The sequence below is a fragment of the Miscanthus floridulus genome, chromosome 6, assembly GCF_019320115.1.
Source record: "Miscanthus floridulus cultivar M001 chromosome 6, ASM1932011v1, whole genome shotgun sequence".
NCBI classification, from domain to species: domain Eukaryota; kingdom Viridiplantae; phylum Streptophyta; class Magnoliopsida; order Poales; family Poaceae; genus Miscanthus; species Miscanthus floridulus.
In genome coordinates, this window is record NC_089585.1 from 84,986,103 (window position 1) to 85,042,668 (window position 56,566).

The window sequence follows — 56,566 nt, forward strand, 5'->3', positions numbered from 1 at the left end:
GGGGAAGCCCCTATGTGAACAGTCTTTTGTACTTATGATTACATCAGTCCTTTTTGTGATGAAATCACATTGTAAGCGATGAATTTGTGCAAAGAATGAACAAGTTCTTAAACTTCATTACGACAAATAGCTTTGTAAGGAAAATGGACTCTAGACCCATTTACTTTGGATTTTGGAGTTTGATGACCAACACTACCAAATTGGACTAATGAATTTGCATGTGATTGTTTTGTAGTTCAATAGGGTGCAAGACATGACTTGGACAAAGGTGACATGATGATCCGATGATCAACATCATAAACAAGACCTTAGAAGCACAAGAGAAGACCCAAGATATCAAGCAAAGTCCAAGCATGAAGATAGGAACCAAGCCATACGCAAGATCATGAAGAAACGAGCTCACAAAAGTGATCGGACGCTGGACCGGACGCTGGTAGCATAGTGACTGGATGCCCTGATCAAGAGGCTCGGCAGTAGCAGTGACCGGATGCTAGACCAGACGCTGGCGGCAGATCGATCGGACGTAGGATAGTAGAGTCTGATCGAGTACAGAGAGGTTCTAGAGTAGCAAAAATGCGACCGAACGCGTCCAGTGGCATGTGACCGGATGCTGGCAGCGTCCAATCAGTTGATCGCGGCTCTAACGGTCGGGATGACTGGACGCGTTCGGTCAGGACGTGATCAGCGTTTAGTTAGTAGCAGAAAAGCGGGATTTCATCCCCAACGGCTACTTTCTTAGTGGAGCTTATAAATAGACCCCCCAACTGGTCATTTGAAAGTGTGGAGCTGAGGAAACATATCAAGGGTGTTGATACATCATTTTAGTGATCTCCACTTGCATAGTTCTTAGTGATTCATTAGGTGATTAGCGTAGGTGCTTTGCGAACTGCTTAGGTTGATTAGACCATCGCTTATGCGCTTGCTCTAGGTTTAGGCCTAGTGTTTAGTGAGGTTTGCATACCTCGTACCACTCGGTGCTTGCGCGCACCATTGTTTTACATCGGAGGGGCTTGTAGTCTTGTGAGATCACACCAACCGCGGTTATGGTGTGGCTGCCACCGTGTACCAGAGGGAACAAGGCCCATGGCGTTTCGACCGAAAGCTTGATAGTGAAGATGGCGGAGAGCATCTAGGAGAGGCTTGCCGAAAGGCACGTCGGAGACCCACTTGCGCGTGGGGAAGTCCCGAGGCTATCCATGGAGTTACCCGATCGGGAGCTTAGCCCTTGCGAGGGATTCCTTGTGAGGGGCTCCAATGAGGACTAGAGGGAAGCTTGCGCGCTTCTCGATACCTCGGTAAAAATACCAAAGTCGTCGATAGGAGTTTGCATATCTCTACCTTGCTCTTTAGCTTCTGCATTTGCATTGATTGTATTACTTCTTTTGTGGTAGAGATAGCAACACATTAGCAAAACTATAGTTGCACATTTAGATAGGTTATCTTTTGCATAGGTTTTGCTAAGGTTAGAAAAAGAGGCCATAGTTTAGAGTTAGATTTTTAAGTTACCTAATTCACCCTCCCCTCTTAGGCATCACGGTCCCCTACAAGCTTTTCAGCTCTTCTCCCTCTTTTTGTAAAAGAGGTTTTAGTGCCTTTCGACCCTTCCCATAGTTGAGGTCGCAAAAACTTGGAGTGTGGGTGAATTACTTCTGATCATGCTGGTGAGCAAGGAGGCCATAGCCGCCGGGGCGTGGGTTTTCCATAGTCCTACCAGTTATACTCAGATTTTGTTCTCAAAATTCTAGCTTTTAGGACTTACCATGAGAAAAGAGGGAAAACATGGAAGAATGTTTGCAAGATAACACCAAGAGTGTTCATAAGATAAACGTACTTATATCAGCCCCCAGGTGAGGTCTGACCCCTCGCACTTCGTAGGGGTCAAATGTCACTAAAGATCGGGGATTTTTTAGGACAAAAACTGATAAGAAAAAGTATGTGTTTATTTAAGGGTAAAAATGACATAGCTGCTCAATGTTCTAGGCGTTGGTGAAGACCTTGCCATCGATGGTTTTCAACTTATAGGCGCCTAGCTAGAGTACTTCTACGACTGACGCATGGTCCCTCCTAGGGACGGGGAGAGCTTGTGGCAGCTCCTTGTTGCTCTACACTGAGGTGGAGAACCAGGTCCCCGACATTGAAGGCTCGGTCCTGCACCTATCGACTATGGTACCGATGCAGCACCTGCTGGTACTTGGCAGAATGGAGGAGGGTGATGTCACAAGCTTTGTCTAGCTAGTCCATGGCATCTTCGAGGGATGCCTTGGCTCCCTGTTTGTCATATGCTCTGATTCTTGGCGCTCCATAGTCAAGGTCGGTTGGGAGGACAGCCTCAGAACCGTAGACCATGAAGAAAGACGTGTAGCCAGGTGGCCTGGCTAGGAGTTATCCTTAGGCTCTAGAGCACCAGTAGGGAGCTCGGTGACCCAACTGTGCACCAAACTTTTTCAATAGGTTGAAGATCCTAGGCTTGCGGCCCTAGTAGGAGCATGCCATTTGCACGCTCGACCTGCTCGTTCGTTCGGGGGTGCGCGACGATGGCCTAATCGACCCGGATGTGTTGTTCATCATAGAATCAAAGGAATTTCTTACCGATGAACCGTGTGCCATTGTCCATGATGATGGAGTTTGGTACTACAAAACGATGGATGATGTCAAGGAAGAACAGCACGGCTTGCTCGAATTTGATCACGGAGATCGACTGAGCTTCGATCCATTTTGTGAACTTGTCTATGGTGACAAGCAAGTGGGTGTAACCCCCAGGCGCCTTCTTGAGAGGCCCAACCAGATCGAGCCCCTAGACCACGAAGGGCCACATGATGGGGATCATCTAGAGTGCCTAGCTAGGAGGTGAGTTTGCTGAGCATAGTACTAGCACCCTTCGCAGGAGCGTACAATCTGCTTAGCGTCGGCTACTACAGTGGGCCAGTAGAAGCCCTATCGGAATGTGTTTCCAACCAAGGTTCTAGGCGTGGCATGGTGACCGTAGACCCCACTATGGATATCGCTCAGCAGAAGCTTCCCCTGTTTGACGAGGATATAGAGCTGTAGGATCCTAGTTTGGCTTCATTTGTAGAGTTCACCCTCTATAAGAACGAAGGACTTGGCGCGACGTGTGAGCCATCAGGCTTCTGTCTTGTCCATCAATAGCATGTCATGGAGGAGGTAGTCAAGGTAGAGTGTTCTCCAGTCGTCCAGAGGGTTAGGCTCTGTCATTGGATCCTCTTCAAGCTCCATGACCTCGAGGCCAGATAGAGCCGTCAGTTGGTTAGCCCCTAGGGCTAGATCGAACAGATCATTGTCGGCCCATTCTGACCCTTGGTAGCATACCAAGGGCTTATGTTGGTCATTGGCAAAGACACCTGTTGGCACCAGGTCTTGACCGGACATTGCTTTTGCAAGCGCATCAGCCACTTTATTGAGGAGGCCTTGGGATGTGATTGAGTTTGAGGCCATCAAATTTGTCCTCCAGCCATCGGACTTCTTGACAGTACATAGCCATCTTGGCATCATGGTAGCTCGACTCCTTCATGACTTGGTTGATGACCAGCTGGGAGTCGCCTTGGATGTTGAGGCGTCGGATGCCCAACTTGATGGTGATTCGTAGGCCATTGATGAGCGCTTCATACTTAGCCACATTATTAGATGAGGGGAAATGGAGATGAACCACGTACCTCATGCGAACCCTAAGGGGTGATACGAAGACCAGCCCCTGTGTCGGTGCCCTTTTCATTAGTGATCCATTGAAGTACATCATCCAATACTCTTGATCGACGACCGCCGGTGGTGTTTGGACCTCGGTCCATTCTGTGATGAAGTTAGCCAACACCTAGGACTTGATCGCCATTTGGGAGGCATACATGATGCCTTGATCCATCAACTTGAGCACCCACTTCGTGGTTCTTCCCATGGCATCCTAACTCTAGATGACCTCACTGAGGGGGAACGACATCACAACCGTCATGGTGTGTGATTTGAAGTAGTGGCGTAGCTTCCTCTTGGTGATGAGGATGGCATACATGAGCTTCTGGATTTGGGAGTAGCGGGTCTTGGAGTCGGATAGTACCTCACTGATGAAGTACATAGGGTGCTAGACCTTGAGGGAGTGCCCCTATTCCTCCTGCTCTACTATCAGGGTGGCACCGACCACTTACGTGGAGGTCGCTATGTATAGCAGGAGGCATTCTCCGTCGCTTGGAGGAACTAGGATCGGGGGCCTTGTTAGAAGTAGTTTGACCATGTCAAGTGCCTCCTGGGCCTTAGACATCCACTCAAAGCAGGACAACTTTCTTTAAGAGTCGATAAAGGGGGAGACCTCGTTCACTGAGGCACAAGATAAATCAGCTGAGGGCGGCGAGGCACCCTATGATTCACTGAACCCCCTTTATGTTCGAAATCAGGCCCATCCTTGTGATGGCTGAAATCTTCTTTGGGTTGGCTTCGATGCCATGCTCGGAGACAATGAAGCCGAGCAGCATGCCCCTCGAGACCCCAAAAACATACTTCTTGGGATTGAGTTTGATGCCATTCGCCTAGAGTTTCACAAAGGTTTGCTCAAGATCATCAACGAGATGGTCAGCCTATTTGGACTTAACTACGATATCGTCAACATAGGCCTCAACGGTCCACCCAATGAGATCCCCGAAGCATCTGAGCATACAACGCTGGTACTTAGCCCCAGCGTTCTTTAGTCCAAATGGCATTGAAACATAGTAGACCGATCTAAAGGGGTGATGAAAGATGTCGCGAGCTGGTCGGACTCTTTCATCACAATTTGATGATAGCCGAAGTACGCATCAAGGAAGCAGAGGGTTTCGCACCCTAAGGATAGAGTCGATTATTTGGTCTATGTGCAGGCAAAGGAAATGGATCCTTTGGGCATGCTTTGTTGAGACCTATATAGTCAACACACATCCTCCATTTCCCACTCTTCTTTTGTACAAGAACGAGATTAGCTAACCACTCTAGGTGGTATACTTCCTTGATGACTCTGGTAGCCAATAGTTTTGCTATCTCTTCACTAATGGCCCTGCGCTTCTCCTCATCAAAGCGACACAGGCATTGCTTCACCAGCTTGGAGCCTAGATGGATTTTCAAGGTATGCTCGGTGACCTCCCTCGAAATGCCTGGCATGTCTTTATTGTCGTGGAGGAAGTCGATGAGCGTGCTTTCCTATTTAGAGGAAAGTGTGGTATCAATGCGTACTGTTTTACCCTCAAAGTTGTTGGGATCTATGAGTACTTCCTTGGAGCCCTCTATCGATTTGAACGACCTGGTCAACTTCTTTGCATCGGGCGCTTCTTCGGTGACCTCCTCCTTGAGGGCGGTGAGTTCCCCAGAGGCGATGATTGCTGTGGCGTGGCCACAGCACTCGACCTCACACTCGTAGGTGTGCTAGAAGGAGGTTCCAACGATGATGACCCCATGGGGGCCTGGCATCTTCAGCTTGAGGTATGTATAGTTGGGGACGACCATGAACTTTGCATAGCATGGACGTCATAGGAAGGCATGAAAGGTTCCGGGGAACCCAACCACCTTGAAGGTGAGGGTCTCAGTCCTGTAATTGAACTAATCCCCAAAGGTAACAAGCAAATCGATCTACCCGAGTGGCATGGCCTGCTTCCTAGGCACGATGCCATGGAAAGGTGCTCGAGTTGGGTAGAGGCGTGTCCAGTCGACGCCCATCTCATCGAGTGTCTTGGCGTACATGATGTTGAGGCCGCTGCCTCCGTCGATCAGTACTTTGGTGAGTCTCTTTGGGCTGGCAATTGGGTTAACCACAAGTGGATATCTTCTTGGGTGTGGGACAATATCCGAATGGTCGGTCCAATCGAAGGTTATGGTGGACTCCGACCACCGGAGGAAGGGAGGTGTGGCTGGTTGGGCCATGTAGACCACTGATCCTCCAAAGATCATAAGGCAGCCATTCGGCGTTGGAAAGCCATCATCCTTCTCCTCGGCGGTGTCCACAGCAGGGGAAGGGTCTTTCCCCTGCTCCCCTTTGTTGGAGCCTCCGGACATGAACCATGGCATGAGGCCATAGTCCTTGAGCAGATGTTTAACAGGAAAGGCATGGTTCGAGCATGGCCCCTCGAGTAATTTTTTGAAGTGGTTTGGAGTGCCCTCCATGGGCTTCCGACCACCCTTGCGGTCAGTAGCGGCCACGAGCGAGTCCTCATGCCATTGCTTCTTATTCTTCCTTTTGGTGGAATGATTAGAGGTGCCTTCACCGGCACCCTCGTCCCGCCTTGCCTTGCCCTCGAGGCGATCGAAGATCGCTCCGACCGCCTCTTCTCCTGAGGCGTGGTTAGTGGCGATGTCCAGAAGGTCCTTGGTGGTTCGTGGGCCCTTGCGTCCTAGCTTATGAACCAAGGACTCGCATGTCATCCTAGACAGGAATGCTCCTATCACGTCGGTGTCAGCGACATTAAAGAGCTCATTGCACTGTGGGGAGAAGCACCAGATGTACCCGCGAAGGGTCTCACTGGCCTTCTAACGGTAGTTCTTGAGGTCCCATGGGTTCCCAGGGCGCTTGTATGTGCCCTGGAACTTTCCCACAAAGATCTCCTTCAAATCTGCCCAACTCTGGATTACATTGGATGGTATGTGTTCCAACCACGCTCGTGCCGAATCAGCCAAGAACAGTGGAAGGTTGCAGATAATAAAGTCATCATTATCTGCACCACCAGCTTGATAGGCAAGCCGATAGTCTTTGAGCCAAACTCCAAGGTTTGTCTCCCCAGAGTACTTAGGGATATTGGTAGGTGGTCGGTACCTTGGCGAGAAAGCAGCGTTGAGGATGTGTTGGCCAAAGCTTGGGCTTCGATCCTTGCTGGTCGTTGTAGGTGCGTCTGTGGGCATCGAGGGTGCTACGTGCGTCGTAGTTATGGCTGAGACGCTGATGTATCTGGGCCGCAGCACACTACCTGCCACCTTGTGGTGCTTGGTGGACTGATGCATCCCTGGCGGGGCACATCGAGGGCGTATGCTGGCTGGTGTCGAGCTCGCATCGTCGAGACAACGAGCTTTCTACCTGCTGCGTCGTCGCATGCTCGAGCAGTGTGTGAATTTCATGGTGGGCCCAACGATCCTCGGGCGTTGCGGCCTCTGGAAGGCCATGGAGCAAGGCCATTGCGACAGTGATGTTCTAGCTTGCCCAAGTGAAGTGAGGAAGGGTTTCATCATCGACGATGATCCTTTGGTTTACGTCGCGGGCCACGGCACGTGCACGCCCACCGTCCCCGTGGCATTCGATCTCGCAATCAACCTCCACGTATTCCCACACAAGCTGTTGTCTGGCTTCATCGATCTCCCGCTTTCAGGCTCTCAGTTGCTACACCCCTATGCGAGGTGGGGCCACTGTCTCCCCTTCAGTTTTGCCATCGAGGTTACCTACCATGGTAGCCTCCTCCACGGAGATGCTTTCGACGTGTCCCTCGAGGGTACCTGCCATGAAACATTCCTAGGAGGGGTCATGGCTCCCCTTGCTAGAGTCAGAGCTAGATTTTGACCCTAGCCCCTCTGCGAGGAGGCCGTGGAGGGATTCCATGATGCTTTTGATCATCCCCACAAACTCATTGTTCATGGGGAACGGGATCGTGTGGTGTGCCACAAGGTGGCTAATGGTCATCGTGGCGTTGCAGAGACCAAACAGAAGCACCATTGGGGCACTCTGTGCGGAGTGTTCTAGAGAGAGGGTGAGGCGGCGTAGGTCCTCCCTGGACAGCTAGGGTCCAAGGGAGACATCGGGCTGGCGCTCAAGCCTCCCATAATTGAAGCCGATGGAGGGGAGAGATTGGATGGCGGCGTGGGCCAACGCCAACTCTCCTCCCACAGTGATGATTAAGTCTAGGTCACCAAAACATAGGCGTGCGTTCGAGACCCAGCTGATTATGTGGTTAGCCATCCGAGGCCTAATTTGGAACACGCAAAGGCCCCTACCTGGCACGTCAAATGTCGGTGTTTTGAACAAACACCAACTAGTAAATTTATAATTGTTGCGCGTTAGGCTCGGATGGTGTACTAAAGGACACAAGGTTTATACTAGTTCAGGCAAAATGTCCCTACATCTAGTTTGGTGCTGCTCATGTTATCAGTACCGAAAAAGGTTCGTAGTAGGGGGTACAAACAGTCAAGAGAGGGATAGGTCCCAAGTCTCTGATGGAAAGGTCGAAAGGACGTCAAGAGCTTGGTGGCTGCTTGGCTATGTGTTATGTGTGGAATCGATCCATCCCCTCAGTGGGGCATCCTGCCCTCCCTTTTATAGACCAAGGGGGGAGCAGGGGTTACAGATGGGAGAAAGAGGAAAAAACCAAAGGTAGAAAAGGTCCTTCGAGGGTGCCGAGTCTTCCTTTTCCCTTAAGCCTGCCCTGCTGACATGGCAGACCACGCCAGGGATAGCATGTTTTGTTGATCCTGATAGGGCCAGGCTCTGGCTTCATCTCAATGAGTGGTCATGTCCCATCCTCCCCCAGTGGATGGTGTGGTGTGTCAGGGCGCCAAGCCATGACTCTGCAGGGAGTAGACAAGGAAATGACTATACGCCTATTACTGTAGATGATGTGAGTTATTCCTTGTATTGTAGTGGTTGTCATATGCCTGTGTTAGTATCCGTGCCCGAGGGCTAATGGCGGCGCCTACAACACTGTAGGACAAAAGTCAGCGCCTACAACACTATTTGAGCTCTGTTAGGTCAGAAAGGGCTTAAAGCGCCCGTCCCATTGTATCCTAGTGGTACCTTCCTACAGGCATGCAGGGCATGGTCCTTGGTACTACAGTTGACTCGAATGTCCTATCGTACCCTATGCTCATCATCATGAAGGAGCAGGGTGCAGTCGTCGGGCGAGGCGGAGCCTACCCTCAGCCGTCGGGCGAGGCAGAGCTAGCCCTCAGACGTCAGGCGAGGCAGAGCCTACCCTCAGATGTCAGGCGAGGCAGAGCCATCCCTTAGATATTGGGTGAGGCGGAGCCATCCCTCAGACGTTGGGTGAGGTGGAGCCTACCCTCAGCCATCGGGCAAGGCAGAGCCCGCCCTCGAATGTTGGACGGGGCGAAGCTAGCTGTTAGACGTCGAGCGAGGTGGAGCCAGCCCTTAGCCATCGGGCGAGGCAGAGTCTAGCCCTTGGGGGTCGGTCGAGGCAGAACCAAGCTTCCGTTGTTCGGGCAAGAAGCATATTAGCGTTCTTGTCTGACCGAAAGCGTCAACGTTCGATGGTTATTAGTTCCACCTCATTGGATACCCTGGCATTAGGTCCCCGACAGTAACCTTACCAAACCCCTTTTTTGTTTTCTAGTGCATAATCATTCATTCATCCATTCTCATGCATGCATTCATACATTCATCCCATACATCCAAGCATTGCATATGCAGTTGTTGCATCACAACGCTTTGTGTTGCGTCACAAAGCTGGTAGTCGCCTCATTCGATATGAGCGACAACCGACCGAGGTTCGAAGGCCGACCCGCAAAGGGACTCGAGGCCACCTCGTGTCAAATAGAGCTAGGGGAGAAAACTGCAGATGAGCCCCATCGACCGTCGCCCGATCCACTCAGAAGAAGACAAGGTCATCTCGACCTTCTCATTTGATCCTAACCTCGAGCCATGCCCATAGAATCTCCATCAAGGGAGGCCAATGGGCCACCTAAGTCAGTCTCTGGAATGGCTCAGGCATCTACCGGGAGGCGGGTTAAGGAGTAGTGGAATGCCACCTGAGGGCTATGCCGACCCCGTTAGGAACGATGGACCCAAATTCCACTCGGACATACCCGTTATTAAGCTCATTGAGCACATCACTCGAGACATCAAGGCAAGCGACGTTAGCTCAATCCCTCTAGTTGCAGAAACCGTGGATAGGGTAACGCACGAAACTCGCCCGACCCCTCGACTGCACCCGACACTTGGGTTGGCACTCCATCTCGCCTGACCCCTCGACCGTGCCCGACACTTGGGTTGACGCTCCGTCTCGCTCGACCCCTTGGCCACGCCTGACACTTGGGTTGGTGCTTCGTCTCACCCGAGCCCTCGGCCGCGCCCAACACTTCAGGTTGGCGCTCTGTTTCATTCGATGGCGACCCACGATCTTACACCCACCGGGTGCACTCGTGAAATGAGTGTAAACAACCCCTTCACGGACTTCATAGAAGTCCCAAAAGGGCTCGGGGGCTCCTATCAGGGTTCATAAACCCGGTGTCCCCAATGGACCTGCTTCCTAGCAAAAAGTCAGCCTAGCAGACGATGTAGCGACAACGCGTGCCTCCTAGGCCAGCCTAGATACCTAATGATAGGTTGGTAGAATGATCTGATCCATGACCGAAAGGCCTGCCCTAAGGTGGGGACATAGTTCGACTCCTGATCTCCTTTTTCGACCAGGGATACGCCGGACCTCTGCTTGCAGCTCTTCCCTGATCGACACGGTCAGGGCTGACTGGGAACGACCAACCGAGGATGCCCACTCGGTGAGGGTCCCGAAGATTAGGCGGAGCAGATAAGATAAGGCGCTCAAGTCAAACCACAATACTGAGGACCGTACCCTGCCATACCCTGCGCACCTGTAAGACGGTGCCACCAGGCCATGCCAGATAGGCACTATGCAACCTTCCAGGCGTGTCAGAACCCAAACAGTATTGTAGGCGCCGACATTTGCCATATCAGGCGAACACGGTAGAGTCTGCTACATGCATCTGGACATAAATAGTATTGTGGGCAGCCGACGACCATCTCATACCCAACAGCATGGGCAACAAGACTAGGTAGCATACGTATACATTCTCTCTCTTTCTCTGACTTGTAAGAGCCCATCCCCTTCAACTATAAAAGGGGATGAGCTCTCTCCTAAAAAGGGATCTGGCTATTCTGACTCTGGCTCTCTGGCTCTCCTAAAAAAAGAGAAGTTAGACGATTCGGGCACTCAAGGACCTGAGAACTCGAATAGCTCAATAGCTCTAGAACTCTAAAGCTATACAGAGCATACGCTCCAATACTTAGCGCACGTTAGAGCCCCCGTCACTCTCGGCCCCTCAGTTCATAGTTCGACCGGGTCTTTAACACCCTCTTCTTATTCCTACTCGTTTGTAACCCCACAACAAACTTTGAGTACCTAGACTCAGGAATAAAGTCACCGACCGACTGAAACTGGACGTAGGGTACGTTGCCTGAACCAGTATAAATCCTGTGTCATTGAGTGTTAGGCCATATCCGATCACAACGCACGACAAAACTACAAATATTTACTTATTGATCACTTTTCACACCGACATATAGCCTCTCCTTTCATAACAATGAGAGTGTCAACAACATACTGGATAACAGGAAAAATCAAATGAAGAGCTGAGGGGAATTGGGAGATTCAACAACCCACTGTTTTTGGCCTTGTTACCCATCTTTTCGCTACTCACTAGCATGTGGTACAATTAGGCCTTATTTAGATTGCAAGTTTTTTCACTCTCTCTCCATCACATCAAATTTTTGGACACATGTATGGAGTATTAAATGTAGATAAAAAAATAACTAATTACACAGTTTGATTGTAAATTACGAGACGAATCTTTTGAGCCTAGTTAGGCCATGATTGGACAATAATTGTTAAATACAAACGAAAGTGCTACAGTGTCAAATACTGATTCCCAACCTCAATCTAAACAAGGCCTTAATGTATTTGTTTCAAGATAGATCATTGGAGTTGTCATATGAAGAGGTGAACGTTGGAGCTGCCCTACCCTACGAAGAAGCGTGCATTTGTGCTTTTATATTGCGTTTCAAAAGGAAAAGAGGTTTATAAGACAAATAATCCTTAACATGAAAAACTAGGCTATAAAGCCTACAAGTGGGATCGAACTCTAAGATACCTCCCTTAGTAACATAGAACCTTAGAGTTTTATTATCTATAGTGGCAATACTTGTAACAGTTATAACCCTATTTAGATAGATCTTTAGTCCTCGTGAATCCAGTGCATAGACTTAAGTCCCTACTGATAAATAGTGCTCCCACACATTCAATACTTGGATTCCTTAGCTTCCTTGAGTTATGGGATTTTTATGTTTTCTATATTTTTCCTATAAAAATAAACTAATTCTTGTAAAATCCATAATACTATAAAATTTCTACGTTTCAAAGAAAACCTCAGATGAATAATACTATGTTTGTTGTTCCACGTATGCTCACCACACCCATAGCAGACTATATATCCTTGCATGCTCGCTTCACACCTTGATCCCTCGTCTATCCGTGCAATTTCAAAATAAAGGTCTCAAATTTGGTAACCTTGAAGCATTAGGAGTTCAATTTACAAAACTAAGAGTATGTGATCGAACAAGCAAAATGCTTCATTTAAGATGTTTCTCTTTCTCTTTTTCTTATTCTTATTTCAACCTCTCTGCTTCTCTTTTCCTTTTTTACAACCCATCTGAACTAACCATCTGCCCCTGCCTTATACAAAGACTGCATCTGACCATCCACCGTCTCAGAGCCAATCGTCGACTCCATGGATGTTGCTCCTCATTTTTGGGCTGATTTACCACTCAAAGTGAGCAAGACCATCCGACAGCTCTCCAAAGCTTCCACGTTAGTTTAAATCAGCAATGACTAGCACACGTTGTTCTGGCAAGGTAACTAGTTTGATTGCCGGTCAGTTGAAGAAACATTGCCATCATTGTTTGCACCGGTGGCAAATAGAACACACAAGACCTGGTGGTCCAAGCAATCTCCAACCGTCAATGGATCAGGGTGATAACAAGAGGCCCAACCGTGCCGACGATTGCAGAAGTACCCGCGGCTTTGGGATCAGGTTGAGGCGATCAAGCTGCGTGAGGAAGTTGATGATACAATCACTTGGCGCTGGACAGCTAACGGATGCTACAACGCTACAGACTTAGCAACAGTGTCAACTAGGAGCCATGCAACTCCAGGGCGGTTTGGAAGTGTTTGGCATGCTCCAGGTGAAGATCTTTATTTGGCTCGCAGTCAAGCGCAGGCACTGGACAATGGATCACCGAAGACGCCACAAACTAGAAGCCCACCCATTGTGTCACCTGTGTGTTCAAGCGGAGGAAACCTACAATGACCTCTTCTTCACATGTAAGTTCACATTTCGGGTTTGGTAGTTCATTTGTTCAGGCTTGGCTTTTGTGCCCCAACACAGACGGATGTGCTTTCCTGCATGACTGGTGGTATAAGTTGTGGCACAGTTGGCCACCAGACAAGCGGCGCGGGCTCGACTCCTTATTTCCCTTGGTCACCTGGATCACCTGAAAGGAGAGGAACGCAATCAACAACCCTCCAATAGTTTGTGCAGGTGATCAAGTATATTAAGCGGAGCAGTGGATCAAAGCCAAGAACAACCATCTACATAGTTTGATGCTGGCATTCGATGGTTGTTCAATTCGCCGTATAGTGTTTCAAATTTATCGCAAGGTTAGCCATGCCGGATCGTATAAACTGTCAATTGCCGCGTCATGTATAAACTTTTAATTCTTCTATCTTAATAAAAAAATGTAAAGTCCTCTTGCGCATTTGAGAAAAAAAAAATTCTGCTTAAGTAGGTAGGATGACCGGCTGTTAGCGGAACAGGATCACTACAGGAGAAGCGATTTCTATCGCTGGAGCTTCCGCTTCCCGTTCCCCCTGCTGTGAGAAGCTACTCCTCCACTTTAAATTATAGCTTACTTTAGGTTTGATATAAGTCAAACTTTTCTAATTTTTTTTTCTAAGAAGGCTTCCAGCTTCATCATAAACATTACTTTCATAATATAGAACTCATTCTATTCTAGATATAATTTTAAGATATTACTCTCTCCGTCCACAAAAGAATTTAATCTCGCTTTTCGAGAAGTCAAACAGTTTGTACTTTGACCAAAATTATATGAAAAAGTATTAACATTGATGATACAAAATTAGTATCATTAGATTAGTTATAGCATATATTTTTATAATAAATTTATTTGGAGACATAAATGCTAATAATATTTACTATAAACTTGGTCAAACTTGAGTAAACTTGACTAACACGAATTCCATAATTGCATTCTTTTGTGGACGGAGAGAATACTACTCAAAGTTTTACATTAAAATCCATAGTTTTTTTTTAATACCGATCAAGATCCATAGTTGTCTTAACGCACTACTATGTGTTTTTTGTTGGTGTCTAACCTTGCCACAACTCAACTTAGAAAAAGTGTTGCAGCTAAAGGAAGTGTGACGAAAAAATGCGAAGCCACATTTATGAAAAGTTCGGTAACAAAATGTGTCTATAACATATGGGCCATGGGTCTAAGAATTTGTGTTACGACGAAAGCCTTTTTCAGGCATAGAATAGGCACATATTCCATTACAAGCTATTAAGTCCAATTTATGAAACAAAACTCGTGGAGATATTCATTCCATCTTAGCAATATTGCTAATTTCACCCTAAAAGCAAGAATTTTCATCCATATAATACCAAAAAAAAAAATCAGATTAACAAGTGAAATGACTTCTTGGTGCCTTCAGAAAATAAGTAAATTATACACGTTACTACAACATAATAACATCTAGCTAGTGGAAAATACTGGAATCAAGGCAGATACCCAAAAACGACTAGTTTCTCTAACCAAACCTGGCATCCCAATTTTTGAATTTTAGGCCTGTCTACTGGTCGGCAATAGTCATATAGCCTTTGGGTGCCGAGAAGCTTACTAGTTGTTTGAGTTGTCAGTTAAAACAAAAGCATTTTCAAGTCAACATCCTCTCAATGCAATTGAACTCCGTTTGCTGTATACGGCACTTCCATTGACCTGAGCAAAGGAAACAGGAGCCAACCATTTTCGATGAGTATAATCTACAGATCAAAGCTTATATCTTGGACTTTGGAAAAGCGTGTTGTACACTTCGAGTCATTCTTGTCTGTCCTGTCTTTTTTTTTGCGAGACTGTCTGTCCTGCCTATTTCACGTCCCTACTATTTGTTATAGCAAACTACCAGCAAGAAACAAACTTGTTCGAAGCTAACAATCCGGTGCTGCTTTGCCTTCTGTATTTTCCAACAAGGACTCCTGTCAAGGCAGTTTAGAAGTCAGCTGCTGCTTTTCTGTTTTCACAATCTCATTTTGCCTTTTCTTATGCAGTAATCTTGAGGAACCTTTGGTATGGGTCACGATGTAATATTTGAATCAGGATTTCTCACAAAAGAATATTGAAATTAGGCCGTGAACTCTGTATATTCTTGTTACACAATGCTGTCTGATGATCTTTTCGTGATGTGGCATCAACTTACACATAAGATGAGCCCAATAACATCCTCTATTGGCTCCCACTCCTTAGCCCTTCTAATCTGGGCACCAGCTAAACACTTAGCTCGTGCAACCTTGTCATTCAATAAGATTCGCGTGCCTGCTTGCAATAGACATGGTGTTGAGATGTCAGCTAGATGGCTAGATTTTTAAGACAAGATGTGGAAATCTAGTACATCCCTCATTCAGTATATGTCAAATCGACATCTATTTTAGGTTCATATCCTTCATCCATCAACTGCTCAGTTAACCCACCTAGTACTCGGTATATCTGGTGGCTTTGTGTGTGAAGCTTGTCAGCAGTAAGGAATCTGTGGACCTCACTATCTTGAACCTCAATCCAACTATAACCTGGACACTTCTTAATGCCCTTATCTCTCATAGCAGTTCGAAGTTGTGAAACATCATTCCATCTCATGGCTTTTGCGTAGATGTCTTTTAGCAACATCCAGTATCCGGAATGCTGAGGGTCCAGCTCAATGAGCTTCTTCGCAGCAATTTCTGCTAGGCCTATATTTCCGTGTATCCTGCAACTGCTAAGTAAGGCACCCCACACACAAGCATTTGGAACTACCGGCATTCCTCTGACGAATTCATAAGCCTGTTCGAGCTGACCTGCTCTGCCAAAACAGTCAATGATGCAGGCATAGTGAGCCTCATCAGCGGTAATATTGTAGTCTCTGTGCATCCCCTCCAAATAATGCAGTGCTTCGTCTACTAAGCCCGCATGGCTGCACGCCGCCAGCACAGCAATAAAAGTGACTCTAGTAGGTTTGTAGCCTTGATCTTGCATCTGATGGAAAAGCCTGATTGCTCGTTGAGGAAAACCACTGTAGCCATAGCACGAAATGATGATATTCCACGAAATTGTATCCTTCCGATCAGTCTCATCAAATATATTTTGAGCTTCATCAATGAAACCACACTTTCCATAAGCATCCATGAGAGAATTCATATCATCAACATAGGAATGACAAAGGCCCATTCTTATCATTTGCCCATGCAATGCCATTACTGTCCTATGATTGCAGGCAAAGCTGCAGGCATTAAGCACTGATGTAAATGTATAGTCATCAGGCCTGGTATCATTACGTTGCATTTCACGGAACAGCTCAAATGAAAGATCAAAATCATGGACCGTGGCATAACTTGAAATCATAGTATTCCATGACACGACATCTTTATCATCCAATCCTTGGAAAATCTTGTCTGCCAGGCATATCTTGTCCCTTTTCAGCATACATTGCCATCAAAGCATTGCACACCGAGGTGTCACACTCAAAACCATGGCGATACGCATAAGCATGGATCTCTAAGCCTCTATTTGTTGTTAGATTTACCTCAGGGAGGACCAGCGTAAGCGAAACCGATGGCAGATGCTGAGCTTCATAACCACAGCCAAATGCCATTTCTCGGAGAACACCTAAGGCTTGATTCCTCTGCCGCGTATCAAGAAATCCCGATATCATCAGGTTGCCCAGGAAGCAGGTACTTATCCTGACATCACGAAACACACGGCCTGCGTACTGAACACAGGAGCTGCATATGTATCCTGCCGCCAGGGATTCCTGGAGTCGATCCAAATCCACAGGACCAAGTCCCACGACCTCAGCGTTGCGCAGCACAAATGCGTGCAGCTCTCGGAGCACGTCCACCCCGCGCAACACCGAAATCACATGGAGCACGGTGTTAAACGTGGCCACATTAGGCACAACTCCCCCAACCGAAACCATTTTTCCTAGCAGCTCGATGGCGAGCTCTCCGTTCCCGGCACGGACGCACCCAGCGATGACGGCGTTCCAGGTGGACGCACCAATGGGGACGCCGGATTCCTCCATTGCCACCATCAGCTCGAACGCCTCATCCAAGAATCCGTCCTGCGCGTACCTACCATAGGTAGGAAGATGCAAAAATCATAGGGAAAATGGTCAGTCAAAGTCACAGACAAAGATTGCAACTTTGAGAAAGCTCATGGAGAAGTTCTGGCTACCGTAGGATCATTGTGTTCCAGGGGACGGGGTAGGTGGACTTGGGGATCCTGTCGAAGAGAAGGCGGGTGCGGTGCAGCGGGCCGAGGTTGGAGTAGAGGTGGAGGAGTGCGGAGGCCGAGAAGGGGTCGGCAAGGAGGCGGGTCTTGACGAGGAAGGCATGGAGCTGCAGGCCGAGCCGCGGGAGGCGGAGGTCGGCGGCGGCGCGGAGGGTGCGGGGGAGGTCGGAAGGGGAGGAGGTCGTGAGGCGGCCGGAGGAGAGGCAGGCGGAGAGCGTGGCGAGGGCGGCATCGGCGGAGGTGGCAGTGGGCAGGCGGAGGTGGGCGGCTGTGGGTGGAGTGCTCTGGTGAGGAGGGGGAGAGGTGGTAACCGGGAAAGTAGCCATGGAGGCGGCCGTTTAAGCTGCGTGAGTTCCAGATAATGGTACGGAGTATTATATTCAAGGGAATATCTAATTAAAAAACATAAGGGGGTGGCTGTATTTCAGCTTCAGGAGATTTTTAGGCGAGAACTGCGCGTAGCGCAGATGGCAGAAGCCGGTGGTTGGCTTGCTGCCCGCCAGTCCAACCTTTTCGACGTACCACTGTGCCCTGGCTCGTCTGCTTTTGATCCTATAATAGGATCTGCCGGTTGTATACGAAGTAAGAGGATTTCGGTGATGTCAAAAAAAAAAAAAAAGATGTGCTCTTCAGATTTGAATGTAGCTATATGTTTATTTATACACGAGTGGTGTGCGTGCGTCTGTACGAACAGATGCTACAGCTATACCCAAATGAGAGGCATTAAAAAAAAGAGTTTTTTAGGTGACTTGACCATGACCTAGTACTGCTCGATCTTTAAATAAAGGAAGAAAAAACAACCTATATTAACCAAACATATATAAATAAAATAAATAAATAAATAAAAATATTTATTACACCAAATAAATATTATAAAATATATAATTTGTTATATGTCTAACAATACGGGTTTGGTATCATAAATTTTGATGTATTTTCTATAAATTGAATTAAATTTATGATAATTCAACAATTCTAAAAATCAATTCATCTAAGAAGTAAGGAGAGAGAGAGAGAGAGAGAGAGAGAGAGAGAGAGAGAGAGAGAGAGAGAGAGAGAGAGAGCTTATAAAATAGTCTAGATCTAATCCTATACCATACTTGTACTAACATTTATTCGAGCCTTTTCCATTCAGTTAGATTAAATTCAATTAAAATAGCTAATTTATCATTATTAACATAAATACTACTCAGTAAATTATATTGTATAACGAATGAAAATCTTTGTTAGTCCATACCAAAACGCGGAGGCAATTTTAAAGGTATGATCGTCTGTTCATTCTAGCCGTAGCTTTCAGCCATCGCCGGGCGTAAGGCTAATAATAAAGGGTTGTGTTTGATTGGGCTGTTAAAGTTTAGCCGGCTAATTTTAGTCTTATTTAGTTACTTTCACTTAAATACTATAACTAAATGAGATTAAATGGATATTTAGCCAATTAGTCACCAAGGGGTGGTTAAATAGGACTAAAGCCCAAGTTGCCTCATCTTTTAGTCATTTTGTATCTAAACACCCTACTAAAAGAAACTAAAATGCTCTTTTAGTCCACCAAACTAAACAAGAGTGACTAAAATTTAGCAACTGGTTTAGCTGTCAAAATTTTAGTAGCTTCAATCTAAATAGGGCCTAATATAGGCATATAGCTAGCAGTGCTGCTGTCTTTGAAGTCTATCTCTCAGTTTATTTATATAGTAGTTAGTTCGTCGCTATTAATGCCCTGTTCGTTTCGCTGAAATTTGGCTTATACTAATGCTTATGTTGATTTGTTGTGAGAGAAAAAAACACTATTTCGTTCGCTGAAAATACTGTTGAAGTACTTCAACTATCGCGTAAAGTTTTTTAGTTTTTGGCATTAGTAATGTAAACTTACAACTTAGTTTTTCCTTCTCTCTCTTCTTCTTTTTCCTTCACTCAACATTTAGGCCATGTTTGGATTGGGATGCAGATTGAGAATATTGTATCCTAGTTATCCGTTATTCACACCTCATTTAATTCTGACCATTTATTTATTTATTTATCTTTCTCTATCTCACTCTATCCCAATATCCAAATGGCACCTTGGTCCATGGGTCTGCTATTATTATACTTACTCTAGCAAGCGGCCGGACAGCCGAACAAGCCCATTCGTGTTAGTTATTAAAAAAGCCCATTTGTGTTTGTAAAGAAAAAAAAAATGACCAAGCAGCTCGAGCAAACAGCACTGGTGGCCCAGCGGCGGCCTGACCCACCTGACCACCACCAGTCCACCCCACCAACATGCGCCTTGAAAGCAACCCGCACGCCTGTCGGTGATCACAGTCGGCGCAGCGGTGTTAGTGCGTCACTACTTTCCACACGCGCTCCTCCCGGTACGCATCAGTTCTCTCGTGAATCGTGATCTCGCCTGTTGCTCTGCCCTTGCCCGCGTCGGCCGCCGGGCATTTATTTTTTATTTTTAACACTTTTTAAAAACTATTTTCAAATCTGATACGATGTAATTTTGAAAATAGTTTTAAAAAATGTTTAAAATATATATAAAAAAGCGCCGGACCAGGGCCACCGCGAGCCAAGAAGCAAGGCACAAAGGACCAACACGGCCCTGCTGCCCCCCCCACTACTCGTACAACACGGCCAAGAAGCAAGCCAGCAAGCTCGGAACACCAGATGACAGACCGCTAATTACGTCGATTGGTTTATCTCTCGTAACAAACATTGTACGTAAATCACAACCGAACCTTGTACATCCCACTGCCACTGGTGGGCAATGCAGATGCGAGTTGATTTGATGTACCACTAGCCTGCAAATTTCCGTTGATAAAGACACTTTGACACCATTAATAAATCCTCCCTGCCCGCCGTGCTTTTCTACTCTTCTCCTTGGCTGGCGAGCGGCGTCCCCTTCCTACGTATAAACGGCATCCACGTCACTCCCGATCAACGGTAATCTAATCTCCCGTCCCACGTAAATCCACCCGCAAAGCAGCTCGCTGGAGCCTTTTGTTTGTTCTTTTGTTGCCTTCCTTTTCTCCGCGCTCGTCACTTGTCGCAGTTCGCCGCTGGTGCCCCGGGGCATCCATCCAGAACTCCGCACAAGGATTCGGCGTGCGAGGGGGGCACCGTGCAATGGCGCGGCGGTGCCCGTGCATACTGCTGCTAGCCGTGGCGGCGGCCGCGGCCGTGCTCATGGCCGCGGCAGCGCAGGCGCAGGAGACGTGCTCGGGGGCCGTGCCGTCGCCGCCGCGGCGCGGGGCGCGGGTGTCCGTGGCCAGCTTCGGCGGCGCGGGCGACGGGCGGACGATCAACACGGCGGCGTTCGCGCGCGCCGTCGCCAGCATCGAGAGCCGCGCCGCGCCGGGCGGGGCGGAGCTCTACGTGCCGCCCGGGGTGTGGCTCACGGGGCCCTTCAACCTCACCTCGCGCATGACGCTCTTCCTCGCGCGCGGCGCCGTCATCCGCGCCACGCAGGTCAGCCATCCAGCCTCCTGCTCTCTCATTCTCTCGCGCGCCCGCCATTGCTCTAGCGCTTCTGCCCCCGTCATGGCGTTTCGTCTTCGATCGATCTTCATACAAACAACTGTTTTTGCTAGAAGAGTGGATCCGTATTTGAGGTTTCCTCTTTTGGAGATCTCGAGATTCGATCGAATTAAGAACGACCCAAGCGATTTCCCGGAGTGGAATTAGAATGCATGGATCTAATATTGGTGATGTGCCGTCGTTCATGCTCTTCCACTAACTGAGGGACTCACTCGGGTGGAGGACAAATCTGGTCAATCGATCAATCTGTTAAAAGTCCCAATCGCCCATTTATTTTAGTGTCGAATATTTTGGAATTATGTGCCGTAAAAGGGTGTAGAGAATACAGTTACCCAGATTTTTATATGAAACATTTGCTTTACTCTCTCTTGGTGCAGGACGCATCAAGCTGGCCTCTGATCGAACCGCTGCCCTCATACGGGAGAGGACGAGAGCTGCCCGGCGGGAGATACATAAGTTTAATCCATGGCAGTGGGCTTCAGGATGTTGTCATCACAGGTTCTTGCTTTGCGGCTACTCAAATTCTCATATTAAACTGCTACATGGTTATTGTTTCCGTTATATATTCTCAAAAAACCACAAAGAAATTACTTACTCCTTTAGTGAACTCCTTTCGAAGCCAAAATTGAAACTTCAATCTTCCATCGTATGGTTTAGTTTTTTTTTAAAAAAAAATCAGGACAAAATAATCTGTTCACACTCATACAATGGCATTCCTCCGTTTAAAATAAAATCTTCAGTTAAGTCATTCATGATGATGATGATTTGCGATGGAAACCGCAATGTGTTCAGGTGAGAATGGAACTATTGATGGTCAAGGCAGCGCATGGTGGGATATGTGGAAGAAGGGCACACTGCCCTACACAAGGCCTCACCTTCTTGAGCTAATGAGCTCTTCTGATATCATCGTCTCCAATGTTGTGTTTCAGGATTCACCATTCTGGAACATTCATCCTGTTTATTGCAGGTGAGCAGCACGATTCTGTTTACCTAATTTGGACCAGAATACCAACGTGTTCCTTATTCCTTATGCATCTTTACAAAGAGGAAACCACTGGACTACTCACGAACTAAGCAGAGATGATGCACTACCATCTTTCTGCCATTTTTTGCAGTCCAGATCCTTAGGGCAGTCCCAATGAAAGAAACTAGTAGTTTCTATAACATAGGATACCGCACCAAAAAAGTACTGCTTTCCAACCCATAGTTTCTATGAGTAATAATTATTTTCTCTTTCTCTCTCCCAACTCTTATCTTCTTCCTCCAATGGGAGTGCGGCACGAGCCCCCTAGAAACGGGTGGTTTCTCCCCAATGGCGATTTCATGGTTTCTTGGTGCATTGGGTCAAGAGAAGACCTGATTTCTTCATGAGGAAACCATTTCTAGGATTTTTGCTCTCTTTCTTCATTAATTACGTTGTCATGTCAGCATTTTGCCTACGTGGCAAGTCATTTAATGATGATAGAAACCTATCATCAATACACCATTGGGACTGCCCTTAGTTCCTTTGACCACATAGTTGTTTGGATGCCATCCGCAGTAGCATTGGGTAGATAGGTACAACTTGTACCCTCATTCATTTGCACCATCATAGACTGCACAAGAACTCCAGGCTGGGTGTCCCTATCGTGTCATCATAAGAGTACAAAAACTGTTAGGAGCAACCGGTGAACCATAACCGAAGTGCAGCAATTTCCAGATAATATACCCAACAAAGCCAGCACATTGATGTAGGTTCAACTTGTTTTTTTGCGACTGTTTCTAGCAAATGCACTTGTGGTCCAAAAACTGCTTTTATTGTCGTCCCAGCTGAGAAATAAATGCTGGATAATCTTTCCTGTGTGCAGCAATGTTGTGATCAGAAATGTGACTATCCTAGCTCCACATGACTCCCCCAACACGGATGGAATCGATCCAGGTACAGAGATTTATTTCCTTGTGGTCAAGATACAGATGCACGAATGTACTCTGTTCTCGATCTTAAAGCTGGAGCTGTGGTCCAAAATTTGTAGATTCCAGCAGCAACATCTGCATTGAGGATTGCTATATTTCGACCGGTGACGATGCCATTGCCATCAAGAGTGGCTGGGATGAGTATGGAATCGCCTATGGCCGCCCCAGCTCTGACATCACCGTCCGGCGGATCACAGGCTCCTCCCCTTTTGCCGGCTTCGCGGTTGGAAGCGAGACATCGGGTGGTGTGGAGAACGTCCTTGCAGAGCACCTGAACTTCTTCACTTCAGGGTTCGGGATCCACATCAAGACCAACACCGGCAGGGGAGGCTTCATCCGAAACGTCACTGTCTCCGATGTGACTCTGGATAACGTCCGGTACGGCCTGCGGATCGTCGGCGATGTTGGCAACCACCCCGACGACCGCTACAACCGGAGCGCGCTCCCAATCGTTGACGCCCTGACGATAAAGAATGTCCATGGCCAGAACATCAGGGAGGCTGGGCTGATCAAGGGCATCGCCAACTCGGCCTTCTCCCGGATCTGCCTGTCGAACGTCAAGCTCACTGGTGGTGCCCCTGTCCGGCCGTGGAAGTGCGAGGCTGTCAGCGGTGGCGCTCTCGGCGTGCAGCCGTCCCCGTGCACAGAACTGACTTCCACGTCCGGGATGAGCTTCTGTACAAATTCACTCTGATGCCAGCTAGCTGCTACTGTGCGTATGTATCTACGAGTATGTTGTATACAGGTGTTCTAAAGTTTGGGTATCCAACCATTTATCTTCCCCAAATTTAATTTGGTTTCACTAATTAATTTGAACTTCTCTATACGATGAGAATAGTTTTTTGACTCTCATAAGACTAAACAAAAAATGTGAGTCACTAGTTTTCTTGTTTACTTGGCTTAATGTTTTATTCATAAAGTACTTGTTTCTAAACAAGCCCTGCCACATCCTCTCCTTATTACATAGCTCGAAGAGCCATTTACTTTAAAATGACACTTCTATATTTTGAATTTTCAGACCTTCTTGGTCTTTTGGTTGACAAATGATGTTCTGTTTTAAAATGTATTTCATGTTATATGTAGTGATACAAATTTGATGTCATAAATTAATGTTCTTTTATATAAATTTGATTAAATTGAATATAATTTGACTTATAAGAGCATCTCTGATAGTTCCTAAGCTAATAATTAGTAATCAATGAGTTTTCCAAGTGGCTAAAAAATGTTGGGAGCATATTTGTTGGGTTCCTTCAATAGTTTTCAAAATCTCGCTCCTAAAATATAGAAGACAATTCTACATCAAAAATTTCAAACTATTTATAAATCACCTTAATCATTTTTATACTCTCTCTCTTGTACGTTTACATTGAGAACCCTGTCCTACTTTATGTTATTCTCATATCCTTCCACCTTGGATCGATACGCACACCACAATTGGATGGTTTTTTCCAAGCGTGGAAAAATTAGTTGTTGGACAACAGTTTTTTTTAATCTTGCAAAAAAAATCTAGATTAGGAGTAGGTTTTGGAAATTCTTGGAGATGTCGTGTCAATTAGAGAAAGGGCAGGGTGTTGAATGAAAAGTCAGTGACTTATTTGAATAGTGTCACAGAGTGTTGAAGTACCGTGGGTTAATTTCAAAAAAAACCGAGGCCTTTTTGCGAAACTGTCATGTCAGCCGAGGCAGGCCGCCGTGGGCCGGCCTGTTGCTTATCTGGGCCGACTTGGGCCAAAAGGGAACCCGAGGCCTGTTTTCCTTTTTAGATGTGTTTTATTAATTTAATTAATGTACTGATTTTGTTTAATTCATAATTAAATAATACGCTGAGATAAAATTATGAAAATTTTTATGTGACCTCTCTGAGATGTGAACTATTTAGGAAAAATATTAAATGTTACTTTTCAGTACATTTTGAATGTGATAAAAATTGCTCAAATTAATTAATAAATGGGATTCCATGATTTTTCTAGGCTTAGATAATTATCTAAAAATTATGGAAATTGTTTTTCCACTTAGTGATCATGTGATGAGCATTCCCAAAAATTTGGAGCTCATTTGGAAAAAGTTGATTTATATCATAATGTTGAATGAATTAATTAATTAATTAAAACAAATAGTAAACCTTAATGACTTAGGTTTTGTTTGAATTTGGGATTGAGTGATGACCTTGGGTCATTAGCATAAAATGATCGCACTTTAAGTAAGTGTTTGAGTTTATGATCAAGTTGTGATTAAGAAATGTTAATTAGTATAATCGCTCTAACTCTAAAAAATAGATTTAATTTAGGTCGGAGGGGCATATGATTATCTTTTTTTTAGGGAACTGGGAAGATTGTCGAGGTTCTCGGTTTGTACAACATAATAATTCGCAACTGGACGCGACGTGGGCCTATAGGTTGCGGCTACGGGCTTTGCACCTGGCACATCAGGTCTCTAGTTTTCTTTTTACATTTGTTTCTACTACTTCAGAATAACCGCAAACAAGATCATTGTGGCAGTGCTCCAACATTAGGCTGACATGCAGGTTCACGTAACGCAGTGCAGGCAGAAGCTGCGAGCGTGAGGAAATTGATACAAATACAAGGCTACGAAACATTTACCATGATAACCCCAGATTAGACATTTGTTTTCGCCACATTACAAGAGAGAAACCAAGTATAGACCGTACTAAACTGGAACAGCATCGGCATTCGCCTCAAAGAAAACGGTAACAGAGAAGGATTGACATTCATCCATCAGGCCATCACCATCAACGATCTAACATTGCAAAGTTCAAATTGCTAATGACCATATGGACCCCGAGGTGCAAATGTAAACTGCTGGCGTCGCTGCTCAGGGAAGCGCGTCATCTGGGGCTCCATACCCGGAGGAAACTGCTGGGTACCATACATTGGGAACTGTGGTATTGGTTGTCCTGGACCTTGTGAAAACGGCAGGCCTCCAAAACCTGGAGCTTGCATCATCTGAGGACCCGGAGGTAGCTGCTGCCCACCGAGGGCAGGGTAAGGCATTGTTTGTGGCCCAGGTGCGTTTGGAAGTGGATGGCTTCCGTTGCCGAGATACTGCATGAATTGGGCTGAACCTGGAGGTAGCTGATAGTTTACATGACTTGACATCTGTTGACTTCCTTGGCCTGAAGGCTGCACCATTTGAGCTTGAGCTGAGCCCTGAGCAAACTGCAGGGCACCATAGCCTGGGAACTGTGGAGCAACACCAGGTGGGGCTTGTAGGATGGCCTGGCTAGGGTACTGTGCAGGTCCACCCGAGGAAACAACAGGTGCTTGCAGGAGTGGCTCACTGGAAGGATTAGAAGGTACAGCGACTGATGGATCTCCTGGTGGCATTACTGAGTTGGTGGCTGCAGAAGGTACACTACCCTGTGCTGGTGGAATGACAGCACCAACGTTTGGTATCGGCTGAGGGCCAAGAATGGAAGGTTGATCACTGCTTGGAGTGACACTCCCCTTGGTATAATCTCTACCTCGCTCATTGTTAACCTGAAAAGAGATCATGCAATCAATAAATGAGATTTTCAAATCATCAACAGATTCAACATTATTTCATTTAGCTTTGCAGTTTGTAAGACAAAGATTGGCTCTTCAATGATTAGATTGATTAGAGGAGTTGCAGGGTACACACATATATAGGCAAGGATTCCTAGACTTGGTTTAGAGAAATAATACCAATCAAGGATATCCTAGCCTATCTCTAACTTTTTTTTTGGAGAATACGCAGGAGAGCTGCGTATCATTCCATTAAGGAGAGCTGCATACGCCGATCTCTAATCATACTACCAAATATACAATAGACGCCAGGCCTGTAGCCATCGGCCCAAAGGGCCCAACCAAGTGAGCCTAAAATCTGTCTAACACAGTTCATTCAAAATATTTTCTAGCACGATAAAACACCACAGACTACAGCAAATTTGATCATATGGAGGAACTGCTAGAAATTACCTTAACGTTAAGCTCAGTATGGCGTGAAAATGTGAGGTGCAGTTTGCAGTAGCCACCTTCATAGATGCTGTGTCCTTCTAGTGCTTCTTTTGCTGCAACCGCAGTTTGAATGTCTACCAAAAAAGCATACAGAGAGACATGAGTGATGAGTCACATGACATGCATGGACAGTTAAATTTTGTGTCCTAACAAGTTGGTTTTTACCTGGATACTGGATCAATGCTTGGAAGCCATTCTTCTCGAAAATAGCAATCTTCTGTACAAATCCAAAAGCTGAAAAGACCTGACAATTTACAGATAAAAAGTTGGTGAAAACTGCATGTATTAACCACCATCATTGTTTACTTTAACAGGTTACCTCATGAAGCACATCTATTGTAACAACATATTGCATGTTCTCAACAGATGCAAGCAGTATATTGCTCTCTGCTTCCTGCTTTTTCCCATCCTGGTCATAACAGTGTGGATACAATAACTATATTAGCAATTTAGCATAAGCACAAAATCAAAGCATACATGCTCAAAAGTAAGAAGTCCTACCACTCCAGAGCCATCTTTAGCAGAGTCCAGAAAAGGAAGGTAAGGATTAGTGAAGTCCCTAAAGGAAACAGCGAAGGATAATTAAGAGTCATACGATCCTTGAATATTACAAACCACCCAAATTGATAAGGTAAATATCTGACAGATAAAAATACTTTTCCCCACAAAATGAAATAATTCAATGGGTAAAACTTGAAGAATCCATCCATCAAACAGGATGTACAATAAAAAAGCCTCATCTCGACAACTGAGTAAACCTTACCTACTCCTGTGGCTCTGATACTTGACGTTGAGAACACTGTGTGCTGAATAGGTTATTCTCAAAGTGCAGGCCCCATTCAGTTCTGGCAGCAAATAGCTGCAACACAAGACAAATAATTATACATTTGTGTTGCAAAAGAGTACAGCAGAAAATTAATAATCAAAAGCAATACCTAGGAATGCATCTACCATCCAGTGCAGCTTTTGCAGATGTTGCAGTTTCAGCATCAGAAAACTGAATTAATGCCTACAGGCAAGATTAAAAAAAAAAAACTTAGATAAAAGCATCTGAGCCTGGGCAAAGAATAAAAAATAGAGAAATCATGATAGTGCTATCAACAAAATAGTGAAATACATTGCTGCTACGGATGACGGATGAGACATGTGATAGAATGAGTAAAGTAAAACCATCACCTGATAACCAGATGCTTTCTCAAAGGTAGCTATCTTATGAACAAATCCAAAAGCAGAAAATACCTGTGCAAACATACATCAGCTGTTAATACCACAGGTGAAACAGTATAGTAAAACCAAGTGCATGCATTAATGTAACTGGAACGTGAAATTATCTTAAATTGGGAGTGGCAGCCAAAGGCTTGCTGATCTCAATGCCAAGCACAACTAATATTTATATAAACATACAGAAAAGCTTACAACTAAAAGAAAGATTTCATCAGTAATAATCAATAACAATGATTCGAGGGTACTACCACACAACTGTATATGTTCTTTTCAACCTGCTAGTGAGGATAATGCAGATGAATTTATCATCACTCCTGGATAAAATTGTGACATCAAGTTGTTACTAAAGTACAGCATCAATGCATTTCAAGGCTTTGTAAGGATTGTCTAGAGAAAGAGATCAGAAAGGAGCAAAGCTAAAAAGCATTCATTCATGCGCCAGTGACAAAGAAGATTAAATCTAGCACATCAAGTTTCTACCCATGGAATTCCAAAGTGTAGCTACAATATTCACAGTGGAAAGTGAGTGAACTCATTAAACTGTTCACCCATATGAACCAATAATCCACATGTTCCAATTTTGAAGCTCGCCTTAACAGCGTATTAAAAATGTGTCAACCAAATGGCACTATGGAGCATAAAGACAAGATAGTTCTTGTAAAGAACACAAAAGATTGCAAAAAAAACTAATCTAATCATCATACAGAAGATTGTAATTGTAAAGTAATTCTTCTAATCAACATACAGAATATTGCATATAACTCAAGTTGGCATCTTGCAGATCTGTAATAAGAGAGCTAAAATCCCACTTGCAAGATGGTATTAAACCTGTTTCGTTAAACAAATCACTGCAACTAGACATGACAAAAAGAACGGCATATTTGTGCCAATCAAGTTCATTATATTAACCTTAGTGAAAACAAGAATATTCATTCCCTATTATTGATGCATTATATTTATGTTTCTTTTCTCTTCTTTTCCCTGGCTGATGGCTCATGTTGGGTTTCAATTATAGCCTACCACAACTTGTTTGGGACTAAAAGGCTTTGTTATTGAAAACAAGAATATGTGGCACTGACTACTTCTAATCTAAATTATCTAATTTGTAAAAAAACCCACAAAAAACAGAATCTTCATGATGTTCCTTATCATTTTCAAGGGATGATTTTCTACTCAAGTAGTACGAGCAGTGTCTATATAACTTGGATACATCATAAGAAAGATTAAAAAAGCATCATATCGGCCGGAAAAAAAGGAATTCCAGCAATCCAGGGAAGAGCACTTGATAATAATCGTACAAATATGCCAGCAACCAATCTTAAACGACCTCCATTGAGAAAAATGCATACGCCAATCTTAGGCACTAACTAGAACACAACTTAAAACAACAAGAAACTAAAACGGACATCGATGAAGGTAGATGTGACCAATCCAAAGAGGGATACTTGGATGAAAGGGTATGGGAGGGGACGGGTAGAGAGAAGAGGGACAGGGGGAGGGGAGGGGAGGGTATGGGAGGGGAAGGGAGGAGTAGGGCAGCGATGAGTAAGGGAGAGGAAACAAACACACACATGTGTTCCAGATGCTGCCTGCCATGATACTCCGTGACAACGGCTTGCTAATCCATTCAGATCATGCAAAACAATGTGCTAGAAGTTACTAAGACAGTCCTGGCACATCAAAGTATTCCTGCAGATAAAATCAGTTGGCCTAAATAACATAAATCTCGATGCAACTGTTAACATCCTTACCACGTGTAGAACATCAATGCTGACAGAATCTGGCGCCACACCCTCCATTCCCACAAGCAAAACGTTGCCTGAACCTTCCCCAGTTGTCTTGTTGTTGATAATCTCCTGTCTATTGGAGTACTGAAGGTACACATTTTTCCCTCTTACCTGTGCTGGCTCTGCTGACGATGCGTAATATGATATCATGGCAATTGCTTGATTTTGGTCAGCCTGCAAAACAATAAAAGGAATTAAAAGAACATGCAGTCACCTCACATTGCTCAGGAGCATTGATATTTACACATCATGGGCCATTCAAATACCACTGTTGTTTCAGCAAACACTAAAGTATGGCCCCCCCCCCCCCCCCCCCCCCACACACACACAAAATAAAATCAAAGACAAATTACATTTTTCAGTCATCTCACTTGTCTTAACCAAAAAAAGGAAGTCTTAATGGGGTTACAATCGTTCATTTTCACTTTCACCACATATCATAGAACCTAGGCGATAAGAAAGAGAGGAGGTACAACCATTACTAATTGCAGAGTCAGATCGAATTGGTCAATTCCAGTTCCAATGACAAACCTCTATTTAACGAGCACATCCAACTCGTCGATTTAAATAAACAGCAACATGAGCCAGAGAGCATAGTTTCTCCCCCAAAACTATCTGGATAGCTAATGTATACATTACAACCACTTTGCCACAATTCAGTACTAATGGTCCCACCCATATCGTAACGCCCCCGCGTCGTCCTCATGGGCGGCACGGGCGGCCATCGACGCCACCAGCCACTCCAGCCCCTCACACCCCTATTCCCCACCTCGCCGTCACCGGAGCTGCTCACCGGAGTGCTGCGCGGCAGCTAGGAAGGCGGCGGCGGGGCGTTCCACCCCGGTTTCAAAGACGTGCGGGTGAATCGGGCGTCTGCGGCAGCGTACGATGGGGAGGAAGCTGTGCCGCGGGACAAGACCACCATGGCCGCGTCTCAGGTGGATGCTAGCGCCTGGATCTGGTCGGACTTGGACCTGGTGATGGTGTAGGCCCTTGGGCGGCCGGCCACGGCAACTTGGCTACGGCCGTGCCTCCCCCCGGTAGCATCTACAGGAGGAGCCGGGCAGCCGGCCGCCACCTCACGGCGGCGCGGTGGGCCGCTGAAAGCTCTAGTTTGGTTTTGACGAATTGATGAAACTCTAAGTGCTAACCTAGTTTATCAAAGTGATCATGAGATAGGTAGCACTACTCCAAGTGGTGAAGCAAATGAAGAACATGACAAGATGATGGTGTTGCCATGGTGATGATCAAGTGCTTGGCCTTGGAAAAGAAGTAAAAGAAAAACAGAAGACTCAAGGCAAAGGTATAAGTAGTAGGAGCCTTTTCGTTTCGGTGATCAAGACACTTAGCGAGTGTGATCATATTTAGGTTCGATAGCCGTACTATTAAGAGGAGTGAAACTCGTATCGAAATGCGGTTATCAAAGTGCCACTAGATGCTCTAACTCATTGCATATGCATTTAGGATCTAGTGAAGTGCTAACACCCTTAAAAATATTTGTGAAAATATGCTAACACATGCGCACAAGGTGATACACTTGGTGGTTGGCACATTTGAACAAGGGTGAAGAACATAGAATTGAAAAGAAATTAGTCGCGCTGGTCACAGAGTGACCGGACGCGTCCGATATGTGGCTCGGTACTGAATCCGGTGTGAATCAGCAAAGTCGATGTTCAGTATAACAGTTGATCGGATGCTGGGAACGTCCGGTCCAGAGTGACCAGACGCGTCCGGTCGGCCCAAAGCGGCTCTGGAAGCTCTCTGGACTCAGCGTCCGGTCCGGAGTGACCGAACGCGCCCGATCGGCCCTGGGAACTCTCTGGACTCGACCGGACGTTGCGGCTCAGCGTCCGGTCATTTCTTAACAGCGCATCCAATCGCAAGTGAGTGATGGCAGCAATGGCTACATCAGTTTGAATTGGACACGTGGCGGTCAGGTAGCGACCGGACACGACACGTGGCGGTCAGGTAGCGACCGGACGTGTTCGGTCGCCATACCGGACGTGTCCGGTATACACGACCAGTGCATCCGGTGCACACAGACCTGCGTGTCCAGTCGACGCACAGTCAGCCCAATAATTGAGCTAACGACTCTATTATTTGGGGGTGTCTATAAATAACGTTTGGCCGGCTTTAGCTCACTCTCTTGGCCATTTGCATTGACATAGCAACCTTGTGAGCTTAGCCAAAGCCCTCTCACTCATCTCCATCATTGATTCATCATCTTTGTGAGATTGGGAGTGAATCCAAGTGCGTTGCTTGAGTGTTTGCATCTAGAGGCACTTGATGTTCGTGTTTCGCTGCGGGATTCGCTTGTTACTCTTGGTGGTTACTGCCACCTGGACGGCTTAGAGCAGCGAGGATCGTCGAGCGGAGGTTGGTGATTGTCTCCGGCTCCGATCGTGGTGATTGTGAGGGGTTCTTGACCTTTCCCCGGTGGAGTGCCAAAAGGTACTCTAGTAAATTGCTCGTGGCTTGTGTGATCCTCACCTTGTGTTGGTTGTGCGGCACCCTATTGAGAGTTTAGCGTGTGATGCCAATTAGCGCGTGAACCTCCAAGTGAGTGAATCGCCACAACGAGGACTAGCTTGCCGGCAAGCAAGTGAACCTCGATAAAAAATTATTGTGTCATCATTTGATTCCGAGGTGATTGGTCTTCATTGGTATTCATTCTTGTGATTGATTAGTTTATTTTTCGACACGGCGGTATAACTATCTTGCTCTCTCTCTTTATATTACCGCAAACTAGTTGTCAAGCTCTTTAGTGTAGCTAGTTGTGAGAGCTTGTTAGTTTGGTTAGTGTAGCTCTTTAGTTAGCAATTGAGAGCACACTAACTCAGTGTAGTGACATGGCCTTTGTGTGGATAGAAACTATATGAACTAGAATTGTGGTAGGTGGCTTGCAATTTTAGTAGGCTAGCGTAACACTTGCTTTGCCTCATAATTGTCTAACCGGTTTGTTAAATGTTGTTGTAGAAATTTTTAATAGGCTATTCACCCCCTCTAGCCATTAGGACCTTTCAGCCGCGCGCTTGCGGCGAGGATGGTTGCTTGGCGGGCGGCGCGGCAAGCCACGCGAGGGTGGTGCTGCGGGCGCTGGGGGACGCGGCGGCTTCGGCCGATGCCTGTGCTAGCGCATGGGCGGCGACTGCGGCGTCAGCGACGGCGGGTTGGCTTCACCGGTGGGGGCGACGGCTGACACAGCAAGTGCATGAGGGCCTTGGCCACGGCCGCGCACGGGGTTGAGGTGCCATGGCGAAAGCTATGTCCAGTGGACCGATGGTGGCGACGTCTTTGGGCACCGTATTCTTCCTTGGAAGCGCCCATCGATCGGCCCTCTCCTCTTTGTGTGGCGTGCTCTTCCTGCGTGTAAAATCTTGACCTTCTGGTCAGGCGACGGTGGCGCTGGTGGTGTCGCGTTCATCCTTGGAGGCATCGTTTTGGAAGCCCGTGCTTGTCAGTCTGTGACGGTCGCCTCCATCGTGGCGAGAAAAGTGGAGGCCTAGCTGAGGATTCAAGTTTCCGGTGTCATATGCGGCGGAAGCTGGTCGGGAGGAGGATTTGGCACGGCGAATCAAGGGTTTCGCATCTGTCTGGCAGTTGTTGTGACCATGAAGATGGCGAGGATGCCGGCGTGGAAGGCGCCCACGGAGTTGGCGAGGAGGCCGACGTGGGAGGTGGTGGCCAGCAGACTAGCGTTGTTGAGCTGACCTGCGTGGAGGCTTCTGACCGGCAGCTGGAGGGCGTGTGCAACACTTGTACCTCGATGAGACAGCTAGGTTACTGGAAGTTGCGGTGCGCGAGCATGGATCTCGGTGGGCGGGGTCGGCTTGGTGTGCGCCTAAGGCAGCTCCTTTGGCAGTCGGTTTGGCAGTTTGCAGCGGCCTGCGGCGGGTAGCCCTGCTTTGCAGTGGCTATTCCGGTGTGGGACAACGTCTTGAGAGACGGCGCAAGCGGAGCTGATTGTGGAGGGGCTACACGGCTTGCAGCGGGCTATTCGGTGTGGGACATCAGTCGGCAACGATGGCGCAAGCAATGACGAGTGTGATTTCATCTTGATGGCTGTCTTTTGGGGGATGGTGGTGCAGTGTAGTCACCAGTTCATGGTGGTTGGGTGGCGGTGAAGCGTGTGTATTTGTTGAGTTGTGGTTCGAGTCGATGCCCCAATCCGACCGGCCAAAGTTGTTTTTTTCTTCTTTGAGTTGGGTTTTTTTCGGTGCGTGTTGATGTCCCAATCCAACCGACCGAAGTTCTTTCTATTTATTTTTGTTCAGTTTGGGTTTCATCTGCTTTTTAATATAATCGACAGCTCTCCTGCTCGATTCGTTTAAAAAAAAAGTACTAATGGTCCTAAAAAGATGGAGAGGTGAACTATTTAAATATGACCAAGTCCGATCTATACTTAGGTTCTGCCATCTCTGTGTCCACCAAATATAAATGTCCATGCAGCCCGAGGCACGGCGGTCCGACACGAAGCACGCAATTTTGGCCCGGACCAAGCACGGCACGGCCCAATGGTCAGCGGGCCCGGGCTGGCTCGGCCCGAGGGAGCAGGCCATGCCTGGGCCGCTGCTTAGGCCCGTGGGCTGGCACGGCATGGCCCGGCCTTTGACGGTCAGCCCGGCCTCCCCCCTCCCCCTCCTCACTCCTCCTCCCCTCCCCAAGGCCCAGCGCCCCACCTCCCCCCTCATATATAAGCGCACGTTGCGGCGGCTCTCCCTCACACCCCGAACCCTAGCTCATTTCATTTCATCCCGCCGCGTAGCTCTCGTCTCGCCTCGCTCTCGCGGTCTCGCCCTCGCAGTCTCGGCTCCGTCCTCCCCGACTCCGGTGAGGTGACCTCGACAATCCGCCTGCCGCCGACGAGCAGCTCCCTACTCCTCCTACCTGATCCCCTCTTTGCTCCCTCTCCGCCTCTCCCTTCTCACTATCCCTATCTCACCTCTAGATCTCGGTGATTATGTGAGTTCGTGTCCCTGTCTGCCCCTCCTCCGCCGCTCGCCGTCCTTCTAACTGGTGTGTCGTCTTCTCTGGGTGGCCCTCGTCTTCTCCGGCATCGGACTCCGGTTGCGCAGGTACAACCCTAACCCTAATCTTCTTCCATTGATGAATGATGATTGATCTATTATGATATATTGTTTTCCTCCTCATGTCTTTACACAGGTCGGTAGCCGATGCATCGTCCTCTAGCTATGGCATAGAGCGACCAAGGCGGCCCCGCGCACCGTTGCCTGAAACTATGGAAATGTTGGCCTGCATAAAGGATTGAGAGTTGGGAGAAAACAGATTACAACATGTTGACAACCAAGAGCTGGAGGACTCCTTCAAGAATCTATACCTCGATGAAGATGCAGATGGGACTGCTAGTACTGCTGGTTCATCTAGGGCTGGGGCTGGTTCATTTGGGGCTGGTAATTAATCTGTTATCTCCATTTTGTATCTGTCATCTGTGACTGTGACTATGTGACTTGGGACCTTTGAACAATGATGGAAGACTTATTAAGAGCTATGCTGCACTCTTTTTTCCTTTCTAGGATTTCTCACAAGGGTGAGTTTTACCTAGAAAGATTTTTAATGAGGCAGCATTGCACAAACAACTCAGTTATTTTAATTCTCTTGTCTCCTTTGGTGGCTTTTGTTAGAAACTTAGAATTGAGAATCTGTGACTGTGATCAGTTTATTACTTGTGATTTTGTGAATGTGAAATACTGAAATATGAATGAATTGTGAAATGTGATTGAGAAAATGGAGAAGTGTTGGATGAGAGAAGCAATTTGAGGTGTTTTAATGGCACCGGGCTGTGAGCTGGCACGACCCGTGGATTTGGCCGTGCTTACTAGGCCGGCACGGCCCGGATTTTGGCCCGTAGGGCCGTGCTTGGGCCGATGGCCAGGCACGATACCTGGAGGGGCACGGCGTGCCGTGCCGGCCCATCACCTGCGGGCTGTGCTTGGCCCGGGCCCGGCCCGGGCCGTTGGCCAACTATACCACCAGACATACAAGAGGCTGAAAACGAGTCAGGACTGGCTAACATAAGCAGGGGGAAAGCTGGTGGTACTCACGAATTCGATGAATGCTTGATTGCGGTTGGCGCCAACGCCGCACTTGGTGTTGACGACCTTGCCGAAGGGGGTACCCAGCTCGACCAGCTCCTCGGGAGTGCTAGTCCCATGGCAGATTCCGCAGGTGGAGCACCTTCGACGGCGGCTGCGTGTACCGGAACTGCGGCTGCCCACCAGAAGCCATTCCTCCCGAATCTTATCCTCCAAACCTACCGCGTCATCAGTGGTAAGTAAACCACATCAAGGAAGCTTTTTGCAATAAAAATAGAACGCTCTCGTAACCATGGATCCGCGGGTCCTCACCTTGCGGGTGGCGACCGGCGGCGGCGAAGCGAGTGGCCGGAGCGAACGAAGACGGGTTGGAATCGGGAACGTATCGCTGTATCGGGTGCGGTCAATCAGTCCAGTCTAATGGCTGAAGCCGCCTAGGGTTTCGTACCGAACCCTGAATAGGCCCGTTGATAGGTTATAATGGGCTTCGGCCATGCAGCCGACTCGGAATCCTACAGCCCAAAGCTCCAAACCACCGAGAAGCCAGAAGGCCAGCCCAGTTTGGACAACTCATCACATCACGATCCACTCTTCCCTTGTGGGCTCGTGGCCTCGTCCTTCGTCGCCACCGCCGGAGAAATGCCGCCGAGGAGGCGAGATCGCCGGAGACCCGACGACCCGTCGCCGCCGTCCTCCGATGCAAGAGCGCCACCCTCCGCCTCAGGCTTGCGTCTCACCCTCCTCGTTCCCCTCCTCCTGGTCCTCGTCCTCGCCGCCCTTGGCTTCTCCGGCCTCCTCTCCCGGTCCCCTCCCCACACCCAGACGCTACAGACTACCGCCCACTCCGTCTACGAGCGCGGTCTCGTCAAGCGCGACGTCTCCGCACGAGAGATCCTCGCTGTAAGCACCTCGCGGTCGTATTGCTCGATCCAATCGGTTATCGTTATAGCTAAACTCCTTGCTAGAGTGGCCACTGACGCGGTGCTTCCCCCATCCCCCCGCTGCTGGACCGCGTGATGCTGGCGTGCTGTATGCAGGAGCACACAAGGGTTTCCGAGAACCGGTCGCAGCGCAACTTCGCGAACCCCGTCCTCGCCTATGTGACCCCCTGGTGCGTCACTTCTGCAATTCCTTGCATGCTTATAGTATCTACCTTCGTTCGTGAACTGCTCTACTGTTGCACTATCACAATACCAAACCGCTATAGTTCTGTAGGAGGCACATGAATAGGTCAGCCACGTTCCTTGTATAACTCATCTTAATAGTGTTTTGTTTCTGGCTTATATGTAGAGTGAACCTACTGTTTATAGCAGTAGAAGTAGAACCGGGTTTCTAATGATTTTCAGCTCAAACTGGTTTACTGGGGATTGGGTTTCATGGTCTATTAACAAGTTCTGTTTAAAACTGGTCTGGCAATGGATCCCATGGATTGATAATTGGCTTTTACATTGTTTCTTTTTGTTGGTCATAGATGCCAATTTGCCTGAAAATGGATCCCATGGCAGCTAATGACATAACATTCAAATGCAAGACCGATGATGATGAAAATCAGATTTGCGAAATCCGTCCTCGCACCAACAGGATTTCATAAATCTGATTTTCATCATCGCCGCCTCATCGTCTTGCATTTGAATGTCATGCCATAAGCTGTCATGCTTGTTGCATTAATGTGGGAGCTCATGATGCAGGAACTCCAAAGGATATGACATGGCAAAGTTGTTCAGCAAAAAGCTTACTCATGTATCACCAGTGTGGTACGATTTGAAGAGGTATGTTGATTCCCTATAGCAAAGTAGTTTCCAATTATCTTGCTTCATCAAGCTGTTTTTCTAATGCATAATTTCTTCAGTGATAGGAACAGGCTAGTTCTGGAAGGAGAACACAATTTTGATGCCAAATGGGTCTCTGAACTTCAAAGCAATGGGTCTCTGGTAACCATCTACTTGTCTTCCTCCTGTTTTCCTTTACATAGGCTATATTACGCGTCGTGTTGAACTGTTGGTCAAGTTGTCATTGTCTAATCTATGATGTGATTTGATCTCTAAATTTATTCTCCAGGGCTCCAGGCTGTATTTGTGTTTGTGTCATATCCCAGAAAAGTTGGATTTTGTCCCCAATAGCATGAAAAATATAAAATAAAAACAAAAAAAGTGGTACTTCAATCAGATTAGCTTAACTGCGGGTAAAAATGATAGGTTAGCGATGTTTTGTACTTTTATTTGTTGTCCGCATAGTACATACAGTATGGGAGAATGAATGTTTTCCACAGTTGAGTTTTGGCTTTCATTCTTGTTTTCCAGGTAGTACCGAGAATTGTCTTGGAAGCATTTCCTGCTGTTTTACTATTGGAAAAGAAGCAAAAAGAAAAAGCTATTGACCTAATAGTGAGTGAATGCAGGTAAAATCCTGTACCATCTCATTTCCAGATAAACATATGCTTTATGATGGCCTGACTTCTGGCTGTCAGTTAATAGGGATAAGGGCTATGATGGTATTGTGCTCGAATCCTGGTCTAGATGGGCTATTTATGGTGTGCTGGATGATCAAGAGCTACGTTACATGGTACTTCAGTTATCATTCTGCAGCAACATTGTTTCTAACAAATGAACTTACATGGTCATGTCTGAACTACCAGTACCAGATATGGCAGCTTGTGCACCCATGGAGTCTTGTCATATACCACCCTCTGTCCCAAATTATAGGTCGTTTTGGCTTTTCTAGGTACATAGCTTTTGCTATGCACCTAGATCTACGATATGTCTAGATACATAGCAAAAGCTATGTACCTAGAAAAGACAAAATGACCTATAAATTGGAACGGAGGGAGTATAAGATTTGCATGCTTTTCATCATCATATTACCTTTCTGAATTAGCAGTTGATTGCACCAATAGGCTCTCCAAACTATAGAGAAGGCTAACAAAGCACATGCTTTGTGAACCATATACCACTAAGAAGAACACTTGTCAGGCTGTTCTTGTATTCTCGAATCCATGCCAAACAATTCTGTAACTCCAAACTGAAAGTGGAAAATTTAAAATATATCACCTTTGTTTACATATCCATGACAGATCTGAACAGACATCATACTTTTTATTAGTACAAGATTGTATCTGGCATGTTTAGAAAGAACGATTAAAATGGCAAAAACATAACCCTGGTTGAAGATCTTTGAGCAAGCAAATCAATTTTGGCTAACCAATCACACAGATGATCATGTTTTTTGCATGTTAATGATACTGCCATTGCAAATGTTGTAGAACAGTACATTGACTGTTGAGGAAAAATGACGGTTAAAATAATTGACAAAGATTTTTCAGAGGCTCAGAGCATTGAAACATCATCAGTTGTTTATATCACTGGCGGTTATTCTTCATGATCATTTTGTGGTTTTCGACAGGCACTTCAGTTTCTTAAGCAGCTGGGGGAGGCTTTGCATTCGGTCATTTCCAAATCAAGTAGCCGCCATTTGGAATTAATTTATGTTATCCCTGCTCCGAGAATGCAAAAGCTCAATAATCAGGACTTTGGACCAGAAGATCTCATGCATCTGGCTGACACTTTAGATGGTTTTTCTCTTATGACATACGACTTCTCAGGACCTCAAAATCCTGGTCCCAGTGCACCTCTGAAGTGGGTACATGATTCTTTAGCAGCACTTCTTTCAGCCAAAGGTTCCTCTCATAGCAATTCACATTCAAAGATGATATTCCTTGGGATCAATTTTTATGGGAACGATTTTCTACTGTCTAGAGGTACATATAACTCATCTTCTCTCCTCTTTTCTTTTGACATGATCAAATAAGCTTCTGTATAGCTGCGGGCAACAAAAGTTCACTCCTGTTTCTTCTGTATGCTGTTCGGATTTTCACTAAACTTACAGATAACATGTACTTGATGTAGTTTAACATGATCATGTTGATGTTCCATGGGGAGGATGTGGTAAATTTCCCAAGTGTGATCTGAAATTATACCTTCTTGGAGTTTATATTTGACCTACACTAGAGAAGTTAGGTTTCTTATGAACACTGATTTTATGCTTCTCTGAAAAAAAAAACTTAATTTCATTATTCCTGAAGCAGTATTACAAAATGTGGGAGTAGTGAATACAAATCGAAAGATCAATCTGTTCTGAAGTTTGTGCCTTTTACATTTTGGGAAATTTTCAAAAACCATCAACAAGTCATAGGGTTGGTCAATAGAACCCAGTTCCTGTGGCCACCAGGTTGGATGAACTCCACCTCCTAGTGGGCGTACCCAGTGCAGAGAGCTCCCGCTCTGTGCGGGGTCTGGGGAAGGGTGTCAGTGGCAAGCCTTACCCTCGCCTGTGCAATGCGAGGAGACCGCGACTCGAACCCGGGACCTTCCGGTCACAGGCGGTAAGACTCTACCGCTTGCACCAGGCCCGCCCTCCACCTCCTAGTGACTGAGAAGTATTTGCTTCCCACCAGGTCATGCGCCCTGGACATCCTGTCCATCCAAAACATTGATTGGCCTGCTCGGTAAAGATGGCTGCAGCTGCTCCAGCCTCCCCTAACAGCTACAGTAGGTGACAGGTAATGTAGTATGCAGCAACAGCCTAAAAAGCGGCAGCCATCTCTACTAATCAGCTCGACCGGAGGGTAATGGAGCCATCATCATTCTGATCCACCCGCACCTTCTCTGTCCTGATCTCTCGACCCTGCGTGTGCGTCTCCCCCGCCTCTTCCTCCGCCTCCCTCCCAGATCCCATCCCCCTGCCTACTTCCACTGCCTCTCCCGGCTCCGGCGGTGCCAGCGCCGCAGGAACTGCCGCCCTCCACCTCGGCCAGCACTAACCACTCCAAGCATGACGCCCCTGCCTCCATACATGCCCAATTGCCATCCACCACTGCTGCGGTGGGCGGTGCCCCACCTCGCCATCCCGCGCACCACTTGCGACCACCACGAAGCGGGCAACTTCCCCAGCCATCCCTCTATATCTGGAGGCCACCAAGATCTGAAAAACCCAAACCCCAACCCCCCTAATCCACTGGAGTTAATGGAGATGCAAGACATGAAGAAGAAGCCCAGTGCTGTGGCGCGACTCAGCTTGATTCCACGTCGGATGCTCACATGTAAAGTGTTCTTTGAACGCGCTAGCGTGTCTAGTCAGTCACGCCAAAGAACACGCTAGCGTGTCTAGTCAGTCACGCCAATGCATGTGGCGTGACTGTAGTGACGAGTCGCACCATGGCGTTTGGCGCGACTAAAAGGGCTAGTTTCTGAAAAAAATAGTTTATGACGTGCTTTTTTTAAAACATTAGTTTTCTTGGGATAAAATAAAATAATAATTCCGGAGAAGAGGGCTTGACAGAGGAGGTACACATTCTGACCCCAAAAATTCTGTCAATGGATGCATAGCACCGTTAAACTTCCCTCCGTCAGAAAGAACAAATCTTGACGGTACAGGTTAATGGCCTGGATGTCCAGGGTGCTAGCCATCCTGAGCACCATATAAATACCCCACGCTCCTAAAATTTATAGCATTACACATACTTGTGGACAACTTTCGCTGGTTGTTGACTGGTTAAAAATTTGTTTCTGGTGCTGAAGACGGTAGAGCCACACGTCGGGCAACCTGGTCCACAGCTCCCTTGGCCCAATTTTTTTTCTTAGCAATCGTATATTTTGGCCCTTGTGAACTGAAGGCTGGAGGCAATCCTTTATGTATAGCACTTCCATATTTTTGTTTTGTTAGCAATAGTATCTCTTTGCCTTGGTAATGGATGAGGTTACTTCCCGATTAAAATTGGACTTCATCAAGGGTCAACCTTAAGCCCGTATCTCTTTGCCTGGGTAATGGATGAGGTTACCAGGAACATACAAGAGGATATCCCTTGGTGTATGTTGTTCACTGATGATGTAGTGTTAGGGGACGAAAGCTAGGCGGGAGTAAATAAGAAACTAGAGTTACGGCGGCAGACCCTTGAGTCTAAAGGTTTTAGATTGAGCAGAACTAAAACCGAATACATGAGATACGACTTGGCGGAGTTGTACAGGAGGAGGGAGATGTGAGTTTGGAAGGTCAAGTAGTGCCTAAGAAGAATACCTTTCGGTATCTGGGATCGATGCTACAGAGGGATGGAGATATTGATGCGGACGTTAGCCATAGAATCAAAGCAGGGTGACAAGAGGGTACCACAAAAGCTAAAAGGGACGATTAGACCGGCTATGTTGTGTGGAGCAGAATGTTGGCCTACAAAAATTCGACATGTTCAACAACTGAGTGTTACAGAAATGCGTATGTTGTGATGAATTTGCGGTCACATAAGAATGGACCGAGTTCGGAACGATGATATACGTGATCGCCTAGAGGTAGCACCAATTGAAGAAAAGCTTGTCCAACATCGGTTGAGATGGTTTGACCATGTCCAAAGGAGACCTCCAGAGACACCAGTGCATTGTGGAGTCCTAAGCCAAGCTAATAATATGAGGAGAGGTAAAGGAAGATCGAAATTGAAATGGGGGGAGGCAATAAAAAGATATTTGAAAGCTTAGGATATACCTAGAGATCTATGTTTGAATAGGAGTACTTGAAAAGCAACTATTGAAGTGCCTGATCCGTAACTCTAACCTATACCAACTTGCTTGGGACTGAAAGGCTATGTTGTTGTTGTTGTTGTTGTTAGCAATAGTATATTTTTTTCTCCATAGCCTTCCGTATTTGTGTAATGCCATACTTGGTGCTTCCATCAAATTATATTACGACTTATCTAGCACTTGTGTACATGTTTATTCATATTAGCAAAATCCATCCCCCCCACCCACCCACACACACACACATTTTCCCACTGACTGAAGAACCTCCAATGTCTTATTGATGTTTGCACATAGGCAGTGGTGGTGGTGCTATCACTGGAAGAGATTTTGTTCATTTACTTGAGAAGTACACGCCATCTTTGCAGTGGGATGAGCAAAGTTTGGAGCATTTTTTCATCTATTCGGATGAAGGCACGAAACATGCTGTATTTTATCCAACACTGATGTCACTTTCTGTACGTTTGGATGAAGCGCGGAATTGGGGAACAGGCCTTTCCATTTGGGAGATTGGACAAGGTTTAGACTACTTTTTTGATGTTTTATAGGAATGTCTCAATATGCCTTTGGTTTGGAGCTGTGTCTATTAAACTAGCGTGTGAAGTATGGTCTTTTGGTACTGTCTGCACCGTGGGCATTGTTCTTTTCAGCATTGGTACTATCTGCTGGTAACAGCTCACATCCACCACGAGAAACTGCTTTACTGAAGGTTTGTGCCGGCTGGGTACACACAAGTGTTGTAAGAGGCAACTGTATTCATCTTTTGTTATGGCGTACTATACTGTTATACATCTTCCAAAACACGATTGATATTTTCTTGTGTTTTATACATTTTCTTACTGTGCTTTTTGCAAAATTGGCATCATGTCATAACAAGATGTACACAAACTGAAAACCAGCAACTCTTCTAACTCACTTGATAATGCCAAATCCACAGCACTCCTTGTGCAAACTAAGGGCATCTCCAAGGATTGAGCTAGCAAACTAGCTCATATTTTGCTACATCATTTAAAGAATAGTACATAAGACAAGCTCTCCGATAATTTAACTATAAACATCTTATGATGGGTCCCATATCATTTCTTTCCTCTCATCTACACCTACTGTGGGCTCCAACAATAGCCTTGTAGTCTGATCGAGCCTGGCTGGGAAATAAGAGAGAGCTCTTCAGCTGAGGTGAATCTGTATGAGCTAGTTGAACTATCACTGTTGGAGCTGCCATAACAATACTGTTTGGCTTTCTTCAATTTTGCTAGTTTAAGATTATTTATCGGCACATACTTGCATATATTCTCGATATAAATCCAAGGCCTCGATTTCATCTTTTCTGGTGTTTTTTGGACCAGAACATCTCTACCTCTTCTGCTGTCCTTCCTGGGATTCTTCCTGCTATAATCTCCCACCTACATAATGCCATTGTATGAGCAATACAATCAGGGGAATGGAAGACATTATTTTGTCTGATTTTAGTAAACACATATATAGTGTACCTGTTCCCCAAAAGCCTGTGCATTCTGAAAACAAGATCTTCCTCTTCTTCCGTGAAGTCAACAAAATGCTGTGCAGTGCTATTAGCTTCTGCAGTAAGTGTGAAATGATATAGTTGATAATGAGAGTAAGAAAAAAATAGTAGCAAAGCATATAGAAATATATTATGGTCACCAATCCTCTGTTCACCGATGGAATTTGCAGCTTTCTTAGGAATAACTTCCCCCTATTTTTCGTATGCTGGAACTGGAAGGGGCTAAATCTGGATACTGCATCTCATTAGGTTGGTCTGATGGTAAATAATTTGGCGTCCTGTTTGTCCTCTCAGTTTTTCTCAGTTATATGGGCACTGTGCACCATCTATTTTAGTTTTCATGTGCATGGAAATAAAGCATGAAGGTTTAGAATATGTTGGTGCAAGGTCTCTTAAAATAACGAAACCATATAAGCTATTATCTTGGACACAATGGTATCAACTAAAAGGCTACAAGTTCAGACTTCAGAAGAGGCAGTGAACAAAGGTAAAGCAAAACAAAGCAAAGCAAGAACATGGTGAACCTTTTGCTTCACGGCGATCATTGTCTCTGGATTTCTTGTCCTGGCTGCCACTGCTGCTATCCATTAGAAGTTGTCACCTGGAATGTTAAGGCTGCACAAGATAGAGTTATGAGCAAACCTCAGGTTTTTAAAGAGAGGGAATTGGTGGTTGCCTGTCAGAGCTAGCTGTACCGATTACGACTAGTGCCAATATCCCATAGGCTGATGTTTCTCCCCTATCGGTATCATTGGGCCAAGAAGATTGTGCCATCCAGTGTCCTTTTTCCTTAGAGTTGGTGCCATGTAGTGTCTTTGATGATGCGTTTACAGTTAACAACCTGGCTCAGAATGGGATAAGACAGCCAACTCAATTGAGCTTCTTCAATGCAGTGACATCGAGCTTCACTGTTTCTGTTTCTACTTAACAGTAGGAGTACATTAGATAGAAGACCCTGTTTATAATCTTCCATCTCAATTTCTCTTCTTATGCCCCCAATTTCTGTTCTTTCTTCATATATTAAGCAAAGAAGTATAAAATATTCAATGTTTTGCATTTTTTTGCTTTAAATAAAGGCGTATAAAATGTTACATGGAAATTAAAATATATTCACGCCAGGCAGGTCCCCTGACCTTGCATTTGAAGATTAAAATACTTCGGTAACTTCCCTTATTTGCCTGCAGCAGGTTTACCGATGGGTATTTCCACAAATAGTATTGGTCATGTGGTATCTTCTGCAGGTTCGCCAGGATCAGTATTACAATGGGTTCACATATGCGCTGGGCTCCATTCGGTTTGTGCAAAACACCTAAATTAGGTATGCCTAGGAAAGTTTGATCGTATCGTATGCTGGCTCCTTTTTAGTTGGTATATACATGTAGATATGGTACAGCATCATTCCTTGGCTATCCGCCCAATATGGCACAATTTCCGTCTCCCATCTCCCTACCTCCAAATCAGAGCATCTGAAAAAACCTAGCGCTAATCTTAAATCTAATACATCATGAAAAAACCTAGCGGCGAAGGTCGTCTTATGCTTTGCTTTTAATGGGGCCGCATCGAAAAGTCCAGAGAACGAAGGTACATGAACATGAGCACCGATCACGTGTGCAGCACGTGGTTGACCTCGACCTCCGTCCACTCACTAGCTTAGGCTCAACGCTGTGTAGCTTCCCCAATTGGCCATTACATGTACAACCAATGTACCTTCGTTCTCTGGACTTTTCAATGCGGTCCCACGAGCGTTAATGACCCAATTTTGATACGTAGCGCCAAACCAACCACACAACAATAGTTCATGGGGGATAAGGCCACGTTTAGTTGGTGCCTGATTCGGCGCCGCCCGAATTGGGGAAGGTACTGTAGCTACAGTACATTTTGTTTTTATTTGGTAATAATTATCCAAACATTGACTAATTAGATTCAAAACGTTCGTCTCGTAAAGTACAACCAAACTGTGCAATTAGTTTTTAATTTCGTCAACATTTAGTACTCCATGCATGTATCGTAAGTTTGATGTGACATGGAATCTTCTTTTTGCATAGTGGCAAAGTTGGGAATTTGGTGGAACTAAACATGCCCTAAGTGAAAGAAATACTGGAGAACTCTGCAGCAAGAGCAGCAACTTCTAGTGTGCTGGGAACAAAAATGTTTTCTCAAACACCAGGACCTAGACATGTGATCCACTGCAGTCAAGAACAGCTTGCTCATGCCAAACTCCATCCAAATTAGCCTGCCATAGCTTAACCATGCCGTCTCCTCCGGTTGATGCGAGTGTCATACCACCCATGTCCCATTCCAGTTGCCACACCTAATCAGATTCAGAATGTAAGATGCAAGTGTAAACAATCATAAAAAAAGATGCGGTCTAGTGTGCACTGCAAATAAAACAGACCAAGGTGAATCCACTGTAAGTACTGGAGCCCAGCCTTATTTATAAACTTGATTGAAGCATGCTATATTCCTTATTACTAAACATTTTAGTTCTCAAACTTCTAGGATCTGGAACTATCAACACCATATTCTCCAGGAAGCCCACAATGTTGCATAAAATACCTAGTGTTGAAATGAAGGACAGGTTTCAGTTATACCTCGCCATCGTGGCCGTTAAGTAAAGCAACGTTCCGTGTCGAAGGTCCACTATCAGCGTCAGTGTTCAAACCTATATGCCAGATTGCAATTCCTTTGCAGGTTGCAACTGCGATAATCTCGTATGGTCTGGAATAGAGCACATCAAAGGAAATAGAAGCATATCAGTATTGTTAAAAGGAAAAAAGACTAAAAGAGTAGCTGCTACATTGAAGCAGATATTTAAGAAACAGTTGTCTCCCATGTTCTAGTATGATCACTTAAACTCAGTACTAGTTGACAGTCATGAGAGCATCTCCAGCAGTTTCCCAATACCTCACCTCTAGTATCCTAGTATTGGGAGAGGTCTATCACTGTTTTCAGGGTTTTTGAGAGAGTTGCTACAGCAGTACCCCAATAATCTAACCCCAATATTCATCCAGCTATATTTGGCCCAGCTTGTGAATTCGGACCAACTGAACCGGGCAGGCCCAACTCAACTGCTCCTGTTTGTATAAGCCATTGGATCATAATGGCTAGACGAGATCCCTTCTCTTCTCCGTCAAAACCCTAGTCACTCTATCCTTTTCTCTCTCTCTCCCTCTGTTCTCTCATTCTCTCCCGTGACGGTGCACGGAGGAAGAGGCTTTCGGTGTCTCGCCCCTCCCTCTTCTCGGGCACCGTCACCTTCGCAAGCCTCGCCTGAGGGCCCTGGTTGGCCAGCCGGCTCCCTCCCTCCTCCGATGGATCCGCTTTGATGGCACGGTGGAGCTTCACTGGTGTGGATGATAATTATTTTTCCTCATTAGGTGTGGGATTGGATGACTGCTGGAGCAACAAAACCCCTCAAAAAACAGTTTTTTTCTCATTGGGGATTGAGATAGGGAGACCGCTGAAGATGCTCTGACAGCCCCATTGCTAAAACTTTCTAAGCTAAATAAAGCATCAAGCAGACTGATCTCAGTTATGCCTGATTATTCATTTCAGTCTAGCACTCCCAACTATAGGGGGTTGTTTGGTCATTGAGAGGCTCGGAATTAGTAGGATTTTTCTCACTGCTCCCATGCGTCCGATTGCGCATCACCATTCACATGCCACTGCCGCCCATCGCACTTCGAGGGACGGTGGCCTCAAAATCTGGGCATTTGGGGTCCTCGGTTGGATTTTCTCCAACAGAATTGGCTCATTATCCCAAACAGGGCCTAGACCTTTCTCCTGCTGTCCTCTACAGGCTGAATAGAAATGGTAGCACAGGATGATGTTTGGCAGAAATATTCAATTGACAAACATAAGGCAGACCCTAACATCAAAGTGTGCAAAACAGGTTTGGAAAAGAAATGGTTGACTAAGAACATGTATGCGTGAAGGGACATAGGAACAGGAGTTGGGAGTTAGAGGGGGAACTAGCCTGATTTTGTCTCATTTCTTTGTTTTGCATATATGATGGTAACTAAGAGAGGGTTTTCAAAAGAGAGCATTTTCAACTGTTTGGTTGGTTTGGGAGTGAGAAATAGTAACTAAAGTTTTTTTTTTTGTGACAATAGTAACTAAAGTCATGACGAACAGTTGCAATGTCTCCACCTTCCACTTAAGAGCAATTCCAACCTAATTAGCTCCCTTGGCTTTAGACCAGGGTGGGAGCTGAGCCTCAAATTCCTTTCCTAGCCACTGATTCCAATGTTCACTGAACAATCAAGACAATTCCCCAATTCTAAACTCCCATCTCCCATTCCCTTGTAACAATTTCCTACGATCAAACACACCTGTAAGGTATTGATCTTTATGCAATATGTATGTAGGCAATAAGTGTAAGATTCATCAGTCAGATTTTACTTGTCTATTCCTGCCCAATCACAGTTTGTTATCAAAGCAATCATGCAGTAGAAAAACAATGAAAATCATGGGTGTTTACACATAAAAAAATCACCCAACCACAACATCCATATTAAGAAATGAGTTACTGAGAATAGCAAGCTAGCAACCGATTTATGCTGATAAAGGCATATAATGCTTGATCACAGGGATACCTGCCAATGTTAGGAGCCCATGCTACAGCACACACTCTATCTCCCTTATCCTCAGGTGAACCTAGCTCAACAAGTGGAAGCCAGCGCTGATGAGCTTCTTCAAACTCCCAAATCTGTTCATCTTCAGTATATTAAAATCTTGCTGGAGCCACAAAGCAGTTCATCAACTAACGAAAGAAATACACATAATATGACAACACAGTAACCACAAAGTCAGAGCCACATCATGAAAGGTCATGGGACTCATCCAAAGTAATCCCCCCAAGTTACAGTTCTTTCTTAGTTTCTCTAAATGTAAAATCAATAAGAAAGTGATTTTGGTAATATAAATGAAGCTTGAATAAAGGAATAAGCTTTAGTCTAGAGGGTAACTGTTTTTTGTTTTAGTTATTCTATATGAGCATATTTTCACTTAGGACTCTTATCAGTTGCTGAATAGTTGTGATAGGAATTTAAGATGTTTCCCAGTTAGGGTATTGAAGAAGCTTCTACAGACAATACTAAACCAAAGAGGAAAACCAGAGGTTAACTAAATCTCACAAACCTTACAAGAGTTGAAATGAGGCGAATCTGAATTGAAGCCAATTGCAAAACTAGCTTGTTGGCTTCCACCTCTTCTTGGATTCCATGCTATCGATGCAGAAGTGCATGCAGGTTTTCCAAATCTGGAGATTGGATCAGTAATGTTTTGGAACTCTGCCTACAAGAATGTGAAGAATCGGATTATTAGTTTATTTTGATAAACAAGATCATATGCTAATTATAGAAGATCGAATCATAAGGCACTTTGGTTTGAAAATCAAGAATAAACTGAAACAACATAATTTAAAACTTTGAAAATGGTTAACAGTAGCTAGATAAACCTGAAGCTGCCACTTGTCTAATTCCAATGAATCCAAGAGCTCGTAGACCTTGACTTGGCCATCTGAGTATGCAGTAACCTATACAGAAAAATAAAGGTTACTAACCGTAAAATGACAGGCACATAGAACATATTACAAGCGAAGATTAATGTAAAAGATTAACAGAATAAAAAGTCTGTATTAGTCAAAATCAGAGATAGTTCACTAAAATAAAGGATAACACATTTCTTTACATAAAAGAATATCTTGGTTGTCTGCTTGCTGCTGTTGGAGGGCATCTAATGATATTAAAAGTATGATCTTCTTGCTTGCTGCATTAGATCTCTTAGTGTTTGTCAATATGTATGCTCCATAGTGTGCCTTATTCTGGTCTGAGAAGTGTGGATCGTACACTTTAAAAACACTCTATGTAGCTTCCAGTTGTTCAATAGAAATCAGGCCTATTATAAATTTCTATAGAATAACAAAATAAAAAGCAAGACAAAAAGATGATAGGAATAAAAAAAACACAAGAAATAATGAATGAGGTACAAATACAACATCATTATATCATATGTTATAACCCACCATTTTCAGACTTCCCAGATGTAATCCAAAATGTACATTTAGAACATGAGAGTTGCCATCCTCAAAGATTTTACACTTTCTCCAGGTTGGAAGTTGATCATCTGCCAGTCGAAAGTTCAGAGTAAGGGCTTTTGCCTACCCAGAGATAAATTGATGAATCGAATACAAGATAGCAATAAATAAATCAAAATTGATTTTGGTTCAAGTCAAGATTGAATGAATAACTCAATATGTTACTTAACACAAACGAAATTTTAAAGTTCCTCCATCCGCTTTGAGACTGACTTCTCATAAAAGCACTTGTGCAAGCAGAGAATGATAAACCCCCATATTTTTTAGCTTTAGAAAAACTTGAAAGTGAGTGACTAAAAGACAAGGATGAAAGTATCTTTTGGTGGTTTGTTGAAATATTGCAAAACTAAATTACAGTTTACAGAAACGCAAAATACAAAAAGGATCTGAAGTAATCTGAAGGTCAGGTTCCGTATACCATCCAATCCTATTCTAGTAAAATAGTCTTGTCATTCATTCTACAAGAGAGGTTGTTAATTAATCTATATATCCAAATATTCCATGGTAAAAGGTGCTTTTGTGGTCAAGAGGAGTTCTTCAGGTAACCATCAGACTAGCAAGGAAAAAAGAGAAATTTAAACGATTGCTAAGTGATTCACATTTTTTTTTTTTTGGAAACAATGCACACAAGGTACTGTTGAATATATTAATACACACCACCAAAAAAAAAACAGCGCAAAGCTCTCTGACATGAACATAAGATACTGTTTAATATTTCGATACATAAAAACTAACAAAAGCATGTGAAATGAAAGTACAAGATAATTGCAGATACAGAACAGCATAAACCAAACCTAAAAAAGGATAGAAATAACTGACCAGCAGCAACCTCCTCCCACAAAGACAGTGTCCCATCAGCACAAGCACAAGCTATAGCATCCCCATACTCTGGAGGAAGCCAGACGACATTCACAATGGCTTGCTCATGGGCCTGATCCAACACCAACCAGATTATACACCAGAACACACCAATTGGTGGAATAAAAAGAACAACTGAGTTAACACGATAAACATAGAAAGAACAGATCTTGGATAACAGTTCTCAAGTCATGTGTGCAATGCCCACAAGGCTGTATATCCATCATAATTTTCAGAGCAAGCACACATTCAATGTCAGGAACTCGAATTTTTTATTCATGAGAAACACTACCATCCCACAGCACTGATACTTAAGGGCGCTTATTCTATATATTCTGCTTTGCTGAAAAAAATAATTGTGAAATCTAGAGAACGAATTTGGTAATTTAACCACGCAATGTGCCCATGACAGCCCTGCCTATCATCGTACACAAGTACTAGAATGTAATACTAGGCAGCGACAAGCTCTAAGCACGCACGAGGCAACGGGCATGCGCTGGAGGCAGATGAAGTTTTACCAAACTAGCACCCGAGCGGAAGCTACCGTCTGAGAAGGGGGCAAGTCGTCTTCATGCGGGGGTTTAGGGTTTAGAGAAGACAGGCGGAGTAGCGACGCGGAACTGACCTGCCACTTGAACGAGGGGGACGGCTGGGAGTCATAGACGGAGACGGAGCCGTCGACGGCGCCAGCGGCGAGGCGGCGGCAGCAGTGGTTCCAGCCGCAGCACGCCGTCCCGGGACCCAGCTCCGCCACCTTCCGCTCCGTCATTCCGCCGCCTCTTGCCCTCTAGTGATGTCGCGGCGGCGGCGAGTGTCTGCCTGAGTTGGGTTGGGCCGCGGGCCCGGATTCGCGGCGTTCCGGGTGCGACCGTGCCAGTGCGAGTCAGCCAAGAAGGTTGTCGCTGTCTATGTGATGGGGGATGGAATGGGTTCTAGCCGTGCTGGAAAAGATTACGTGGATGTTGAGCGCCGGAGCACGGGTGCCGTAAACGAGTGAATTCAGCACCCGGTGAAGTGAAGTTGCGTACAGGTCTCTTAAAAACATGTTTTAAGAGTCTTTCGAGAGCTATTTATATAAAAAGGTCTCTTAAAAACATGTTTTAAGAGTCTTTTGACAGCTATTTATATAAAAATCGCTTGCTATATTTTTTTTTCTAGCAGTGCTAGCGTCCGAATGTCTAGACGTCGGCGCCTACACTCCGTCTCCCCACGCGCACCTACATCCTGTGCCCACCCACGCAGGCCCACACCGCTCGTACGTCACCCGCGCCGCCCGACTGCAAGCAGGGAGTCCCCGCTCACACCCCCTCCACTGCTCACACACATGCACGCGCCCAGCAGTTGCAGCAGGTGGGTACACCAGCATCGAGAAGAGGGGGAGGGCACGTGACGGGGATGCCCAGCCGGCGCCAGGAGGAGGAGAAGGCACCGACGCGAAGGGGAGGCAGAAAAAAAACAGAGATGCAACACCCGATCTACTTTTGAAACATCCAGATACAACACTTTGCAACATACATCTTAAGACAGATGAAACACATGAAACATGCATCTGAAACACTAGCAAAACACTAAAAAAACACTTGAAAACCATTGCAAAACATACGCAACATTTAAATAAAACACTTGCAACATATGTGTGAAACGTATACAACATATAGATAAACATACTTACAACATACGTCTACAAAAATAGATGAAATATTGGGAACAAAAAAGCTTGTAACATACGTGTACAACCATTACAACATATGCAACATCTCGATCTACTTTTGTAACATCCGTAAGAAACAATTGCAACATATCTATGAAACATCTGAAACACTTGAAATAAACGCTTGCAACATGGGCTTTTAAGCGCAACATCTGCTCAGATAAATGGCCTGTATGACTCCACCGCCCGCCAGCTATGATCCATAGCTGCTGCTCGACGAGAATCGAACCCACCACGGTCATGCCTGGGATTGGAGGGCGGGGTCTGGGATGGCGAGCGGGTGGAAGGCCTGGACCGGGGCAACGCCGCGCGCCCATGCCGGGGACGCCACCGTGCCGGAGGTGTGCGTCTCATGCCGAAGTAGGGTCGCGCACCCACGGCGGATCTATGCCTGTGCTAGCACCGTCAGTGGGGTCACACCCATCCCTACACCAGAGTTGAGGCCGGGGGTGGCCAGCCGGAGAAGATGAAGGGGGTCGTGTATGTGGCCGCGTGGATCAGAGCTCATGCTCGTGCTGGGTCGTCGCCACGTCGGAGCAGAAGGAGGGAGAGGGAGGTAGTGGAGTGCGCGGCTTGGGCGACGCACGTGGGGGCAGGTGAAAGCTCTAGTTTAGTTTTGGTAAATTGATAAAACCCTAAGTGCTAACCTAGTTTATCAAGTGATCATGAGATAGGTAGCACACTCCAAGTAATGGAGCAAATGAAGATCATGATATGATGATGGTGATACCATGGTGATGATCAAGTGCTTGGACTTGAAAAGAAAAAAGAGAGAAACAAAAGGATCAAGGCAAAGGTATAAATGATCAGAGATATTTTGTTTTGGTGATCGAGACACTTAGTAAGTGTGATCACATTTAGGATCGATAGCCGTACTATTAAAAGAAGTGAAACTCGTATTGAAATACGGTTATCAAAGTGCCACTAGATGCTCTAACTCATTGCATTTGCATTTAGGATCTAGTAGAATGCTAACACCCTTAAAATGTTTATGAAAATATGCTAACATATGTGCACAAGGTGATACACTTGGTGGTTGACATATTTGAGCAAGGGTGAAGAAGATAGAGTTAAAAAGAAGTTAGTCACGCTGGTCACGCATTGATCGGACGCTGGTCTCAGTTGAACCGACACGTCCGGTCAGTGGCAGCTGAGGATGCGTAGCATCGGTCTTTAACCGGATGCTGGCGTTGAGTGACCGGACGCTAGCTGGATGCATCTGGTCGCAATTGTGTGGTGCGCACAGAAGTGACGTTGAGTGACCAAACGTTGGGTGAGTCCGGTCGAGCATGACCGAACACGTCCGGTCGTGATTTTTCGTTTCTGGTACCTTACTGGAAACGACCGGACGCTGGTGCTGGAGCGTCCGGTCAGTTTGAGCAGCGCGTCTGATCAACACTTGACCGTTGAGATCAGGTGAACAACGTTTGAAGCTAATGACACGTGACAAGCATCGGGTGACTAGACACTGGGGTCCTACGTCCGATCGATCTGACCGGAGCGTCCGGTCACCCCAAGCAGTGCCTAGTGAAGGGGTACAATAACTCTATTTTATGGGGGCTTCTATTTAAGCCCTATGGCCAGCTCAAGCTTAGCCTTTTGGCTATTGACATTGACATAGCAACCTTATAAGCTTAGCCAAAGCCCTCCCACTCATCTACATCATTGATTCATCATCTTTGTGAGATTGGGAGTGAATCCAAGTGCATTGCTTGAGTGTTTGCATCTAAAGGCACTTGGTGTTCGTGTTTCGCTGTAGGATTCGCTTGTTACTCTTGGTGGTTGCCGCCTAGATGGCTTGGAGCAGCGAGGATCGTCGAGTGGAGGTTGGTGATTGTCTCCAGTTCCGATCGTTGTGATTGTGAGGGGTTCTTGACCTTTCTCCGGTGGAGAGCCAAAAGGTACTCTAGTAAATTGCTCGTGGCTTATATGATCCTCATCTTGTGTTGGTTGTGCAGCACCCTATTGAGGGTTTGGCATGTGATGCCAATTAGCGCGTAAACTTCTAAGTGAGTGAATCGCCACAATGAGGACTAGCTTGTCGGCAAGCAAGTGAACCTCGGTAAAAAATCATTGTGTCATCATTTGATTCTGAGGTAATTGGTCTTCTTTGGTATTCATCCTTGTGATTGATTGGTTCACTCCTCGACACGATGGTATAACCATCTTTCTCATTCTCTTTACATTACCGTAAGCTAGTTGTCAAGCTCTTTAGTGTAGCTAGTTGTGAGAGCTTATTAGTTTAGTTAGTGTGGCTCTTTAGTTAGTGATGTGACCACACCAGCGTCGGGGACCTCTCCGACCACCTCGGTGACCTCTCCGACCACCTCGGCAAGCTCTCTGACCACCTCGGCGACCTCTCCGACCACCTCAGCAAGCTCTCCGACCACCTCGGTGACCTCTCCGACCACCTCACCAGCTGATACACCACTCTAAGTCCCTACTGGACCAATCACCCGTAGCCACGCCTAAAAGATACAGCAAGAGGTGCATGCACTACTTTGTGAATTTCAATTAAACATTAATGGTAATTTCGATCTACCTAAGTCGTGCATGTTGTTATTATTTAGGTTCTTCAGAGGAGGAAGACAAGGATACATCAAGGATGGATCAGAAAGGAGAGCTACGTTCGAGTCAACCCAGCATGACAGAACCATCCAGATGAAACAATCATATCTTTTGTCTCCCAAAAGCTATGAAGGTGAATGAGCACTTGTTGGAAAGATCTTGAAGCCTAGTTTCCAATGCTATCATGCCCGACCAGTTTGGAGTATCTAGCATGGCGTCCGACTAGTTTTAGTGAAGACTGCTCTGAAGCTCAATAGTCTGCATGAAGCTAAAGATCTCATGCAAAACTGTACCATTCTACAATAATTCGTGGTGCATAGCATACATGGTTGGAAAGATGATGAAGTTAGCTTTCCAACGCATCCAACGGTTTCATCATTTGGACTTCCTAGGAAGGAGTTATGACTAAAATATTGAAGACTGCATAGAAGCCCAGAAGACGCGCGGGAACTGAAGACCACCTCATAAAAGCTCTAGCCAGTTGACCTTCCACCTCCCAATGTGGTTTCTTCAGTTCACATCTATCTTAGAGACTTCTCATAGTATAAATACCACCTCTAGGCTACTAGAAAAGTACTTTTGATAATTTGATAATTCAAGTGATATTGCAGTCAAGCTGTCGAGTGCTTACTCAAACCCTTGTTCTTCCTTGTTCTTCTTAGACTTGTGAAGAGATTCCTCTAGGATCCGCTAGTTCATGCTTTGTGGGTTCTAGTACGGCTGCCCCGCCTTGTGTGGATTAGCTCCGGTTGTGGTTCTGCAGTCGTTCGGAGATCGAGTCGAAGTCTTCGTGGTTTCGGTGTTTCTCTCCCTGTCGCTTGGTCGCCTCCAACCTTGGTCAGATATAAAGCTAGTTACTCCGCTGTTCTTCAGCAAGTTACCCTTTTATCCCCACTGTCTTGTTGCAAGTTATCTTGATCATGACCTACTATCGTGAAGATCGGGCCAACTCCCGTGCTGAAATAGTTCAGTACCTATCATCTGGTATCAGAGCTTCGGATTAACACGGTAGGTCTTGCCGTCATCCACATCGTTATCCTTGTTTAATCTACTTCATATATTTGTGTTTATTCATATCATATAGTCCAAAGCCACACAAAAAAATATCTATAACCATTTTGTGGTACTGTTACATTGTGTATTGTGTTCATCGAAGTTGCTAGTCACCACCGTTTATATATAAATTGAGGTGTTTCGTTCGTTACCGCTGTTAGTGTTATAAAAAAATAGATCAAAAAAAGGAAAGATTAGTTTCAAAAAAAAAGAGAAGTGAAAAGAAGTTGAAGGATCTATGTTGCGATGTACTGCTAAAATTTTCAATTTACATATTTTGAGTTGGTGGTAATCTTGTTAGCAGCAACATCGTATCTTTGAGCACATCAAACCACTCGGTTGGTAGTACCATAGCCCTCCTTATTATCCACCT

At 45.7% G+C, this 56,566-nt stretch overlaps 4 protein-coding genes and 2 pseudogenes across 6 annotated transcripts; 2 read left to right on the forward strand and 4 right to left on the reverse strand.

The window, feature by feature from the left end:
• Positions 1–14,328: 14,328 nt before the first annotated feature.
• Positions 14,329–17,657, reverse strand: LOC136458513 (pentatricopeptide repeat-containing protein At4g21065-like; annotated as a pseudogene).
• A 2,521-nt stretch (positions 17,658–20,178) lies between these two features.
• LOC136458514 (probable polygalacturonase) lies at positions 20,179–23,800 on the forward strand. The gene is made up of 5 exons (XM_066458456.1): positions 20,179–20,746; positions 21,193–21,313; positions 21,608–21,782; positions 22,663–22,733; positions 22,828–23,800. The coding sequence occupies exons 1-5, from the start codon at positions 20,405–20,407 to the stop codon at positions 23,460–23,462; spliced, it is 1,344 nt and encodes a 447-aa protein (XP_066314553.1). The 5' UTR covers positions 20,179–20,404; the 3' UTR covers positions 23,463–23,800.
• Positions 23,801–25,257: 1,457 nt separating this feature from the next.
• On the reverse strand, positions 25,258–36,020 carry LOC136456240 (polypyrimidine tract-binding protein homolog 1-like; annotated as a pseudogene).
• A 129-nt stretch (positions 36,021–36,149) lies between these two features.
• Positions 36,150–43,196, forward strand: LOC136456241 (uncharacterized). Of its 3 annotated transcripts, none has more exons than XM_066456035.1 (8): positions 36,150–36,727; positions 36,865–36,938; positions 37,516–37,596; positions 37,677–37,758; positions 38,128–38,225; positions 38,302–38,389; positions 39,227–39,581; positions 42,686–43,196. In XM_066456035.1, exons 1-8 carry the CDS (start codon positions 36,308–36,310, stop codon positions 42,829–42,831), a joined length of 1,344 nt encoding a protein of 447 aa, XP_066312132.1. In that variant the 5' UTR covers positions 36,150–36,307; the 3' UTR covers positions 42,832–43,196. The 3 variants fall into 3 exon arrangements, with proteins under 3 accessions (XP_066312132.1, XP_066312133.1, XP_066312131.1); XM_066456036.1 differs by having other exon boundaries at positions 42,753–42,889; XM_066456034.1 differs by having other exon boundaries at positions 36,153–36,727; positions 42,682–43,196.
• Positions 43,197–43,347: 151 nt separating this feature from the next.
• On the reverse strand, positions 43,348–44,587 carry LOC136456243 (MYB-like transcription factor ETC3). Its single transcript, XM_066456037.1, has 3 exons — positions 44,431–44,587; positions 43,875–43,962; positions 43,348–43,787 (listed from the first exon to the last, which is right to left on the reverse strand). The coding sequence occupies exons 1-3, from the start codon at positions 44,492–44,494 to the stop codon at positions 43,703–43,705; spliced, it is 237 nt and encodes a 78-aa protein (XP_066312134.1). The 5' UTR covers positions 44,495–44,587; the 3' UTR covers positions 43,348–43,702.
• Positions 44,588–45,839: 1,252 nt separating this feature from the next.
• Positions 45,840–51,849, reverse strand: LOC136458515 (protein SEH1-like). The gene is made up of 8 exons (XM_066458457.1): positions 51,487–51,849; positions 50,823–50,934; positions 49,932–50,032; positions 49,365–49,442; positions 49,046–49,201; positions 48,502–48,614; positions 46,498–46,624; positions 45,840–46,217 (listed from the first exon to the last, which is right to left on the reverse strand). Exons 1-8 carry the CDS (start codon positions 51,628–51,630, stop codon positions 46,077–46,079), a joined length of 972 nt encoding a protein of 323 aa, XP_066314554.1. The 5' UTR covers positions 51,631–51,849; the 3' UTR covers positions 45,840–46,076.
• Between the last annotated feature and the right edge of the window lie 4,717 nt (positions 51,850–56,566).

Excerpts from the sequence above, each read along its gene's own strand:
- LOC136458514 (XM_066458456.1), top strand. The coding sequence starts at position 20,405 with ATGGCGCGGCGGTGCCCGTGCATACTGCTGCTAGCCGTGGCGGCGGCC. Across the intron at positions 21,314-21,607 it reads TCAGGATGTTGTCATCACAG|GTGAGAATGGAACTATTGAT; the intron begins GTTCTTGCTTTG and ends CAATGTGTTCAG. Across the intron at positions 21,783-22,662 it reads ATTCATCCTGTTTATTGCAG|CAATGTTGTGATCAGAAATG; the intron begins GTGAGCAGCACG and ends TCCTGTGTGCAG.
- LOC136458515 (XM_066458457.1), bottom strand. The coding sequence starts at position 51,630 with ATGACGGAGCGGAAGGTGGCGGAGCTGGGTCCCGGGACGGCGTGCTGC. Across the intron at positions 50,033-50,822 it reads GTGGGAGGAGGTTGCTGCTG|ATGATCAACTTCCAACCTGG; the intron begins GTCAGTTATTTC and ends TTCGACTGGCAG. Across the intron at positions 49,443-49,931 it reads ATCTGGGAAGTCTGAAAATG|GTTACTGCATACTCAGATGG; the intron begins GTGGGTTATAAC and ends TTTTCTGTATAG.
- LOC136456241 (XM_066456034.1), top strand. The coding sequence starts at position 36,308 with ATGGGCTTCGGCCATGCAGCCGACTCGGAATCCTACAGCCCAAAGCTC. Across the intron at positions 37,759-38,127 it reads TTCAAAGCAATGGGTCTCTG|GTAGTACCGAGAATTGTCTT; the intron begins GTAACCATCTAC and ends CTTGTTTTCCAG. Across the intron at positions 38,226-38,301 it reads CTAATAGTGAGTGAATGCAG|GGATAAGGGCTATGATGGTA; the intron begins GTAAAATCCTGT and ends GTCAGTTAATAG.
- LOC136456243 (XM_066456037.1), bottom strand. The coding sequence starts at position 44,494 with ATGGATAGCAGCAGTGGCAGCCAGGACAAGAAATCCAGAGACAATGAT. Across the intron at positions 43,963-44,430 it reads TGATCGCCGTGAAGCAAAAG|AAGCTAATAGCACTGCACAG; the intron begins GTTCACCATGTT and ends CACTTACTGCAG. Across the intron at positions 43,788-43,874 it reads CACAGGCTTTTGGGGAACAG|GTGGGAGATTATAGCAGGAA; the intron begins GTACACTATATA and ends GGCATTATGTAG.